Source organism: Convolutriloba macropyga, unplaced genomic scaffold, assembly GCF_964194025.1.
Source record: "Convolutriloba macropyga unplaced genomic scaffold, txConMacr16.3 SCAFFOLD_858, whole genome shotgun sequence".
Lineage (NCBI taxonomy): Eukaryota > Metazoa > Xenacoelomorpha > Acoela > Convolutidae > Convolutriloba > Convolutriloba macropyga.
Genome location: NW_027453404.1, coordinates 1 through 72,089, shown reverse-complemented (window position 1 = coordinate 72,089; position 72,089 = coordinate 1). Strand labels below are relative to the sequence as shown.

General features: G+C 36.3%; 2 protein-coding genes across 2 annotated transcripts; one reads left to right on the top strand and one right to left on the bottom strand.

Annotated features, from left to right (window-relative positions):
* Nucleotides 1-1,031: 1,031 nt before the first annotated feature.
* On the top strand, nucleotides 1,032-4,399 carry LOC142358263 (trichoplein keratin filament-binding protein-like). Its single transcript, XM_075409698.1, has 5 exons — nucleotides 1,032-1,353; nucleotides 1,431-1,672; nucleotides 1,976-2,198; nucleotides 2,469-3,276; nucleotides 3,849-4,399. The coding sequence occupies exons 1-5, from the start codon at nucleotides 1,117-1,119 to the stop codon at nucleotides 4,103-4,105; spliced, it is 1,767 nt and encodes a 588-aa protein (XP_075265813.1). The 5' UTR covers nucleotides 1,032-1,116; the 3' UTR covers nucleotides 4,106-4,399.
* A 42,118-nt stretch (nucleotides 4,400-46,517) lies between these two features.
* Nucleotides 46,518-65,448, bottom strand: LOC142358262 (uncharacterized; the record flags this gene model as incomplete). Its single annotated transcript, XM_075409697.1, has 5 exons — nucleotides 46,518-46,680; nucleotides 51,680-51,922; nucleotides 60,614-60,722; nucleotides 63,034-63,231; nucleotides 65,368-65,448. Coding segments are annotated over 5 exons (794 nt in total), but the record flags the coding sequence as incomplete, so codon positions are not given.
* Nucleotides 65,449-72,089: the final 6,641 nt, after the last annotated feature.

Genomic DNA, 72,089 nt, shown 5'->3' with positions numbered 1-72,089 from the left:
AATGATGAAATTTCTTTTCCGGTTCTCTTTTCTTACTCTCTGTTTGAGACATTTCTACGAAGATATTGCGGCTATATTTTGGCAATGTGCGAGCTATGTTTTTAATAATACTTAAGATAACTACAGCTGGAATAATGGCACTTTGGTGAAGAAATTAGCGCAAGTTGCAAAAACATCCCCTCAAAACGTTTACGCATGCCCCACAAGAAGCATATAACAACGCTTCTTGTGGGGCATGCGTTTTTTTATATATATACTTATTTATATATACCGTTTTATTTATATATACTTATAGTTTTGTTGTGCAGGAGGGAAGGCTGGACACCTAGCTAGTATATCAATAATTCAACCTTTTAACGCGGCTTCCAGAGCCTAGCATACTGCTATAAGTTTACAATACAATGCATTTTTACGGTAAATTTAAATAAGCTGCTGCGATATTTCATTTAAATACGCTGCTGTGACTCAATATACTCCCCATCTCCGTGTACATGGAACTACATGATCTCCTGTTTCTTCTGTCTGTCATAAATGGAAACTACAGCATCAATAGTTCGACGATAACCAACTTTAAATCAACAGAAACGAGACAAAGCAAAGAATTCGAAGTTCCGAAACACAGACTGAGAAAATGCGACAAAAATTCGTGGACCCGAGCAACGAGACTTTACATCATAGTGAGAAAAACGACGGAGAAACCACTGAGCAAGAAGCTTCTGACGCAAATGTATATGACCTTTGTTCACAGACGCTACAATGAACTTGACAGCTGCAGCTGGAGAGGAGACTCTTGTGCAACTGTGGACACTCTAACCCCCTTAAAAAACTTGTGCTAGATGATAAATGAAAGGGTTAAACACCCAAGGGCGAGACCCTAAAACCTCTCGTTTAACTACTACTACTACTAAAGTTGGGGCTCATTGTTCCGTCCATTGGGATAATCATACCCGTTATTTTTACATGCGCCTGTTAATGGGATCGTTTTCGTGTTTCGTTTACAAACATTTTGATGCTAAATTTGTGCAACTTTTTGACCAACCTTTAACACTGATGTTTAATCTGAGGTTCACCTATTTTTTTGTTTCAGAAAGATGAGGTTGTATTATTTTACGTAGCATGGCTGTACCTACTCTTAACTTAGACACCGTGGCCGCCTTTCGGCCATCATATCAAGATTATCTCAGCCGTTCACGTCAAAATGAGCATGAAAATAGGGCTCGATGGGAAGAAGCTTCGAAATACTTTCAAAATAATCAAATAAGATGTTCCAAAAATAATCAATGGGGAAGTGAAAATTCTTTTCATCAGAGCTTAGAATCATTTGCGTCCGAGCATTACGAAGAAATAAATAAGGTTTGTCTAAAATGGTCTAGTGAAACTGTTTTAATTGCGAGTATTTGCTGCAGCTATTACTTTATCTTTATTTTCAGGATCGAGTCAGTGTACGGCGTAAGCTTCTAAAGCAATTGCTCGAGGAAGAAGACAAGCTTTTTTATACAGAATTGAGTAACCAAAATATTCAGCTGTCGGATCAGAGACGCTTTGAATACACAGATACTTCACGCAGCAGTAGACTTGGTGCCTCAAGTCGAGAATTGCAGACTGTACGCACTCCACAGTCGGCAAATATTGAAACCATGCGAAGAAGAGTTGAGGAGCTGCAGAGTGCCAGGTTATACTATTTACATTTGCGTTTAATTTAATTGCTTAACCAAATAAATGCATAAAATTGCCGAATTATTGGGTTACAATATATCTAGTGAAAGTTGAAAACACTTCAAGATAATTTTGTATTTTTTGTAATAGGAGCTTCAGGTCCCAGTCCTACCAATTCCGTGCAGACTGAATTACATCAGCAAAATTGCACACTCTATACGGCCCACGGTATAAATCCCTCTTGTATCAAATGTTCCATTTAGTGTTTCAGTTCGCAATTTGCATTAAGTCTGGAGTTATTGTCATGTTTATACAATAGGGAGGACAAACGTCGCCAAATAGCCCAAGCTAAGATGTATCAACATTGGAGAGAGAACAACCCTGACATCAGGGCATTAGAGAGTGAACAGCATCAGAAACACGTGGTGGAGCAGTGGCAAGATCAAGTGGATACACGCAGTCAACAGAAGATTGACGAGGAGCTGTACAACAGAGAACAAGACATGCAGATGGAAGCTGCTAGACAGAATGCATTGGCGTTGGTAAGTATAACTTAGCAAGCCACAAATACGTTGAAGAACGATTTTAAATTCGTTCGGCTCTTAGTATAATTCTGATGTAGAAAGTAATATGACGATATTCCCAAGTATGGAATCTGAGTAGTACATTACGCATAGCACTATATTAAGCATATAGAGATGCGACCTCCATAGATTTGTTCTGCTATGGTGGCAGTTTTGATTATGAAGCGTCTCTAAATAATGTGTGAAAATATTGATTAGGAAATATGATCAGGGTATTATGTATTTTAGATGGCTGAAGAGGAAGCCAGACGCCGAGAGGAGTCTAAAAATCTGGGCGACGACCTGGTCATTCAAATGGAAGAACTGAAATTGCGTGAGCGTGAGGCCAATCACTTACGCGTAGAACAGGAGCAACTGCTGCACGAACAATGGAAGCTACAGGAACTGGAAACTCAGCGGGCAGCGTTAGACAAGCAACGTGCAGGATTTGAACTTGGTCGATTCCTGTTGCAACAATACCGCACTCAATTACGGAGGCGATTTGAGCAGCATAAACTTGAACGCCAACAAGATATTGATATATTGGAGAATTTGTTCAGGCTTCAACAGCAAGAAGATATAGAACGGTCAGAGGTGCAAAAAGTGAGGATTCAGGAAGTCGAGGAAGCGCTCTTACAAGCTAGAGAAAAACAACAGCGAGATATTGATGCAGAAAAAGAGCTTGATCTGATTTATCGCGACGAAGCAGAACGGCTGTGGCGTAAGCGTGAAGCAGAGTGGGCCTCAGAACAAGCTGCAAGAGCAAAACTACTGCAAACTGTGTTGAACGAACGAGCGGTTCAGGTCAATGAGAAATTGAACAGACTGGAACTTGCGAGACAAGAGAATATAGAAGAGAGGGAGAAGGCTATGAAAGAGATGGAGCTGATCAGACAAGAAGCTGAAGAGGCTCAGATTGAGAAGGAAGAAGAGAAACAAGCGAGAAAGGAGGATCTCGAGGCTGCAATAAGTGCGAGGAGAGAGGCAGCTATCTCAGCCAGGATTGAACTGCAACAGGAGTTGGAAAAACAGAAGGAACAGGAGATGCAGATGAAAGGTACAGTTTCAAAGGGATATTACAGCCTGAAAGTGTTTCAAATAAACGTTTTGAAGAGATCGTGAACTGTTTGTTTCCTTTTCACCTGTGGATTATCAAGTGAATTTTTTTTACTCACTTTAATAGTATAGATTATATGTTAATGGATAGCTGTACCCTTTATTTGGCTGTACAAAACATTGTTGGTCCCAAAACAAGCATTAAGTTGCTCACTCAGGCTGGTGAAGAAAATGTTAAAGCGGTTGTGGTTTAAAAGCAACGTTTTCTACTATCTGTCCACTTGAGTTTGGTAATTAAGTTTTTGGCACTCTAGGTAAAATGGTATTAACCAATTTGTGATCACTCAACTGATATTACTTATATTGTCACCAGATACTGTTATGCCTTTGGCTTATTGCAATTGAGAAAGTCTCAAATTGTCTGAGTCAGTTATCGATATAGATCTATTGAAGATATAGGTCATTAAAATTTAATTTTCTTGAACTTCGTGGACCTAGAATTTGACACAGGACATGAAGTAGGGACTAAAACGTGCCGAAGACACGATTTTAAACAGCAAATTTTGTTTTCAGAAATGGTGGACGAGGAGCGAAGAGTGATGACACAGCGTGGATACCAGCCAAGGTCCTACGCCAAATTGAAGACCCCAACCACTGCCGCGCAGAACGACGAAGGAGATTATACCGATAGATTCATGCGAGGCAGTCCGTACCACACTGATGACGTAATGGACACACCAACGGGCAGTGCGAGTAAAAGGCGACCTGCAAGTCACACTCAACAGCGTCATTTTGTGAATAATATTTGGGACACCGGCAAACGTCCCTAGAGGCGGGGATATGTCCAGAACTGGCTAGGAAAGTGCCAAATTGAACTGCTGCATTGCAAGACTACTTATTTAGTATATCCAACACGGCCACATATCATTTACATGACTTGATCCGCATCGCTCAGGGTGTTGTAGATTTCAGGCATCCTAAACTGTTAACTTGCACTTTTTAGTGTTGATTTGAAGTCCTGTGTAAAATTTAGTTCCCTAGAAATGTATTTGTGTACATTAAATGCTACATACTGTGAAAATGAAATTTGCGTATTACATAATAAATTAAAGACTTCAATTCTCCCTGTTCTTTAACTGGAGTTTGTATTGGAAGACGAGTGTTGATTTTATTAATTCTTTTAAAACCGGAAGTAATGTGTTCAGGCCACATTTAAGCATTTAAAGGGGACCTAAATTTTAGTAAATTGCCATGTGAACTAATTTTTGCTGAGGGAGAAAAGTTCTTTGTTCATGCGCTACGTTGAACTTTTTGTCTGAAAAGTTTGTTTTGGCAGAATGGTTCAAATAGCTAACCAATTTCAGCCGTTTTCTGTTCGGTTGATTAATAGCCGCCGTCAGACTCTCAACGGCTATTATTTAGGCGCTCTCCTTTTTAAATTTGCTTCACCTTTTTGCGTTTTACATAAGACTCGACTTCTACGCTTGACTCGTGACTTACTCACTCAACCGAATGATTTTTAATTGCTCTTGAACGAAGTTCAGCGCAATTATTGTAAACGTGTGTGTCTTTTTTAATGCAAATTTTTCGCTTGACAATTTTGCGCTTTTCTTCTAGAACATTCTGTGACTTCTCGCAGTGACCTTTCACGCTTTCGTTCTTCATTTTTGAGTGATCTGTATTGGTCTCACTCCGAAGTAAAACTTGTTGCTAATATAAATTGGTTGCAGCACAGCAAGAATAAGGTTCTGATGGCGAAGTTGGAAGTGCTCGGTTCGGGAGGTCAATGGTCCTGGCGTTCAAGAGCAATTGTTCCGACATTTTTCGGTTTATGTTTATTTTTCTTCATGCATTGAATTACGCAATATAGTGAATGCGGTCAATGTCAAAAGAGCAGAGTAAAAAACTGTAGTAAAGACCGGCTATTAATTCATAGTGCAGTAGGATATCAAAGTTCGTTAGAGTTATTAATTGCTCTTGAACGTAGTTCATAGCAATTATTGTAAACGTGTGTGTCTTTTTTTATGCAAAATTTTCGCTTGACAATTTTGACTTTTCGAGTGACTTTTGCGCCCTTGACTTTTTGCATTTCGCGTGATCTAAAATTCTCTATCACAAATTCAAGCAGCTCAACTCAATTGGCGGCAATTTAATATTAAAAGTAAAATGAAAAGTGCGCCGAAACTGGTGTCATTTTTTACTTTAAATCTTAATAAGGGTATATGTTAACCTCTAATGTGGTTATTTGAAGCCCACTATAGAACTTCTTAGTCCCATTTAAGTTCCCCCTCCCCCGACTGAAGCAGGCTGCAATTGATTAGAGCTCCCACTAGTCGTTCAAGAGCAATTCTTCCGACGTTTAGTCGGTTATGTTTGCTAGTTGACATTAGTGTTAAGCCTAATGGTTTACATGCTGCACGCGGTAAAGTCTGAGAATCCAACTGAAAGTGCGCGCCAAATTGAACAATTTTTGGTTAGAACAGATTTTTCTGTTTCAAAAGCGATATGCATCAACGGCAGCTATTTTCCGGCATTTTGCCGGCTATGTTTGATTTGCTTGTAATTAGGTTTTTTTCGACGAAAAACTTTTTTGATCGACGCTATAGTCATATCTAACCCTTCTCAATTGACATTACAGGGTTTTCGAGAACAGTAAACGGTTTTAAGGAATAAATCGGTTTGTTTTCATTTTTTTGGATTGGCAATTTTAGCAATAAAATGACCTTGCTGGCAAATTATTTCGATGTTTCCCATCTTTGAAATTATTAATTTTGTTTTCGACAGAAAGGTCGCTCAGAAAGTTAAGTGAGCATTCAAGGTTGAATATTCAAAATTGCTTGTTTGATTGCGAGTTTTTCTGTTCTATACGAATGAAGGTACTGATATTTTTTTCCGAAAAGTTCTCGAATAATACGCAACACGTAGTATTGATTAAGTTTATATCGAAAATGTTGCCATTTGCACGAGCCATGTTTAAAGACTTGAGTTATCACCTTAAGTGAACACAACATTGAAATTAAAGAGAAATGTTTCAAATGTGCTTCAGATTTGGAAAAAGCTGCCCTTATCATTTTTATCCACTTTCACCGTCACTGCTGTTCACTTTGGCTCTCTGTCAACGGTTAAGGCACCATATTTCTTCGATCTATTAATAATGCTCCAATTATAGAATGGGAGGTAAAAATTAGTCGGGCACTAATACTTCAAGGCAAGTCAACGTTGACAAATAAATCGCAAGTTTTTGCCCACATTGATGTCTTGATTATAAATTTAATTGTCATACTTGGTTGGCCTCGTGATTTAGTAAAATCTGACTTTTAATTCCTTCTCAAGTGTCGAAAAAAGTAGCTAATTTTTTACTCTTTGATTCTCTGGATATGTTTGAACGTAAATCTTTGTCTCCTTGTGCATTGTGCTCAGCACTCGGGCACAAATGCCCTCGTGTCAGGGCACTAAGTTCCTCGGGCGTTTAAGATAAATGTACTAACATATACTTAGACAAAAATTAAAGCATGCCTAATTGATACTAGATTGCATAAAACTCCCCTGCACTACTATTTGTTGATTTAAACGACAACTGGTATATTTAAAGATTTAATCCTTTAGATATCAGCTCTCTATAGAAAATTGCGGTCTTTCCCATTACCCTCCCCCCCCCAGCGTAGTGGTGAGATAACCTATAGCCCCCTCCCGATCATGGTAAATATATCGTAATGGGGGCTATAATGGGAAAAACATAAAAGTCCGCAATCTGTCTCCTTTTCTGCTCTACTCTTGTGTGGCTTTGGGGAGTTTTTAAAAAATAATTTTTATAATAGTCTCAAAAATAATTCAATGCCAGAGATATTTTCAGTAGAATCATTTGTAATGGACGAAAAATTTACGATTATACTTGTACTGATTATGTATATTCGTATTCAAGGTTAATCACGGTCAATTGTAGACCATTTTAAACTAAAATTTGACAATATTCTTGAAAATTGAATTACAGTTCATCAGTTTTTCTCAAAGTTTTGATTTTTAAGTTTTTTTGCCGTTTTGACATTTGTTATTGGAGAATAAAGTTTCGCCCTGTTTTGAACGCCCTGTTTCAGGAACGCCCTGTTTCGAATCTTATTATGCGCTTGATTTTTCTTTTAAAAAAATGGGATCTTTTCCGTTTCTGCCCCCCCCCCCCAGCTTAGTGGGTGCATATTATTTGCACCCCTCCGTCGTACATGCCATATTTTTACAAGATGATTTACTATGCAATGGCACGTGCTCTGTAACTGGGGGGAGCATAACGTACGGGGGGGACAAACGAAAAAGTTCCAAAAATTAATCTCACATTTTTAACGTAGAGACATCGAGTAGGAGGCCATGCCTTTTAAAATCAGCTCAATTTTCAATTATTATTTGACAAGGAGGTTGAGCTTTGACTTCGATCAGACCGTGAGCAAAAGGCAAGTGATCGTGCAGTGCAGTGCAATATTTCTCGAACATTAATTAGAATTAGAACATGGTTTCACATTAAAGATTAGCATCTTGAGAATATTTTGACATTCAGTAAAAGATTTTTGTTTCTGGTTCCTTCGACCGAAATTCGACTGGTTTTAAAAAATAATTCCGTGAAGTGTATAGGGTCTGTGTTCCTCAAAAAAGAAATTTTAGATAAATTCAGCTTTTTAATATCCCTCCGCATATCTAAGATGCGATTACTCGAGTACACAAATTTTAAAATCTCAAAACAGATTTTATATGAGCAAGGAGCATCAATATGAAAACTTGTCAGTTCAATCTAAACAGTAAATTGGCTAGTATGACCTTTTCATCATAGCTCCGCACGGATATGTTTCACCAAGTGTTATATTTAAGGTAATTGGGGGTTGGGGCTTTTTTCATATAAAAATATTTAATTCAACCAGAACACGGTTTTCAAAATCTTAATTTTGGGGTAGATTGAGTTTTGGTACAAGTCAACCAGGAAACTTGAAATTTGAAAGATGGAGGTGATATTTGAACTTATTAAACTTATTTTAAAGCTTAATTGAACTTATTAGAAAAGCTAGACTCTAGCCGCTGTCTATTCCACAATCAGGCACATAGCTAGCTGCAGAACCCAAACCTGCTGTAGGTCTCCATTTACGCCCTAATGATTTTCGGTTGAGCGTAAAATTTAGACTGGGAATTCAAATTTAATGCTTTATTGTGTAAATGCCCTTATTGCGCTTCGGGTACCCTGGATGTATTTGGTGACCATGCTGCTGTATGCCATGGAAAGGGAGACGCCCTTGATAGACACGACATAATTCGAGACGGGGTGGCAACAGCTTGATTGAAAGCAAACTTATCGCTTGTGACAGAAAACGAATGCTCATCGCTGATAGCGATTCCCGGTCTGGCGACATCTTTCTGCAATAATGGAGGTTAGGCCGTTCAGCTCCTCTTGATGTTACGACTACTTCTTCTCTGCAACCAAACATTACCCATAATGCGGCTGAGAAGTCAGGTTACGCCTTTGAAGCAGCTGAAGATCGAAAGTTTAAGGTATATGAGCAAAAATGTTCTTGGCATGATATTGCGTTCGTGCCATTGACAGTGGAATTTTTAAGTGGCTTGTCACCAATTTTCAGGAAGACATTAAAACCATTAGCCTCACTTTCAGACAGCGGGAGCTATCAGTCGGAGGGATTTTTCATAGCCTTTGACAGGCTCGCTCAGTCACTCTCAGTGGTTTTAATTCATGGGTCTGCGCTTTCCCGCCCAGCATGAGACTCTCGGATGCCTATAGAGAACTTTTTACTTGCCGGAACGAAGTGAAATTTTCAAACGCGTCTAATTTGGGGATGTAAATAGCATCTCCAATCTCGAGTTTTTATTCTTACCTGACCAAAATGGTGAGAACAGAAATTTTTCATGTGTAGAAAAATGAAATGGACGGTTGAAAATTGATTAATTAAATTGTTGATCTGCTATTTTAAGAAAAATAGTCATGGTAACCAAGTTAATTGTTAATTCAATGTTCACATCAAAAAATATTAACGGTGCTATAATGGGAAAGGCACCAGATGAGTTCACTATATCTGCGAGTATAATGGCAGTTTTGAGGTCAGCTTTGCATGGATCGTTTGCTGTTCTGCAGCCTGAAATGGTTTTTAACAGTGTTTATTTGTGCTCAATTAACCAGTCACAGCTCAGAGAAAAATGCATGAAAGACTATCTATGCAATAAAACAAGCTGGAATCTCAAGTTGACGTCCCAGACCATAGTCACTCACCACATTTCAGCATTTTTAGGAAATTTCGCGGCCGTAATTGCTGGTTTGTATTCCCATTCGAACGTTTGAACTTCTGGACAGTGGTATAGTCTGATCAGACTGCTAGTGATCAGAAGCAGTTTCAAAGCACAGGTTGAGGTCCTCGTTGATATGACTAATGAAAACACCCATCCGGACCACTTTTCCTTTTGAAGGTATCCAGGCAGACCGAAGTCACGCATGAACCAGACTTTGGCTTGTTCAAGTAATGAAAGGACTAAGCCAGACAGAAAGATGTCATGATGCAGAATTTACCTTGTCCGAAATTTGAAAAAAAAACCGCAATGATAAAAGACCATGATAAGTTTTTGTGCTCTCTTTTTACGATCAAGCGCTCACTTCACAACTTTGAAACGTGTGATGTCAAAAATTGTTGTGATTAACCTTCAATAGCATTGGAAACGCCTCGACGAAAATGTTCGGAAACGCAAACATTTTGTCTGTTTTTACATAAAAGTTTCTCTTATTTCTGTGTTAATACGTCTTGGCAGGTCAAGGTAGTAAAAACAACCGGGCGTTAGTCAAACGATGACTATGGATGACAATTTTATAAAAAAATTACAATACGTGATATACAAAGTCAAGTTATGCAATTTCGTAGAATGTTTCTCTAAAAGCCGATAATATTTTAAAAATGTGGGGTAACCCTGTGGATCAAGGAGTTGTTCGATGTTAACCATACTATTTCCGTAGAATCTCAAATCTATAAGGATTATAAAACGACAAATTTTGTGTCTTTTGGGTTAATACTCAAAAAGGTGATATATTGAAAAAATTGTTTAAAAAAATGGAAACGCCAAAATAACTATTTTATAAAATAAAAGTTTGTCTTATTTCTTTACTATTAAACAGGGAGCTAAAAGCAAAGGAATTGCGTAACCAACTAAAAAATAAAGCAAACTCTTATGCAAACTTGTGCTAATTTAAACATATATGAACACCTTTTTAAATTCTGCGAACTGTGCTTTCGTATAGTTCAGATTTTGTAAAACTATGGGAAATTATACAAAACTGGAAACGACTGTACATTTTGGGGCTCATTCACTCGTTTTTTTTAAAAAATGAATGTATTAAAGCTGTTTTTAAGAATTGTTTTAGTGCAAAACCTACTTAAAATTTGTTGTTGAATAAGACCAGAACTCACCATTTAAAATGGATGAGACATAATGAGGACATTTTTATGTACGAGCCGAAACCTCACCACGAAAATTATCACGACAAAATTTTATCATTGAATTACAAAATTTCATGAATTCGAAAAAGTCTTGAAAGCCCCAACCAAGTTGAACGAGCTACAGTTCAACCGCAGTTATTTATGGTCTGGGTGGCTCTGGTTAAAAAAGTTGTCTGGAAGGGTCGGATAACAAGTAATTCTGTGCAAGGACACCGGGACTGGAGATAGTCACGGTCAATGAACACTCTTTAAATTGTGTTGTAAATTTGGGTCTTGTAATAGGTTTTGAGAAGATAGGCATTTTCCTATGCCCAAATTAATAGACCGAGCCAAGCTTCCTGGAAAACAAGAAACTCTTGCTTCGAACTGGTGATCCTCTTAACAATCAGAAACCTTTCCTGTTATCGTTTATTTAAAAGCCCTTATCGGTACTGAATAAATTATTTTTAAATAGAAAATGACACAGTTTTCCAGCCGCATTTGAATGATGTGCGCTAAAACTAAAAATTTGAACAACTGGAATAAATCAATTGACACCAAGTGGACAACATTTTCAATGTATTAGGACACAAAAATTATGGAAACTAGTATCAAAGTTGAGTAAATTTATTGAAAAAATTTACTACCGGAGACTGCCCTAGTCGAGACCTGGAATTTATGAAAAGACCTATTAATTATAGGTGGGGGGGGGGGGGGGTAAATATTGAACTAAATTACACGGTCGAGGACCCTAGTTAAAAGTTAAATTCGAGGCTAATTCCTTCCATAAGTCCAGCCAAATTCTTTCCATATGCAAAAATGAGGCAAACTAAAAAGTTCCGACAACATCTGGGTCCGATCTCGTGACCTTCTCCAATCTTTTACGATGCTTAATCAATTGCACTACATGTCCTTAACTTTGCAGGAAATTGAAAACCAGTCATTATAACGGTCGCGAGCGTAATTCCAGGACATGTTTTATTGTCTAGCTAAATTCCAGAACACCTTTATTGTCCAGCCAAATTCCAGAACACCTTTATTGTCCAGCCAAATTCCAGAACACCTTTATTGTCCAGCCAAATTCCACGACGTATGTTTTAGTTCCAGCCAAATTCTAGGACGGTTGTTTTAGTTCCAGCCAAAGTCTAGGACATCACATTAGGTCCAGACAAATTCATTTCATACCCAATATCTGTCGAGGACAGTCTTTTCATACCTTATATCTGTCGAGGACGTTCTTTTTAATTATTCCAGGTCTCGATTAGGGTGCAGTAGTATTTATGAATCCAATGTCAACCCGGAAGCTTGACATTGTCAGTTTGTCTTTTGAAGCCCCCCTCCACTACCACTGGAGTTCTTATTTTTTTTTCGTTTTGCATTCAATGAGATCCAGACAGAATCATTGAAGACTTCCTCGTAATTATAAAAGCATAGTACTATAAATAGCGTATGGTGCAATTCACATCATATGATCCTTGCATGGCAAAATGGAGTGTGAACTGAGGTTGTACACAAGTTCGACCAGACATTTGTTTGACCATTGTATGTTTTATGCCTACTGTAGTATTACGAGAGCCGTTACAAATGAGCGGATAATTAATCCCGCATTAGAGCGAACGTATTTAGGCGCTAATTAACCATTCTTTCGCCGCGCGCTAAACAAACTAACGCTTATTAAGACTACCAGTACACAAGTATTTAAACAACTCAGTTCGACTTATTTAAATAACACAATTTTAGGCCTGGATCTCCTCGCTTATATCCAGGATAGAAAATGTACGTTGCTGAACGTAGGCGGCCTGTAAAACCACAGTTTCTTTTGATTTAAATTACGTCTGCTTTTGACAGTTGCAATGCAGATCTTTCCCCCCAAGTTCAATAAAGATGAAGCAGATTGCTTCAGGGGAAAAGACAATAGAGTCTCATAAAAAGCCCCCAAGAAAACCATAATTGTTGCGGTTTTAGAAGAGGGGAAAAGCAGAAAACAGGCGCCTACGAAATCAATAATTGATGCTCTCAGCTTTTTAGATTTTTATTATTTTTTGGAGTTTCAATAATTTTTCCGCGAGATAAAAAAGAGTTAATTCTCTTGCCTTCTCGGCCAATAGGAAAATTAAGAAGCACCTCACTATGAACGTGAGTTTGTGATTCGCTCCCTATCGGCCCAAACGGAGCTGAGAGGAATTAATTGTTTCTCTCAGCGAAGTGGGACGGAATAAAATTAGAGAGACAGAAATCACTCCCAGAAACAAGCAGCAGACAACTGTTTTCATTTTTCTCAAAATTTAACTTCACTTTAACAATAAAATAGTCGAACAAAATTGTTTAATAACTTAGAAAAATAATTCCAGATTTAATTTTATAACTTTCTTTTTCGACAAATAACATAACTGAAGAAACACCCAAGTGAACGATCGCCCAGCAGCTCACCTCCATTTCATTACTACACAACTGGTAATTAGTAAGCTGTAATATTATATTTACTCTTTTATAAATTAAATACTTTCAGCCCCCCAACTATTTTAAATTGAGACTTATAGCACAGACAGGTCTTAGGCATATATCTTTGCCTTCGATTTGTTATATCTTTTGTCAAGTTTGACTGGCATACATAAAGAGATCCCGTATTGTGTGATCAGTAACAGCCCAGCCAAATTTGATAACTGGTGCGCCCAGAGGAAAGAATCACGCCTGAATTTTTGTTTTTCTATCCGATCGGATTAAAATAGTAAAATAACCACTACCACAGAAGTGAAAGCACACTAATAGACAAACAAATAGAGTAATTTATATCAAATTTACGGCCGAAATACAGTAAATTTACATTAAAATAGTAACAGGCAACTGATTCTTTGCTCTTGTAAAATTGTTCTGACCCGGGTGGGGGTAATCTATGTCCAATTTTTAGTTCATTTATATAATAATTGAAGTACTCTTACATTTTATAGTCAAAATTTAACCAAAAATCATCCCCCCAAAACCTATTTAGCCTAATTTTTACCCAATTTTCATCAAATTTATGGTTAAATTTTAGTATTTACACCTTAAATAACCAAAATTCAACCAGATTCTATCCCCCCAAAACATATTTAATTTGATTTTAACCCAATTTTCACCAAATTTATGGTTGAATTTTAGTATTTTCACTCTAAATAATTGAAGTTATACAAAATTCATCCCCCCATAACCTGTTTAGTCTATTTCTAACCCGATTTTGACCAAATTTATGGTTAAATTTTAGTATTTTCACTCTAAATAATCGGAATTTATACAGAATTTATCCCCACAAAACTTGTTTAGACTGTTTCTGACCCGATTTGGACCAAATTTATGATTAAATTGTAGCATATACACTCCAAATAACCAAAAATTATCCAAATTTCACCGCCCCAACACCTAATTAAACTAAATTTTAGCCGATTTTCACCAAATTTACAGCAGAATTTTAGCATTTTCACACTAAATAGCCGATTTTTAACCAGAAATCATCCCCCCAAATCATATTTAGAGTAACATATGTCTAATTTTTACTGAATTTTTGACCAAAATATAGCATTTTCAAACAATTTAACGTAAATTTAACCAGAATTCTTCCCCCCAATACGTGTTTAGTGTAATTTATATCTAATTTTCTACACATTTAAGCACACGTTGTTGCATTTTCACATTAACTAACCCAATTTTGGTTAAATTGAAGCCTTCCTTAGTTGAATATTCACTCTGTTTTATCAATTCCTTGACCCGGGTGGGGTAATATTAATCAAATTTTAACCAAATAAACATTATTTTGACTTAAATCCTCAAAAACTAACCAGATTTTAACAAAATTAACGTCACTTTTATCATAATTTAACGAATACTAATTACATTTAAGCCTTAAAAACATCATTCTTATCCAATTTTAACCAATATTACTCAAGAAAATAGTCATATTAACGTCATTTTTACAAAAAACTAGGAAATATTAACCAAGTTTTGACCACATAAATCTCAATAAAGCCCTAATTTTACAAAGAATAACGGGTTTTAAACTAAATTTTATCCCCCCAACATAGATTTTTAGCCTGAAAATAACATAAATTGATGAGAATTCCCCCATTTTAACCGGTTTCACAAGTACAATTTCACCAATAGAGGTTTTAAACAGTGCATGGACCAAACTGGAATAGTTATTGTAGAACATCTTAATCTAACAGCAATAGAAAACACTAGAAGGGGTAAAATAACACGGTTTATTACTGACGGAATAACTTTCTTAGCTATTTTCTACGTGTTTGAACATAATTCTCCCGCTGATTTTTGTGTAACTTATGCATCTGAGAACCCTAATTTTCAGAATTTACTAACTTTGTTAAAAACTAAAAACAGTGTGATCGAGATTCCCGCAGAAAATTTAGCCAATAATTAATTAAAAGAGCGTAAACTAGCCTTTTTAACCCAATTTGTACACAAATTTATCATAGAAAAGTTGTTGTCTCATGTTAAAATACGGTCATTAACAGACTCAAATATTTTAGAAACAATATTTAAACACAATAATAGCTACAAAAATACTACTACTGATGTACTAAACATCCCGTACTAAACGTTTTTATACTGTCTTCTGTGTAATTTCATACAAAAATACATTAATAAAAACAACAAAAACAATTGTTCTATGTTATTTATATGTCATATATTAAAGTAAACGTTCAAGATCTAAATATAAGTATTAAAGTACATAACAAAATAGGCAAAGTTTCATATTATTTAACTGACCAGAACAGAAACTTTTTATGCAGTTACCATCACTCTTCTAGCGAAACAGAAACTGAAATCTACATAACTTACAAGTGGACCAACCCAAACTTTAAGGAACTTTTGTGTGCTCTAAGAACTCAGAACAGTGTGATAGAATTAGCATAAACGTTATCATCTTGTGTGTGGATGAGCCACCAAAATAAAATTCCCCCGTTTGGTTTACAAATCTTAAAAATCATTAAACCCAAATACATCAACGTTTCTCCTGACGATCCGAGTTTACCAGATAGAGTTAAATTACTTATAAAAACAGAATTTGTCACACAAATTAGATTTTCAAAAATAAACAAATTTCACCAATACTCTGTTGAATTTAAACACTCTGAAAGCACTTATCCTTGGTTATTAAATTTTACCGTTGAGCAAACCGATATTTACTCTTGGGTTGAAATTTTTAGTACTGATAACGGCAAAAACTTTGAATTTAAAATACAATCATTAAACGGTCCTAAACAAATAAAATTCATAACACAAAACAAACAGTTCAACTTTCTACTTTAGTATTAGCGTTTTATTACATAATTGTTATAACAAAAATATTTTCTACACTAATTACCCAAACTAAAAATACTTTCGTATAAAATATTCTTTTCGTACACCAAAATAAAACATGGCAGCGAACGTTGTTGCGTACCCCGACATAGCGTTAGAGAAATTTACAGGTTTAGATCCATCTGAAGATGCCCAGGAATTATTTAGTTTAATACAAAGAAAAATCCAATTCTCACTAGGAACAAGAGATCCTGCGGATGCTGATTTGCAAGCAGCATACGACGCTAGACAAAAAGCGTTGTTTGGTTCGGTTTTGCGTGGGCCCGCAGCCCAATGGTTTGAAACCTTAGCACCAGGTTTAGCATGGAACGAAGTTAGAAATCAGTTCATCACCCGTTTTACTGATGCAAAAGACAAGTATAGGAAAAGAATTGAAGTCGAGAGTATTAAAAGGCAACCAGATGAGTTGATAAAAAGCTATACACACCGAGTAACAAAAGCAGTTGAAAAAGGATGGCCAGATCCAGATTTTAACAACGACCAGCGTAACGCTAAGTGTATGGAGTACTTTGTAAGAGGATTAACGCCACCTACACTCAAGCAAAAGGCACATCAGCGGTTAATAGAAAACCCAGCTACAACTTGGCAACAATTACAGGATCATGTAGCAACTAAAGACTTAAGTTTTTCTGTTAGCAGTGAATTCACGGGTACTGCCTCAAGTAGTATCGACAATAAAATAGAAATAGAAGGGTTAAAAAACCAACTCACAGAAATTGCAAATTTAATGAAAGATCATAAAATAAACGCCACATACAACAACGACAATCCCAGATTCAAACAAAACCAGACTAGATTCTGCAAGTTTTGCAAACGTTCAGGTCACACCATAGCTTTCTGCTTTAAGTACAAGGACTTTAAAAACGAAAACCGAAACCCACCTCAACAACGAGAAAAGTTCACAGATAATTATAAACGTAGTAGGAGCCATTCACCAGGTCAACAAAATTACAAATCAAACAATTATGACAATCGAAATTCTGGGGACAGACAGAGAAATAGTTATAACCAAAATCAACCCAATTATCAAAACAACTCTAGATCAGACTACCGACATCGATCACCGTACCCATCAAACTCTTCAAATAATTATCGATCATCTTCTTACGATAACCGATCACAGGAACGAGACAATAACCATCGAAACTATTCTTACAGAGATAACAATAGGCAAAGTAGTAGGGATAGACAAAACAACGGTCCTCCAAGATCAGATAATCGATCGATATCGTGATAGGAGTAGAGACCATGACCGAGATAGGACACCTACTAGACAAAACAATAATACTCATTCAAGAGATAACAGTGAAGGGCGAAGCCCTCGAGTTCACTTTACCAGTGAAACTTCCAGAGACTATTACAATAATGAGAATCACAACGACGAGTATTTAAACTAGACAGGTCTCCGTTCATAAACACTACTGATAACAAAGCAAGTTACTCACATATTTATATTAATTTATACCAATCCGTCGGAGACAAAAATAAAAATAACGGCTTAGAAACACAGTTTTTGGACACAGGAGCATCAAGCTCTATAATTAATTACCACACTTATCTTGAACTATGTAAATTACAACACATTGAGATGAAAGCTTCAAAAAATCATACTTTAGCGGTTAATGGTGAGAAACTAAAACTTCTAGGTCAAATTACTTTCAAAACTTCTTTCGACATTGAAGGAAAGTATCAAGTGGAAGTTACCACATGGGTTTCAGCAAAAGATGGTTGCAAGCCGAATTTGTTGGGAATGGATTTCCTTGAATCTACAGTAAAATCTATTGACCTAACCACTCCAAAAATTGATTTAAAAACTTACCCTGAAGTAGCCGTCACATTATCTAGATACCAAACGAAAAGCTATCCATACATTAGCTCCTACAAAATTGTAACTCTTGACCAGCAACTACCATTAGCACCAAAATCAACTCGAGTAATATCAATTAGACCTCCGAATGAATTCTTCAGAAAGGGAACCTCCTTCGTAATTGGAAGTGAACTGCAAGCTCAAGGAATTTATACTTACAACGTTCAGTGTTTTAGAAAAGAAAAGGAATTACCAATAATGCTAAACAATCCTCAAAACAACAAGGTTGTCATCCAAAAGGGTCCTATTGGGCACACTTTAGAAGACATTGAAATTAGACAAGACCCAGAATTTTCTGTAGTTGACAACGTTGCATTCATAAACCACCTAATGAATAGTGACACTAATTGGGATCAAATATTCCATGTTAGTGAAAAACAAGGTCCAAAAATTTCAAAAATTCAAAATTTCTTTGCAAGCAAAACTCCTGAAAAACAAAAGAAAACAGAAAAGCGAAAAAGGCAACAAGATTTTACCAACAACTACGAATTAGAAACAGACTTTAGCGACGACCTCAAAGATCTTAAGCCACAATTAGAAACAACTGATGAGAACATCAGACCCGTTGAACTTCCCAAAGGAAAACTTAACAGATTTGACAAAACCGATCAAGCGTTTCTCAAAAAATTTGATTTCAGTCAAGCTGATATCAATGACGAAAACTTAGACAAGTTACTGAGGACTTTAACTAAAAATAAAGACGTTTACTCTCAACACAAATACGATGTTGGAAAGATAAAACAAAAGTTTCATGTTAAACTTTTACCTAATTCAACTTTGACAAAACAAAGACCATCCAAAGTACCATTACATTATCAGGAAAAACTAGAAAACCTTTTGGAACAACTGTGTAAAACAGGTATAATCCGGGAAATGGGTAATGATAAAGAAATGGGATCAGAATTTATTAATCCAATCATAATCCTACCCAAGGGGAACACAGTAAAACTGGTTATAGATGCCCGATATCTGAATTCAATAACAGACCTTAGTCGATATTCATGGCCACTCGAACCAATCGGAAGTCTATTAACTAGATTAAAAGGTACTTTCTTCACAACCAGTGATCTTTGTTCAGCCTATAACCAAGTCCCTCTAACTGAGGAAACCAAACAGCTGGTAAGTTTTGTAATTGGTCCAAAGCAATACACATTTGAACGCGGATTTTACGGCCTATGCGGTCTACCTAACTTCTTCAGTCGTATAATGACTATCCATTTTGCACCATTAATTAGAAAAAAACAAGCTATAACCTACATTGATGACACCATCATGCAAGCGCAAGATGAAGCCGAAATGTTTGAAATAATTGACAAGTACCATGAACTTTTAAGGAAATCAGGATTGAAAGCTCAACCTGAAAAGACTAAATTTTTCCTTAGGAAAGTACAGTTCTTGAGACATGTAGTAGGTAAAGATGGGATACAACCAGTCAGGAAGCGAATAGCAGATTTAAAAGCACTTAAGTCGCCTGAAAACAAACGTGATGTCATGAGAGTTCTAGGTTGCTTAGGATTCTACAGCATGTACATCAAAAATTTGCATGTTGACTGCAAACCATTCTATGACTTAACCCGCACAGAAACTAAATTTGTTTGGACAACGGAACACGAAAAACTGTTTAACGACATTAAAAACAGAATTAGCGAAGATACTATCTTAGCAATACCGGATACTAAATACCCTTTCCACGTGCATGTAGACGCTTCTTCTATAGGAGTAGGCTCAATTCTCGTTCAAGAATTTCTAGAAGGGAAACGAATAGTGTCTTTTAATTCTAGAATTTACACTAAAGAGGAACAAAAAATGAGTACCACAGCACGCGAACTTTGCGGTGTAATATCGGCATTACAAACTTATGAGCATTACCTAATTGGTTCTCACCATCCCGTATATGTGTACACAGACCATAAGCCTTTAATGTATCTATGGGGTAGAAGAGGAAAACTCTCTCACAGGTTTTTTAGATACCAGTTAGTAATATCTCAATTTCAGAACTTGAAAATTATTTGGACTGAAGGAAAAAACTTAGCTTTTCCCGAAATCCTAAGTCGCAATGTAAAACTTAAAGATCTGGACAAGTGTCAACTTAAACACAAAAAGATACCAAAAGACATTAGTTTTTACGACGAGCTTGGTAACGAGGAAAAATACTTCATTTTGCGTGATAACGAAAAGGGACCAGCAGATGACTTCTTTCCAATCCTAAAACAAAGCATAACGGGTATCGACAAATTCATTTTCAAAAATGACAAAATGGTAAAGCAAAAGTACGACAGTAATCAAAACAGACTTTGCTCAATAAACAATATTTCGGAAGATTTCTCGTATGGTTCATCAATTAACCACTATAGGAGTCACCGCAAACATGAAATAACCCCTGTATCAGAACAGGAGGAAGACGAAACGTCTGATCATTATACAGAAATTGATTCCTACCCTGATGAAGGGATAACCGAACAAAATTTTGACCCAATTTCGGAATTTGAATTGTTCAATGAGATCCAGTCACCGGAATTAGATTTTGACAAACTCTACATTGATCAAACTAATACTACAGACTCGGAGTACAGATTCCCTCTAGAATACGATAAAGTTTTTCTCGTGAAAAATAGCACTTGTTTAGACAAAACCGAATTAGCAAAAAAATTTCCCGAAAATACAAAAATACAAGACGCAAGAGAACTCATTGATAAACTGACAACCTTCTCTAAAGAAGTTGATTTAAATACATCGGTAATTTGTCAAGAACAATTAAAAGACCCAGTGATACAACAAATTCGTCAATTAAGAACGAACAATAACAAAGATGAAAAGAAAATTGAATTCCGACAATCTAAAGCCATAATGTCATACATTAATAACTTTGAAAAACTGAGTTTTGTAGGCAACATCTTATGTATTCAACAACAAACAGACGAACCAGATATTGAATACTTAAAAATTTGTGTACCACTGTCATTGTTCTTTAAAGTTTTTCAGCTAGCTCATTGTGAACTGTCAGGTCATGTAGGTTCAGATAAAACGCTTGCTAATGTAAAACGATTTTTTTATTGGCCCGGAATGTATAAATGGATTGAAAACCTAATTGCTGATTGCCTTGAATGCCAAAAAAATAAACAAAAACGGAGAGATATCCACGAAGCACCTCTCGAAAAGTGGACTGATACAGTCCCATTCCCCTTTCATACGGTCCATATTGATCATAAAGGACCTTTAAATCCTCCATCGAACAGTAAACACCATTGTTTAGTTATTGTCGATTCATTTTCACGTTTCATTCAAGTATACCCCGTACGTTCCACAGACGCAGTAGACACCATAAAAGCTTTAGAAAAGTTCATCTTGTCTTTTGGAATACCACAAAAACTTGTTTATGATAAGGGTTTGGCATTCATGAACCAAGATTTTGCGAGTTACATTCATGAATTAGGTATAACACCCGCACCTCGAACTGCTTATGCGCCTTGGACTAATGGTAAAGTCGAGATCCAAAACAAACGTCTAGGAGCACATTTCCGAATTTTTCTAGAACAAGCTCGAGGTAAATGGGACGAACTGGCACCAAAATTTGCTTTTTCTCATAACACGGTCCCAAATGCTAGTACTGGAATCTCACCTTATGAAATTGTGTTCGGACAAAAACCACAGATACCTCTGTCACTTAAGTTAGGACTCCTACGAAATTCACAACTCACATGCTCTTCCGAGTTTTGCAAAGACCTGCCTCTTCACAGGCATACCTTGCAAACTTCAAAAAACACCGAAATTGACAAACTTCTAAAACCGACTATTAACAATTCGTTGCTTATGCGAGAAAACCAATTCAAACAAATATACAATAACGCTTATAAAAAGAGCTTAGAAAACAATAACCGCGCACATAAACATAGAAACAAACACAAATTAGGCAAGCCACTTGAAGTTGGACAAAAAGTTCTAATGGAAAACCATCAAATTGAGTTAGGAAAGTCAAAAAACTACATGAACTAAGATCAGGACCTTATACTATAGAAAAAAAACTAACCAATGTTAACTATGAATTAACTTTAGATAGCAACCCGGCCACCAGGAAGGTCGCTCATAGAAATCACCTAGTCGAGTACTACCCAGCTACTGAAACTATACCAGAGTTAACCCTAGAGTATGGTATAGATAAAAATAATTGTGACACATTTTATAATAATCTAATGACAAGTCAGATGAATAAACTCAATAGTCCCTTGACTAAATTCTCCTTCCAAAGCCCCACTAACACCGAATATTTCCCCGTGGATAATTTCATACGAAGAGACTCCCCTGTGCAGAACTTCGACCCTGACCGAACACCTACCAATTTCGATTCTGGATTCAACGAAGCAAGTTCAGGTGGTCGTGATAACCCACTTCCAGTCCAAACACACCTACCTAGCGGTAGTCGAACAAGAAGTTCAACTCCTCGCCCACAGCACAATTCTAGAATACCTCTAGACCCTAATTTAAGTCCTCTCCGCCCTAATACATCGGAACAAGGACCTTCTAATTTACAAACTTTAGAAAATAATAATAATAATAGGCGAACTTCTAGTCGCTCGGCCAAGCCGCCATCACGCTATCAAGCCGGATTTACTTAACTTTGTTTTAGGTAGCAATAAATCCAGTCAACATTTACTGGCAGTGCCTATTACTACAACTCATAGCTTTAATTCCCGACTTGAAGCGCTAAAAAACAGGATGAAAAGATATCCTTGTTTTGAAAAACTCTATTTTTCTTATTTACTTATAAGTCTTTTCTACTTTTGTACTCTTTCTATAGTTATTAACGCTACTGAGGATATTAACGACGTATCTAACAAACTTAGGGTCATTCATTATGACTGTTCTAAAATGAAAGAAAATAAAATGTATGCTTTAACACAAGTTTCTCCTTGCAAAATTACACCCGAAAACATACAGATGGTTGATACACATGTAACATTTTATCAACGGTCTTATCGGACCTTTGTTAAAGCTCTTATGTGCAAAGTCACTGCAATGCTCATTCGTTATAATTGTGGTATGTTTTCCCATTCATCAATTGTACACAACGCTCCAATAATAACATACGATATTATTGTTTCACCCGAACAATGCCTAAATGCTAATAAAACTGGAAAAATTACTGTTACCGAATTTGACGATGATGACATGGAAATTGACATAAAACATGGAATAAAAACTGTCTCCTTTAAAAACCAGGGAGTTGATCTTGAAGGTGAATCATCAACATCTTGTGATAATCGTGGTCAAATTAAACACTTCTCTTTTGAAACCCTGATGCAAGAAACTGTACTCGATATTGATCTTAATGACAGAACTGTCTATAACAGTCAAGGACTAAAACTTCCTTGTGCCCTCTCAGAAGGAGGTTGTCATTCAACATCACTCGACCCCTTTGCATACAATTGGGAGGCACCGGAAAATTGTATAGTTACTAAAAGATTTTCACAAAACGCAAAAATGCTAAAACATGAAAACGAACTTGGTAACGTACAGTATTTCATAGTGAGTGATGAAAAATCGGAGACGCCCTATGAAGGACCAGGAACGTATTCTCCTGCTGAAATGGACATAAAAATTAGAGTAATTGATGAAAAAGAAAAGGTGTGTGGAAAACCAGAATTTATTTACAGAACAAATTTAGATTCCTTATATGTTTCTTATAAAGGCGGATTTAATATGAAGACTGGCAAACCTTATAAAACAAAAACTCAACAATTTTTTCATGAACTTCGTGTTGAACCTGACAATAGCCTAAGTGTAAATGGTTTTAATAGGAAGCCTTCAGATGAACAGATCCGAACATCCGACAATGGTTTTGTTGCATGGGAACACTTAGACAAAGACAAGTTAGACTATGATCTTAACCTTGCGGTAAAAATGGATTTTGTCATATATTATAACTACATGCAAATAAAACAAGCATGGAAAGGTTTGGTCATAGAGCAATGCGAACTTGATCGAACTCAAAAACAAATGATACTAATGCAGGCTATCCAAAACAATCGTTTAGCTGGATATATGTTAACCGGCAACCGCTCGATGTTCCTAGACACAGATGGTAGCATAGGTTGGCTGTACCACTGTCCAAAACGAAACTCACCACTTCAGGTTCTTGAACAGTGTTATGATAGGATTCCTATTCATTATGATGGTAGGACAAAGTTCGTCGACCCAATTACTCGACAAACCTACCCTTTTGCAAACGAAGTAGATTGTGTTGGAGGCTACAAAAATGCCTACCAATTAGATATTGATAATGAAAATTCATGGTACCATTTGATGCCAGCACCTGTTCCTTTACAACCGCCAAAAATATTCTCTTCAAGAGTTATTAGTTCTATTCCAAAATTTACCGGTTACGAATCGCAACGTGCCGGAATTTACACACCAAATCAACTTAAATCGTTTTGGGACAATATCTTGCATTCGGAAGCTTCAAAATCTGTTTTGACAAAAATTTCAAGAGAAGTTCTAGAAGGAAGAAGCATAGACTATTCTCAAAAAGATATCTATGCGTCGGCAATGGGAATTAACAGACAAATTTATCTAGATTCTCTTCTTTCACCTACATTTTTTACAGACCAGTTCAAAGGCACTTTTGGAATTATCACTTTTTATCTGGTAAAAATTGGAGTTTATTTTGCTTGTTTCTTGTGCATAAAATTCTTAACTGATGTAATCGTAACAATCATAAGAGCGTTCGAAATCCACAAAATATCCAACAAAACAATGGGTTTTTGGAAAATTCTATTAGGAGCAACATATAATCTTTGTATCTTATCGTTATTTACACCGGTATTCTCTAACGAAACCAAACCGTCGGCCCCGCAGAACAACAATCATTTTTTACCGCTTAGTAATTATCAACCTTACAGCACCATAGAAAAAACAAATGCGTTGAGGATCAACCAAGAGAAAATAAAATTGATGAGCATTGTCATACAGAAAATAATAAAGTAGAATACCCAAATCTGGCGTCACATCAACCACAACCACAAAATGATGCAACCATTCGAAGTGTGGTGGCACCTCCTTAAAGCTGTTAATAAAAAAATCATCTTTTTCATAAAAAAATAATTTGTCTCAAAAATCAAAAAAAATTATTTGTATTAGACTCTATAAGTTAATTAATATCTTGTTTAGATACACCTCAAGGATGCTATGCTATGCAACCCAAATTCATAAAACAGCCTAACGCTTTATTCATTCGATTTGGACAATACACCGGACAGATATTATCCTCAAGTCTTTCCGATTTAAAAACTACTGTAACTATTAGAGTTGCATCTTTCTACTTCAGTGACATTATAGACTTGGACGTACCGCATTCAAATTTTCAATACTTCTCATTGTTAAGAGCCCTGATTGATGACACAATTACTTTTGTAAACATTGGAGTCGAATACAAAATTGTTTCAAAGCATCTGAAGAAAAATATTATTAGACTTTGACTTTTCCTGTAAGAGACATGTGTGGATTCCTTCCTTGCTTTTTATTTCTTATAATCCATTTTCAACTATGTAATCGCAACTATGTCTATCTAGCTATTGCCTGCACTCTTCCCATACTCCGATTTTGCCTCAGTGAATCCGATTGATATATTATCTATAAATATCAATCGTTGTCAATAATCCTCTTTTCAGAAATAATTGACACACCCTTTTTTATCCTTTTTTTTACATTTACATACTTTTATACATAGTTTTGAAATGAAGAACAATAAGTTAATTAACAACTAAAACGCTTCCATTAATGTACTTTTTGTTTCAAGATAGACTCGTTACAATTTATCAAATAAAGAAAACTTTTGAAGAAAATCACGGAGACATTTTCCCTCAAATCGTTATAAATTTTGGGTTTTGGGACACTTGGGAAAACGATACTGTGATTTTAACCCCTCATTCGTTGTATTGGAATTATTTCGTGTATTTAGCACAATTCGACCCTAATAGTCTGCCAAATGAGCTAGATCAGCAAAATGATTCATTTAACTAATAGAAACTTACAAATCAGAATCGGAAACCAAAATTTTGAGCTATTAGCCGTATACTATGTTTCCGCTATAAGTATAATGACTTTCGCGAAAAAACCCATGACAAATATTTACAGACTTTTAACTGTTTTCATTACTCATCCTCAGTTCGCCGAATTCACCATTTTTCTAGCATTCAAAGAGAACTCGGTATTTCAAGTACAACATCCAATCTACATTGCTTAGGTATCATTCTAAACTATGATATTTGCAGTTAACAATAAATTTGTAGAGTTACAAAAAATTCAACGATCTTTTGATGCATACCCAACTCCTGTACCTACTATGCTAGTAACGCTCAAAGAAATCCAAAGTGAAAAAATTTGTTTAATAAGTATTAATCCTCTTTCAGTTCATTGGAAATTCTTCTTCTTTATTCTAGAAAACCCAAACTGTGTACCTCACAATCTTTATTTTGAATTGCCGAAAAGTGATTGTTCTCAAAACGATTTCATTACTAAAGAATTGGAAACTATTAACAATTAAAAGCAGCAATGATATTCCCATACCAAAACTGCCTTATACAAATACAATTTTTTGAAAAATCATTTGTCACGACAAAAAGCAACAGAGTAATCCCACAATTAATACTCCATTTTGAATATTTAAACACTTGGACTGATGGAACCATTACCTTAACACCATCTTCCCCCTATTGGACATTCTTTATAAATATATCCCAAGCTTTAAATGGTTCTAAAATCCCTTTTAATTTAGATCTTCTATAATGCTGTTCCACTTTGGTGAGCGCCTAGTCAAAGTAGAGTCCCTCGAGAGATCTTTCATTGAAACTTCCACAGCAGAGATTAAACCCTGTATAATTATACACTATAAAGACTACGAGCGTGGATGTGAGGGTTCTACTCGAGTAACAATGGGAATGATGCACTGGGAATTCTTTCTCGCACTCATCGATATCGAAGAGCACTTCCCAGTCAACTTGGGCGCTCTTCAGTAAAGTAATTTGTTTTACATAACTTGCTCTCCACAAAAAAAAAATTTTTTTTTCTCCCCTTTCCTCTTCTTCATTTTTTTCTATCCTTTTTTCTGATCAAATTGTTCTTTTCCCCTCATTTCTTTCCAAATTGTTAAAATTAAAATGATTTTGTTTATTGGTAAGGAAAAAATTAAAATTGTTAAAGCAGAAAGATGGTTTACTATCTGTTTTACACAATATAAAGCATATATCAAAATAACTTATATGTTCCTAAGCACAGGTACCATTAATCATTATTACATTTATCCAAACGAGAAACACTGGAATTTCTTTTTTGCTATTGCAGATCTAAATGTAACTATCCCCAACGAACTTGAACACCATGGATTAGAACTCGTATACCCGGATCTTTCTGATTTGTCCTTATAATGGGAAACATTCTGAAAATATCGTCTCAACAACCACAAATTGACTCAACTCCAAAAATCGAATGTCCTGTTTGTTATCTCCCTTGCCGTCAATTCAAAAAATTGCACAAAAACCCAAATGGTCAGCCCCCCCATTTTGCTTGCATTCCTTGTAGAAATGAATTATTTAAATATTGGAACCAACCTAAATGCCCCATTTGCGTAGCTCCCATTTATACAATCAGTCATTGCCATTATTTCCAGTGTGATTCTTGTCAAGAAATCAAAAAGTTATCCACTTGCCACAGCCACTTCAAAAGCCTACACCCTGAAAAATCAATTTGTTTGCAGTGTATGACCTTCACAACTACTAAATGCCCCTTATGCAAACAAACAATTGACCCAAACAACCCGTGGTAAAATCCTTAATTCAAAACTACCTTCACAAATTATCCAAAATGTTTATCCCCAAAGTACTTGATTTTTTATTAATGGCCCTTATGATTATTGCAGCAGCCTTCTCCTTCGTTTTAACCGTTTTTCTCGTAGTTGTAAGTATTCCTTTCAACTTTTTGACGTTAATAGTTATATTAGTAATAGACCAAACAATAAAATCCCAAAATAATCAACAACCAAATCCCCCAACTGTGCCAATCCCATAATTCCTTCCAATAACAATTTTTCAAAAATGAATACAATTGACAAAGAAACCAATACTATAGAATCCAAACCGGTCTCATTAATTTGTTTATGCTGCAGACGTGAAACAATTGTTTTCAAGAAATTACACGAAAACCCCCCTAACGAACTACCCCACGTAATGTGTCTGCTCTGTTACCAATATGTTATAAACGATATGGGCTACGATTTTTGTCCTAAATGCTCTAAATTTAATGTTATCTTTTCAATCTTTAACTGGTTTCAATGTGATAATTGCAAACAAACAAGATTTCAATATTCTGTTGCAAAAACGTTTCATCACAGTGATCACAAGCCCGTCAACTTTTGTAAATTTTGCGTAGAAGACTATAAATTATGCCCTCGTTGAGAAAAAATAATTACATAATGCGTCCAAAAACTTCCAAAATTTTAATTCTTTTCCTGCTTTCATTTTTGATCCACTCGATATCCCTAATTCAATTCAGTTTTTACCAGGAGCAAATCACCTCCTTCACCCTAGTTCTACACTACTCATTGAATTGACAAAATGCATCCCGTAACATTGTTCATTCTTCTTTTCGTCCTCTTATGCGCATTGGCAATATCCCTTTTTATTAATCACTACCTCCTTTCCATTTTCTCCAGATAGGGAAAATGACCAATCTAGACCTATCCACAAAAATATTTATCTTAACCCTAATTACCTTGCTTGCAATATCGTTCCTTATTAACCTCATCCTACTGCAGTTTCTCAGAGGTTTTCCTGTTTTTGTATAAGGAAAATAAAATAACAGTCACTCGATGGGTCTTTCACAATCCCTATTCGACGGTTTCCGTTGGTTCTATCCCCATAAGGACATTATCTGCCCTATATGTTCACGAAAAACCGTTATTGTAGAAAAACTACACAAGCAATTCCCCAAAGAAAATCCCCACTATGTATGTATTCCTTGCAGAAAAGCACTTTTTAAAAGATACCCAAACCCTAAATGTCCCATCTGTCTTCGACCTTGTCTTCCCGTCCTGATCACATCCTACTTCCGATGCAATTTATGCAAAAAAATGAAAACAGAACTAGGAGTAACAAAACACCCACATTTTTCCCAACATGACGAACACCGATTCTGTCGAGTGTGCATAAATAAGCAGAAAAAATGTCCCATTTGCAAAAATTTTTTAGACGACGTTGTCTAATAAACCAAAAACAACTCAAGTACAAACGATCTTTTTTTCTCTCTTTTAACTTTTCCTCGGGAAGGGATTACCTCAGCTTTCTCCAGCCTGCCCCCCTGGCTTTTGAACCTAAATAATTCAGAACACTAACACGATAACTGAAAGTTCCAAAAACGACCCGAAAAATTTCCTTCTTTCAGCTAAAGCAAGGTTGTCTCCCCAGCTGCACGGGTCGTTGCAGCCGTGTTAGTGTGACGCGCGCCCCAAGACTCACACCTCCGGGCAGCGGAGAAAGACGTACTTGTGCCAGGGCTGCCCGCCTGGCATAAGTATAAAAATTTTTTTATTATTGCCCCCCCTCATTTATTAAAGTTAACTTTGCATTTAGCAAAACAAAAACTTTTATACCAAACTTTAATAACAAATGCATTTAGCATTATAATTTTTAAGTAAAGCAGTTAGCAACAAAACCTTACAAAAACATTTTTACAATAGAGTACATTTTATATTAGCAATACAATTGCAAACTTGAAAAGAAGCCATAATGTGTGATATTGATGACACAGGCTAACCAAAATCAAAATATTTTAGATCACCCACAAGGAAACACTCACAATGACTACCAGACCCACACTCGCAAGCGTAGTAATCCCCAATCAACATCAACAAGTAACAACACAACAAGAACAAACACAAACCAATTCTTCCCAGCCTCCTATTTTCTCAAAGCCTCCATTTACTACAACCATTGCACCTCCATCAACTTCGAGTCAATATGATCCGCAAAACAATTGGATAGTCGATCGAAAGAGACCAGCACCAGGAAATCAACAAAGCATTCACGCAGAGAAGATATGAAAAATGGCAAATACAGATGACCTCATTAGTGACAAAGAGCGAAAGGACATTCCCTATTGCTTGAAAATTCAGAAAATTAGGGAAAACGTTGTAAATCCCATGAACCCCAGATTTGTGACGAACTTGAAGTATACCTTGAAAATGCAAGCCAATAAGTTCAGAATCTCTGACAAAGTAAAGGTTCAGAACATTTCAACCGGCGAAGAATTTCTTGCGAAAACTGAAAACCTGCCTATTTTGAAAGAGTTCTCATTACCAGAAACAACAAACGTCTGGAGAATAAAAGACAGAGATACCCAAAAGAACACTTACCTCGCCAGAAACAATCAGCTGGACTCGTATGTCAACTTCCCCTATGCCCACTTAACTGCCTTCCCGACGACTGCGGACGCCATCGAAGAAGTCACCCAAGCTTCACTAATTTCGGAGAATTCCAAGTTCCGACAGGAGTTATTTGTTAAAGAAACCGAATTACAGGAGCTACAAATTAGATTTGAAAGATTACAAATGCAGAACAGTGAAAAGGAGAAAATAACAAGCGATGACTATTGGCGGAGGCAGTACATCGTCTCCCAGCAAGTAAAAAAAACGGAGGAAAGTAATGTTAAAGAAATTAACAAAGTGTATGCAAGAAAGCATTTAGAAATTACTACAGCCAATCAGAATTTAGGAGTGGAGAACAAAAAACTGGTTGAAAAAGTACAACAACTCAACTCTGAATTGACGAAACTCAAGAAGAAGAACCGAAAACAAAAAAGGATAATCAAGGATTTATCAAATACCGAAAAGCATGAAGACGGAGATGAAGTAGTGGAAGTGGTTGATATCATGGACGACGGAAACAGTCCAGTACCAAGCCCAGTCATTTTGCCCCCAGAATTTTTTGAATAATACAGCACAACATTATCGCCCTTTGCGATTAATTTTATAGCATACCATTGTCGCCCTTTGCGATTAATTTCATAACTGTCTGAACTTGTAGTAACTCATTTATATGTCTCAAGCGCAATAAAATTATATACGATGCAATATATTTCTTCTTTTAATTTTTTCTTTTCTATCTTAAAATCGGGGTGAGCTGTAGTATTACGAGAGCCGTTACAAATGAGCGGATAATTAATCCCGCATTAGAGCGAACGTATTTAGGCGCTAATTAACCATTCTTTCGCCGCGCGCTAAACAAACTAACGCTTATTAAGACTACCAGTACACAAGTATTTAAACAACTCAGTTCGACTTATTTAAATAACACAATTTTAGGCCTGGATCTCCTCGCTTATATCCAGGATAGAAAATGTACGTTGCTGAACGTAGGCGGCCTGTAAAACCACAGTTTCTTTGGATTTAAATTACGTCTGCTTTTGACAGTTGCAATGCAGATCTTTCCCCCCAAGTTCAATAAAGATGAAGCAGATTGCTTCTGGGGAAAAGACAATAGAGTCTCATAAAAAGCCCCCAAGAAAACCATAATTGTTGCGGTTTTAGAAGAGGGGAAAAGCAGAAAACAGGCGCCTACGAAATCAATAATTGATGCTCTCAGCTTTTTAGATTTTTATTATTTTTTGGAGTTTCAGTAATTTTTCCGTGAGATAAAAAGAGTTAATTCTCTTGCCTTCTCGGCCAATAGGAAAATTAAGAAGCACCTCACTATGAACGTGAGTTTGTGATTCGCTCCCTATCGGCCCAAACGGAGCTGAGAGGAATTAATTGTTTCTCTCAGCGAAGTGGGACGGAATAAAATTAGAGAGACAGAAATCACTCCCAGAAACAAGCAGCAGACAACTGTTTTCATTTTTCTCAAAATTTAACTTCACTTTAACAATAAAATAGTCGAACAAAATTGTTTAATAACTTAGAAAAATAATTCCAGATTTAATTTTATAACTTTCTTTTTCGACAAATAACATAACTGAAGAAACACCCAAGTGAACGATCGCCCAGCAGCTCACCTCCATTTCATCACTACACAACTGGTAATTAGTAAGCTGTAATATTATATTTACTCTTTTATAAATTAAATACTTTCAGCCCCCCAACTATTTTAAATTGAGACTTATAGCACAGACAGGTCTTAGGCATATATCTTTGCCTTCGATTTGTTATATCTTTTGTCAAGTTTGACTGGCATACATAAAGAGATCCCGTATTGTGTGATCTGTAACAGCCCAGCCAAATTTGATACTACTACTACTAACAGTTTCTATTGGACCGCATGGTTCATATGCTGGACTTTCTTATCATTAAAATTCCAAGGTTCTTGCCTCATTTTGGGCCTGATGACACATCAGGGCAGAGATGAATCATTAACAAGAGAATTCTTCAATATTAGAAATTCAAACTCTCAAGAAATATTACACACACTTGTAGCTAAACACACACATGCCTTTCATATCTAAACTTTATGAGTTCACAAATTGTACAAACTAATTTAAACATACGTGCGTTTGAAGCGCGTAAAAAAGCAGTAGTTACATGTCGTACTTTACAATAATTGTAAAAATAATCTACTTTTACATCTGAATTACCTATAATGCAGTTCAGTCCAAAAATTTTCGTAGCAAATAAATATTTTATGGATAGGAAGCAATGGTGTGATTAAAAATTATAATGAGTTCAATGTGTAAGTCGGAAACACAGTTGAAAATAAGCTCGTCAGCTCGTTCAGAACTAACATGCTCAAGGCATGATCCAAAATCAAATTAGGATTACAGAAATAATGTCATCACAGACTTTATCTTCATGACACACAGGTTCCTTGTAGAACCAGGGGCATATATGATAGCACGCATGACACAAATTTCGGCAATAAATGTACCTTTTCAACTTTTGAAGATAACTAAAACGAAAAAACTATAATGAGTAAAAGAAACATTTGAAAAACGTTAAATGTAAACTCGTTTTTTTTTGTACAGAAACGTCGTATACTGTTCTAAAACCCACAACTCACAACATGACCCTACACGAATTCTGTTTGAAAATTTGTTCACAGATCGTACCCAGGTTGGGGGTTCCTTATATTTCCGCCAATAAAATAATTTAATATCAACAAAACTTCCATCGATGGCTCACACTAAATTCAAAAAAACTAAAACCAAAACACAAGCTCCGTCAATGAATCATAATAACCTTATACGAATTTGAACTAAAGCGTCATATTTGGATCAGAGATGGATCAGAGAACAATTCATGTTAGTCTATCGACCATTAACTTCTTTTCATTCTGAGCTTTATTTTTTGTCATGCTGACTTTAATATTAAGCAAATGCATTCAAGAGCAAATTGAAAAGTATAGTTAAAGTAACATGGCAAGCAAAATTTAACAAAACGTTCAAAATTTTTTAAAAAATCTCAAACATGTAAATTTGAATAACCCCAAGGTTAAAGTTACATGTTGTAGTATTATAAATCAAACATACTACATCTTTCCCTTGAATAACTAAACCTAACAACTATAAAAAACTAAGGTTCAGTTTCTAGTTCTCGTGAATTATTTTAAAAAATAAACCTTTAAAGCTTTCAATTCTTTTGTCCATTTGAACTCGTTCGTGTCTTTTTTGCATCTCTTCCTTTAATTCCTTTTTAAATTTTTTCTTTGATTTTTCCTTTTTAGAGCTCTTGGAAGTTTATTCCATTTACGAACCAAGTTTCTTATAATTGAATTTTGACTCAATTTTGATTACACGATGGTTTTCATTAATGAGACTACGCAGTTCGTTTGATAGCCATTTTTTGTGCTCTTTTTTTGTTTTCACTTCTATATTCTTCAAAAATGCGTGAATATTTAAAACATTTTGGAAAACTTCAATAAATTTATGAAAAATTTCATTGGCTCTAATGATTTTGTTCATTAGTGACCAGTCTTGCAAAGCAATATCATGGTTAAACTTGCTTCTTGTGTATCTCTCTTTATCTCGCATTAAATATTCTGTCTTTTGCTGCTTCCATTCTAATTTCATGGATGATTGATATACAGTAGTGAAATGATCATTTTCAGGTATTGACTCTGTTATATCTGTTTCGAAGAGATGATTTCAGAAAAAAAGCAGTGGTCGATTAATGAAAATTTTTCTCCATTTGTCCATGTTGCTTTTTTTGTGTTTACATACTGAAGCCCGTTATCTGCAATGAAGTTGTTTTGTAATCGTTTCTCAGTTTTGTTAACTATATTTATGTTGTAATCTGCAAACAGGATTAGGTTGTCAGTGCTGGAGTAAACATTTGAAATTTCAGATGTCATTTCATCAAGGAAGAATTTTGATTTACATTTTGTTGTGATAGAAAAATCATATGCAGGATTATTAATTTTAATTTCAACGTCTCCAATTATTGTGAGTTTTTTTGGTCTTGTATGTTTATTTGTTGGACAATATCGAAAAGTCTATTTAATGAAATTTTTGCTATTTGAAGTTCTGCGGGAAGTCTTTTATTTTCAAGAAGTAGTTTATGAGCACTGTCATAATTTGTTCGAAAAAAGCAAACTTTTATGCCCTATCTAATTTGTTTGTTTACTCTGTCAATTGAGAAGGGCGGCAAACTTTGAAAAAATATTGCACTAAATTCTTAATGCGATAAAACAAGTGATCTATAGAGATTTATTCGAGACTTTAAAGTTATTTGATTGCGTACCAAATAAATTGATCTGATAGCTAAAGCCATTTTACTGATCTTATTACTAAGTTGTGTTTGTTATGTCAACTCTTTTTCAAGAATAACACCTAGGTATCTGCATTCATCTGTTGGTTTCATTGAATGACTTTTAAATTCAACTTAATTGACAGTTGGATGTTTTCATTTTTGAAAACCGATATTTCTGTTTTCCCTTTATTTACAGTTAACTTGTTTTGTTTCATATTTTGTTCAGTTTCCATTAATATCTTTTTAGCCTCTGCTTGTAAACTTCATTTTTTTCATGACATAAAATTGCTGTGTCCTCTGCAAATTGTAAAACATTCAAACTTTTCCCCATTGTCTCACCGAAGTCATTTACATCAAGTATGAGTACTAGTGGTCCTAGTACAGTACCTTGTGGAACGCCATGATTTATAATTGTCCAGTCGGATTCAACTATTCGGGTTCTAACACACTGTTTTCTGTTAATTAGAAACGAATTCAATAAGATTCTTGCGTTTTCTCCAAAACCATACTTTTCATTTTTTTGAATGAAAATATCCAATGATATTGAGTTAAAAGCTTTCGCTAAATCCAAAAAGATTGTTAGGACTATATTTTTTTCTTCAGCATAATGATTTATTTTCTCTGTCAGTGCGAATATTGTATTAAGACACTTTTGTTTTTGGAAACCAAACTGATTTTTGTTAATTACTTTGTTCACATCTAAATGTTCCGACATTTGCTCCAAGAGAAGTTTTTTCAAAATTTTTTGCTAATGTTGGAGTGACCGAAATTGGTCGATAGTTTTCAGGGTTATGACTGTCGCCTTTATTATAGATTGGAGTGACATAGGCTTCTTTTAAAAATTCAGGGAGCGTGTTTGCGTTTATACACTCATTAATAGCAAACTGTAAATGGATTTTAATGGACAATTTACAATCTTTCAGTGCCCAGGATGGTATATACCCCGGTCCAGCTGATTTTTGAGTTAGTAGTTTGACAATAACTTTGTATAGTTCTCTTCTGGTTACCGGCTTGAAATTGAATTCGTTTCCCTTAAATGTAAAAGAAGGCAGATTAGGAGCAATTATTTCGCCCTTGTAAAGTTCAAGACGGGCATAACAATTATTCAAACAATTGCCCTCTTTCTGCTTTGGAGTTTTTTCTGTCTGTTTATTTGAGTGAATTTTGTTCTTCATAAAGTTCCATTGTTCTTTTGAAGTTGGGAGATTCTCGAAAAACTGTTTTGTGTAATCGTCAGATGTTTTACGTAATTTTCTATTAACTTTGTTTCTAAATACTTTGTAACTGATAAAGAGCTCTTGATTAGGGTCTTTTTTCTATTCATTGAATACACGATGCTTTTCATTATTGGGACTACGCAGCTCTTTTGATAGCCATTTTTGTGCTCCTTTTTCGTTTTCCCTTCTATTTTTTTCAAAGGTGCGTGAATATTTAATACATTTTGGAAAATTCAATAAATTTATAAAAAATTCCACTTGTTCCAATGTTTTTGTACTTTAGTGACCAATATTGCAATGCAATATCACGGTTATACTTACTCCTTGTGTATCTCCTCTTATACCGCATTAAAAATTCCGCCAATAAAATAATTTAATATAAACAAAACTTCCATCGATGGCTCACACTAAATTCAAAAAAACTAAAACCAAAACACAAGCTCCGTCAATGAATCATAATAACCTTATACGAATTTGAACTAAAGCGTCATATTTGGATCAGAGATGGATCAGAGAACAATTCATGTTAGTCTATTGACCATTAACTTCTTTTCATTCTGAGCTTTATTTTTTGTCATGCTGACTTTAATATTAAGCAAATGCATTCAAGAGCAAATTGAAAAGTATAGTTAAAGTAACATGGCAAGCAAAATTTAACAAAACGTTCAAAATTTTTTTAAAAATCTCAAACATGTAAATTTGAATAACCCCAAGGTTAAAGTTACATGTTGTAATATTATAAATCAAACATACTACATCTTTCCCTTGAATAACTAAACCTAATAACTATAAAAAACTAAGGTTCAGTTTCTAGTTCTCGTGAATTATTTTAAAAAATAAACCTTTAAAGCCTTCAATTCTTTTGTCCATTTGAACTCGTTCGTGTCTTTTTTGCATCTCTTCCTTTAATTCCTTTTTAAATTTTTTCTTTGATTTTTCCTTTTTAGAGCTCTTGGAAGTTTATTCCATTTCCGAACAAAGTTTCTTATAATTGAATTTTGACTCAATTTTGAATACACGATGGTTTTCATTAATGAGACAACGCAGTTCTTTTGATAGCCATTTTTTGTGCTCTTTTTTTGTTTTCACTTCTATATTCTTCAAAGGTGCCTGAATATTTAATACATTTTGGAAAACTTCAATAAATTTATGAAAAATATCATTGGCTCTAATGATTTTGTTCATTAGTGACCAGTCTTGCAAAGTAATATCATGGTTAAATTTGCTTCTTGTGTATCTCTTTTTATCTCCCATTAAATATTCTGTCTTTTGTTGCTTCCATTCTAATTTCAATGATGATTGATATACAGTAGTGAAATGATCATTTTCAGGTATTGACTCTGTTATATCTGTTTCGAAGAGATGATTTCAGAAAAAAAGCAGTGGTCGATTAATGAAAATTTTTCTCCATTTGTCCATGTTGCTTTTTCTGTGTTCAAGTACTGCAGCCCGTTATCTGCAATGAAGTTGTTTTGTAATAGTTTCTCAGTTTTGGTTAACTATTTTTATGTTGTAATCTGCAAACAGGATTAGATTGTCAGTGCTGGAGTAAACATTTGAAATTTCTGATGTCATTTCATCAAGGAAGAATTTTGAAAGGTTTTCGTTTGAACAATACGCGACATTTATGAGCAGTTTTTCTTTCAGAGGCTCAGTTGATTCAAAAAAATTCCGGTTGATGGTGTTCAGGTCATTTCTTATTTTGATTGAAAACTGCTTGGCTATCCATATGCCTACACCTCCCCATCTTTCCAATTCAGTTGATGATGATTTCGGCTCTGTGAATAAATTTATGACTACTGCATAGAAAAGAATCTGGAATAGTATTGTTCTCTTTAATCCATGTTTTGGTAACAGCTAGGAAAGACAATTCATCGAGAATTGTCCAAAAATTGATAACTTTTTGTTTTTATTATTTAGGCTTCTACAACTCATGTACCAGAACTTGAGATCGTCGTCTGTTCTGTTGCTTTCTTTGTAGTACTGGTCTATTGTTTTCAATTTTTCTATTTGAGCTGGGCCAAGGTTTGTTTCAATATCTCCACTTTTTTGCAGAATAACTGATATGACGGATAATAAATACGTAATATTGATGAAACTGAACCTTAGTGAAAACAAATTATTAAAACAAATCTGACAAAAATTAAATTTTGTTTTTTTTTCATTTGATTCGAGTGACTTTTGAAAAAGGCAACTTTACCCCTATAAAAACAAAACCTATTATTAAAATCAGAAACAAAACTGATGTTTTCTTCAAAAGAAACATTCAACGTTTCTATTAAAGAACTAAGAATTAAGTCACCCAAAAGTGTCAGAACTCATTGGGACTATTGAAGTTATTCTATCCCCTTTTGAACGCCAAAAAAATTGCATTTTGCTGTTTAGGAGGCATTTGTCTCAACGATATCTTGTTTGATGATCAGTTATAGCCAATATTCTTCATATGTTTCTGCAAAGTTGTAACTATTTTTTGAATTCCATACATGTTTGGGTGCACACCATCTTGTCTGATATCGTTTGCCTCAAGACCATAATTGAGGACCCATACATTGGACCACTGGAATTCGCCTCTAATTTGGTCAGCAATGCTGTTGACTTCTTGGTTATAAGCATCAATTTCTTTGTTTTTCGAGTCCCGTCCGTATAATTCATTTTTAACTTGTGGAATTTGGCACCTTATGGGTCTTGAATTTAGTTAAACACTTACTGACTAAGTCACCCATTTGCTCAACTGCCCTTTTTCCATCAGTACTTTGGTCAATTGCTTTGTGTCCCAAATGCCAAGCAAGGCTTTCAGGTTTTGTTCCAGCCGAATAATAGTCTATAATGTTATTAACATCACTTATGGCTGCCGAAGGGTATGAGAGTATTGCAGTTTCATTACTTATATCACCCTGTTTAACAAATTTATACGTGTTGTCTGATATGACAAGATGTTTAGTAAATCCTGGTACAAACTTCGGAAAGAACTGTCTGTTGTTGGCATAAACTTGTTTAGTTTCTTTGTCTTTGTTGTCATCAATAAATTTTGTCAACATTTTCTCATTTTGTTCTCTCAAAAAACAATTTCTGAAATTGCTTGGTCATACAGTGATTTGCTGTTGTCTAGAGCTGTTTGGAGTTCTCTATTTGCTTGCTTGATTCTTTCCAAGTCTTTTTTTTTATTTCTATTATTTTATCTTGTTGCAAGTTACTAGTATCGAGTGATGATCTTTTGTTCTCTCCTAGTTTTTTGAATTTCTTGAATGAGTTTATCTTTGTTCCATTTCGCTAAAACAGCCGGTTCCAATTTTTTCGCTGGATACACTAGGCTTGGTTATGATACACTAGTTACTCATTCGGGAAAAAATGAAGAGAAAAAAACAACTCAAAACTCTGACGCTAAAAAAGACCTGAAAGTGAAACAACTGTTTATTTGGAAAAAATTTGATTGGTCTCACCAGATGAAGAATACTAAAAGAAGTTCCAGATAAGAGTGCCGAATAGTCGATTCCAGCTAAGATAAAAATTGTGATTAATGAATGTCTTCTGATTAGTGCAAAGAAAAACTAATAAGTTGTCTTCAGGAAGAAAAAATTCAAATGTGTGTATATTTGTGAAATTTCTATGCAGCTGACTTACAGCTGACTTCTGACTTCTTTCAATCAATTTTTTTGCAGAATTTCTCAACCTATTTAGTTATTGTAAACTGATTTTTCTACTTGAATATCGCATATGAAATGAAACGAAATTGAAACTCAAAGAACACCGCTAAAACTAAATCAGAAAGTGTTTTTGTTTGTGTGAATTTCTTGTTTGACTGTTCATATTAACTAACTAAAACACTGAAATTGTAAGGATATTTAATTTGATGTTCTTAAACATTTTCTCACAAGGTGACAAAGTTCCTAACTAAAACTAAAAGTAAAGTTTTGGTTTCTTATTGGTTTCAATGAAAACTGGTAATAAGTCGATCTTGGCGTGATTGAAGCCAATGGAAAAATCAAAATTTTTGCTTAATTAAATCGGAATTGATAAAACTGAGGACGCTAGCTACAGCGCGCAAATCTGGTTGTCAGTTTTCTAAATTTCATTTTCTAATTTCTAAGAGCCAATTTCCTAATTTCGATGTTTTAATTTTATAGCCAAAATTCAAACGAAATGTGATATTATCAAATTGGACATTGTTGGTTTTTTAAAGCTAATCAAAACTGTTCAACTGCAAAGGTGAAGGGTTAGTCATTGGGGTTAACTTTAGTATCAGATAATGCGGCAGTAATCAAAGATAGAGCGGAGACTAGAGCTCACAAATTTCACCGCAAAACCGTAATATCCAGACCGATTTGGAACAGCTGAAAGGAAGGGGTCGGTATAAAGCATTACTTGCCATACGTGGGCAGTCAGCCCTTACACTTGTCGTGGGGGAAACTTATTGATATTAGAAGAGCTAGCCAGAACTGCAATCTGATTTTGTTATTCATACCACCAATGGATCTCAACTAGCACGTGTCCTTAAAATGCATTGTTTTAGGTGTTTTAGGAAGACAATATAATAAGACGATGGATTCGCTAGAGTGTGAGAGTATGGCATGAGTTCAACATAACTGAACAGTTAGTACGTTTGGAACCAAGATACATGACGAAAACACGTCGATTTGTACTTAGTAGTAGAAGTATTTTTAGTAGTACTTTGGTAGTCACTGAAGTTTGGATTGATGGTGAGCTATAGATTTACACCATTCAACTGCATTTTCTTGAGATTTTGTGACTGTAAACGTCGTCTTAATCTTTTATCTGTCTTCAGATCAAAATTCAGAATTCAAATCGGCAATTGACCTCACGAGTTGCAGTAACAAAATTTCCCAAAGCAGGACAAAATGAATGTCAACGTATCAGCATCAAAAGTTAGCCAGTAAATTGTCAGAAATGTAATAGTTTCTCGATACACAATCAACTCGAAATACAGTTCCCATCAATTTCTCAAATACCGAAGTGGGGCTGGCTCTCTTTGCCAGCGGTATGTAACAGTTACGGAATGTCGATCTATTTCATCTCACGTATTTTCTGCCCCTGGCCTTGTCAAATAAGGTTTTTGTCCATATTATTACCGCATCTCCGATAAGAGAGGGGATACATTTTGGCATGAAATTAATAATAGATTGCTCAAACTGACCTTTTTATTAAGAAAATTTCTCCTTTCAATTTTTTTTTAGTTAAGCACTATAAAGAGAGCTCCAACGATTCCTCAACTGTCCAGTTTTCCCGCAAAAAAATGTATGAATTTAAGTGAAACAGCTATTAAGTATTCTTGTTTCCAATAAGCGACACTACGATAAACACATCAAGGCACACGAAAAAGCTCTTCATATCATAAATTGTTCCCTAAGCAAATGGTTCCGACGTAAGTAACAATAGCTATAATCTGAGAAGATAACTTAAACGTAACAAAAAGGCTCGTTAATGTGCGTTTGCACATGAAATTTCGACCCTAGTCCATCTACAATTTTTACTAAACTGTTTTTTGACTTACATTTTTGGCAAAAAGATAATCAAAAATAGATGTTTGAGTTTATAAAAAATCGTTAAACAGCAAAACTAATAATTGAATTTAGTAATGCAACGCCTCATTACAATGAGATCTGCCATTGAAAAGACTACAAGAAAAACAACAACAACAACAACAACAACAACAACAACGAAAGCAAAAACAAAAGTTTCACGACAAAAGCTCAATATCTAGATTTAAAGGCACGTAGTAACAACGTCAAATTACAATCAGACAAAACCCTAACTACACAAATTGACTTTTTCCTAACTACACGTCAGATGTGTTTTTCCCTAATGAGACTAAGTAACAAGTCGACGAAAAGAAATATTGAGTCGAGATTCAAAAATCAATCAACATTTTTAAAACAATTTATACCAAAAGTCTTAAAAATGATTAGCTTTTAACAAAATAATTCTTCCTAAATTTACCAAAAAGTCATAATCAAACCAATAGGACCTGTTTTTGGTTAGACGAAGCCATATTAACGAAAAAAAGATGCAGAAAAACTAAAAAAAACGAACAACAAATTACAAATATTGCAAAAACAAAATTAGTGAAGCCATTAAAATCATTAGCTCTGATCTGAATATTATGTATTTTTGATTCAATTTCAATTCATTCTAATTCAGCTAAAGCTATACTGAATAAAAAAATATCAATTGGGTCACATTTGCAAATCATTGGGATCTGTTTTTACGCGATTGTGCTAAAGGAAGAGAAAAAGAAACCCAAATACTCCACTCACGTAACTTTTAATGAAAATGAATATTGTCCAACAAACAAAACAGTAGTCACGTCATAATACAAGTAAACATATTAATTTTTAGAATACAATGAATTGTGTGTGACCTCTTAATGATGAGAATGAGTTACTAGTTAAAATCTTTTCTACAATTAGAGTTCTTAAAAATTTATAATATCAAAAACTGTAAAACTATTTGCTAAAAACTGACTGCTTTGAGTAAAAATTTTCATTCAACACTCAATCACAAGCTCACGAGACCAATATGCTGTTTACGGCTACCTAAAGATTAAAAAACAGGCAAAAACAGCAAATTCAAAAAAAATTGAGCGAGAAATGTGTCGAAGCCATTAAAAATGAACTTTTTTACAAAAACATTTCTACTTTCAATTAATTTTTTAAAACAGAAATGGGATTTTTTTTCTAACAACTTTACTGCTATAGATCAACAAACATGAACAAACACTTTAAAACCACGAAACTTTTTAGAAAACCAGTAGTATCAACGCACTTAAATTCAATAGCTTTCAACGGAAGCTCATAAATACGCTAATTTATGCTTCGATGGGAAAACAAAGAAAAGTGTATCAGTCAAAGGTTATCATTAAGACATTATAACAAGTCATTGACTACGAAAACTAACAAATACAGTCAAAATCCAAAACTTAAGGAGAAAAGTGCGAGAAGAAAGTGTCGAAGCCATTCAAATCATAAGCTTTTCTCTGAAAACTTTATGTATGATCCATTGAACGTCTTCTCTAAGCCAATGGGAGATATCAAGATAAGGATAATGCATTAAGATTTCAAAAGGAACCTATATTGCGAAAATATCCAAAATTTTGAGAAGAAAACGAAATCTTGTGGCATTGAAATCATATAACAATTAGTTAGAAGATGAAAATGCTAATCAGAATAATTTTCATTGCGGTAGAAATGAAGGGGGTCCTTTCATTACTGAGACTGACTTACAGTTCCAAAAACAAATTTATGATCTGTTAATGTTAAAAAATTTTCTCGAAAAATCTTTTTTAAAGTCTTAACAGCCCTTGGCTGTCGACTCAAAGCTCTAGATAGGTTCACTTAAAGCTCATTGCGAAACCTATTGCTATTTTAGCCAACGAGTCTAAACCATAGAACTCCAAAAATTTGGTAAAACGTCAAAAGAAAATAAAAATTTCAATTAAAATTACGAAAACTCAGAGTCGAAGCCAAAGAAAACACGAGCAATTCCTTGACAACGAATTTTTTGTTATTTGGGCTTCATTAGACTGTAAATCAAGTTTGTCGTTAACGGAACTTCGAATCAATAAGTGATTAGTCTGTAGGAGACTTGAGAAAAGAAAAAAAAAGATTAATTTTTTTTAATAAAGGGGCTTTAAAATAGAATTCGAATATTTTTGATATTAAGCTTCCCTATGAGACGACAACTCTTTTTTTCGCCTTTCGTCTATTAGGAAATCGAAATTGAGTCATTTTGTGGCATGAAATGTAAATTTGAATTAACTTTTTGCAAAAAATATCTTAATTTGGAGAAAAATTAGACTAAAAGTTAACAAAATCATGCCAAATATCCCGTGTAAACAACAACACTTCAATCCTCGAAAACTCCTCGGAAAAAAACGAATATTAAAAATTATCTTTTAGTTTCGATTTTTACGCTGGACGAGCTTTTTAATGATACCACTCACATTTCACTACAATTAATATATCGAGCGGCCAAAATTGTCTGAACAAAAAACCCTTTGAGTATATAGTTCTCCCCCCCCCACACAAGTGGGGTCGGAACAAAAATGCAACATTAGAGGGTGGATGAGATCTGCTGATTTTCAATTTGAAATAATTGACATATGATATAATTCAGACATCAAAAGATCCGTACAAATCGTTAAATGCACGGGGAAATGGGGGATTAAGAGAAAAATTATTAGATTTTACCCAAAGATTTTTTAAATTCTCCCCTGAATCTAGTAAAAATGGGGGTTATGGGAAAATGCGGGATAACCAGAAATTGCCTGAAAAATTGCCTGAAAAATTATAATCGGTTAATGTTATAATTAACCGAGATCCCCCCGCCCCCAAATTTGCCTGAAAAATTGGCGATGTGGTAATGAGGCAGTAATTAGGGGTAATGAGGTGTATGGGGCAGTAGGAGGACTTTTTGGATCTATTCATTTACTGATCTATACCCCAGCCTATGGGGTATATAAAATTTGCTCCACCATGAGAACGTTCCATTTTTTTTACACAGTAACGTGCTATATAACAACGCACAAATTTTAACTGGGAGCATCAAACAGACTAGCATGAGGAGTGGCGATACAGAATATGTTCATTTTATGAAATTACCCTCCAAATATTCAGTGAGCGAATATAAATAGGAGAATGCGGAGAAATGGAGAAATGGGGGAATTACGCATGTGCAGAACATATAAATCCCGAAACGAAGTAAGGGTGCGGCGCAATTATGTGAATGGCAGAACAAGGTAACTGTTTAGAAGTTAACCCCTCTTCAAAAAAATGAGACTAAAAGGAAAATAGAATTGTGATCACCCCAAATTACCCGTTTAGGGAAGCTTAATGATTTTTCAATCTTTTACAAGGGACAATTGTGCTAGGGTTAAACAATTCAGACTCAGAACCACCAACTGAAGGTCTTAAAAAGTTATTATGATCCAGGGAATGGAACAAGCTTAAACTATCATGATCCAAACGTAGCTTTTTTAAAACGTCAGTTGAATTCTACAATACAGTTGAAATCTTGGTAATGTCAAAAAAAGTTCGGTGGTAAAAACAGTTACGAAGAGTCCAAAGATAAATCGTAAAGAGAAAGTGGACCAATTGTAAGTAATTTTTTGATGCCTATCGATATTTAGTAAGGGGCAATCAATAATCATTCGATGAATATCTCTGAATTAGCTATTATCCATCAAGGGGTCCAGCGTGAGACAAGCCGAGTTGAAAAGAAATTTAGTTGATTAGTTAACTGATAAAAAACCTCTCACGAGAAAGGAAAACCACATCCATTCTGTTTGTCCACTTACTGGGCATATAATCTATATGTGCCATAAGCACGTGTATTTAGCTTTCTAAGCGTCTAGCAGACGGTTTGTATTGTTTTATTACAGGTTTCTCACGACATCTGCGTAAAATTCGTTCTATTTTTTGGATCTTTCCCATTATAGCCCCCCATTATGATATAGTTACCATTATTGGGGGGTCTATAGGTTATCTGACCACTAAGCGGGGGGGGGGGGGCTATAATGGGAACGACCGTGCAATGTGCTATATAACAACAAAAAATTAGTAACTGCAAGCGTAAAAATACACTGAGGCCGAAACAGAATAGATCCCATTTCTTGACATTCTTTTCGAAGTTTTTACTAAAAATTGTTTTTGTAATCGCTGCTTCAAAATCAACCATACATTTTCAAGAATAAGAGTCAGATCCGTACTGTGCGCAGGCCTTTCCAGAACTTTCCACTCCTTTTCTTGGGAAAATTGCCAATCATTTTCAATTAATGCGCAGGAGCATTATTTTGTTGAAAAATAATATCATGAAAACGCATTTTTCTTCGCAATGATTTACAACTTTCCAATAACAGACAGCTTTTAGCTAGTTCAGACAACTAGCAATTATGTTCCCTCCGATTGTGTTGCACCCAAAAAGTAAGTGATCGCTCTTCCGAACTCCTCAATTTTGTTCGTTTTTTTCTAAGAAATCTCACACAGTTTCTTCGAAAAACTCAAACAATTCCGTCACTACAGATGCGCACTCTAGTTTCAACTGTAAAGAAACATTCTGCCGGAAAGACACATATGTTTATGACACTGTTGGGGGTCTTCCGCCAGATTTTGTGGCCTCGAAACTGTCCTTTTTAGGTAACTTTTGTATGCGCACTGTGCACTGGATCATGATTTCAGTTTGAGTTGTTTTTGTGTTTAATCCATGAATATCCTACATCTCGTAGCATAACAACTTGGTAAACAGTGCAAGAACTAAGCAGTTTAACTATCTTTTCTGTTTAAGTGGAGAAAATTGGAATGGAATTTCTCTTCAAGCTTCTAAATTTCACAACTTTTTTAACGTCTTGGCGCAAATTTTGATAGCATTGTGTATGAACAACAAATAATTTGTGGGGTCATGAAAACCGCTGGTGGGCTGAAACATAATAGATCCAAAAACCCTTTTGAACTCTTTTCTCGATAAGCTTATGTATCCAATGAATGTATAGACAGCTACAACTTCCAACAAATTATCTGCATTTTTTTAGGAACAATGATTGTTGAAAATTGAAGTTTCTTCCTGTAAGTTATATAACAAACGTGCTCTCGAGATTTCACACTTTCTATGTGGAGAATGCACTTTCTAGTAGAATGTTTTTTGGAGAAGTGTTTTTAGATTTGGCTTACTAGAAAGACGTGACGTAGGGTTGACTCCAAAGTCAATGTAAGTGTAACAGAAGGCCGAATAGGAAATCCATCTCGAATTTTCAGCCCCAATAATTTCAAAATTCTGTACACTTCTGTTCCTAAAACAGTGAAATTAGATCTTCTCTGTCCCCCTTCTTAGTGGGTGCATATTGATTGAAATCTCCAAATGAGACTGTAATACTTTTACATAATGATTTAAACAGAATCGTCAAATATTTTCACCCTGCTCTGAAATTTGCCTACGAATTTTTCAACTGCTCTGAATTTCTTAACGCAATTTGTTATTTGAATGATATTATTTCTCTTCTGAGTGAAAATAGGATCTATGTCGCTTGATTCACGACGAATTATGTGTTTTTTTTATAGCAGGCAACAATTACATAAATTAGCACATATCTATAGCCCAACTCCCTCCAAATTAGTGTTGAAATACCATAATGAGGGGCTATATTTAACGGGGGCGGGGTTATAATGGGGAAAAACTCAAATTATTTACAAGAGAATGTGCTATACTACAACAGTGTGTTAGATAATAGCACTTTCTATCTGTAATGTGAGGGGAAGGGGAAGATACGGGCTGTCATTCACGGAAACGCTCCAAAAAAGTGAAACGATTCCTGGGATCATTTCCGCCTCAGCCCCTCCTGAAGATTTCGGGAATATGCATATGATTTACAAATTTCAAGCATGTGCGGTAAAGTATCACACAAGAATTTACAATCGGCCCTTATTTCGTAACGAGAGGGGACACACATTAATAATAATAATTTAATAATTGTGGTTTCTGCGTAATCGCAGCGGAACAGCATTAGGCCTACAGTAGCCTGTTTTCAGCTGCCCCTTTTCGTATTATTCCCCACATTTCAGACTGATCTTTTCATGAGCAGCATTGCTCTTTTTTTGCGTCTGAAACATTCACGTGGTACCATCATTGCAGCCAACATTGGTCAGGCTATGGTCAACCTGAAGCTATGGTTAAGTAAGAGCTCATCCTCACACAGACAGCTTCACGGAGGCAGGGGCATTGAACTCTCAATCATTGGCGTGTGAACCACACACCTTACCTCTCGGCTATTACTGTTGGTGCAACCAATGTTCTCGTTTTTTCTTGTTCCTCAAGACATAAATTATCTGTCATTACAACCGTCGAGTTGTAAGAACCATATATGCACAATTTACATTAGGTGAATCTAGTCTATTTACACCTGAATAAACATAGCTGGTAGAATGCCGGAAAACAGCCGCCGTTGACTGAACGAAGTTGGGTGCGAAATAAAAACATAAGGAGAACAATGTGTCAAAAACTGTTCAAAATTGAACTGCAGTTTCATTAGATTCAATTTTATTTGTTTCGTTTTATTTCGTTTTTTTTTATTTTAAAAATATTTGCCTAAATTTACTGAACGAATTATAAATTTCATTATGTTGAAACACTAAGCGAGGTACATCGAATACCTAACGCGCTGTGACATTTGTAAAACGAAAGAAAGGTAAAATAAGGAATAAAAAAAACGGAAAGGTCCCAAATTATAATAGCGAAAATTAACTAAACTAAGATAGAATCCAGCAGCTCATGTATAAAAGAAAAAAACAGTTCAAAATCAAGTAAATAAAGTTATAAAAGGAAATGCAATGAAGGAATTAAGAAAATAAAATGCTCATTTAAAACCGAAAAGTGCTTATTTAATGATAACGAGTGGTGTTAAAAATATCACAAGTAATAGTAAAAACAATTCAGACCAATAAAAGTATAACCATTCACTCTTCGGATCCATAGAAAGCACCAAACGAGCAAAAAATTGCTAGTTTTAATTCCACGTAAAAACCAATTGAAAACAAAGTTGCAAAAATATTAGCAAAACTATTAAGAAATCTGATAAAATGGAATAGTTTTTTTTTAATAAAATAGCGCCAACTAATTTATTAATACCACAAATTCAATAATTGACGTCCTAAAAATTTCGAAAAGCTCAACGTTGATATAGCGTAGAACATTTGACATTTGCACCGAGAGGCGAGGGGACAAAAGTTGTCTAAACTGAAGGCAAAATTCGAAATTGAGCTAAATTTCAAAAAGTGGTCCCAAGTCAATAAAAACTGCAGCTGCATTTTAAAATTTCAAATGCAATATATTTCGTAGCATAGGAAGGCTGATCAGACATTGAGACATGGCATAAGCGAGACTACAGTAGAAAAAAAGAACTACAAATAGCGGTAGAACCCAAAAGTTCAAAATAATTTAAAAAATACAAATGGTGTCAAATCAACAGATCAAAAAAAATTAATGGTCTATATTAAATAGATTCAGTTAACGCCATTTAGACGTGTAACTGACGAGGAGAGGTGCCAAGTGAACGAAAAAAAAACAAAAATTAGAAGAAAACTCAAAATTCAAAAAAATTGTTTTAGAACAAGTAGTTTATCACATATAACAAAAAACGTCTTTTTCTGTTATTTATTCCTCATTGGGAAGAACTGCAGATATGGAAATAACTCAACAATTCATACTTATTTTTTGAAACAAGATATTAGTAAAATCAGAAAAATATATTGCCTTTTTATTCAGACATACCCAAAACTGCATCTGAAAACCATTAGAATACATGTATAAAGATGAATAACCTTCTTTCTGAAAAATCATTGGAAATATGAGTCCATTTGCAGAGATAGCGCAATAGACAAAACTTTTTCCCTCAGTAACAAACAATTGGACCAAAATCAATTCCCCAATCAAGTTTTAAAGCAGATTGCAAAATCTTTTGCGCTCTGAAACTACTTTCTATTTCATATTTCAACGTCATTGAAATTACTACTCTAAATTTGTCTACTCATCAACCACAAATTTTTAAAAAAATATGTAAACAGGCCATATAAAACGGCGCAACAAAATAATTCAAATCTTTTGTTGTAGAATACAGGAAAGGCAAATTATTAACGTTTAAGAAGCTGATGGTGTACTGGAATAACAAAAATAAAAATATAGCTGATGCACTCAGAACGAGCCACTGAATGGTTTGACTGCGCCATAACTTTTTGTGTTATGAGATATTTCAGCAAGAAAAAAGCGTTAAAAGCCAAGCTATGAAAAAATGTTGCCCATTAAATGGATCCAATCTTCTTACTCGTAAAGAGTTTGGAAGATATGTAACTAATTAAGGTTAAATCTAGGATAAAAATGCACTTTTTGCAAATTCCAAAAGAAGTTTTTTAATAACCAATGTAAGAACAGCAAACAAAACAATGCTCTCAGGTAGCTGCACAAAAGTAGTATGCAGTTTTGGTAGGAGGTAATTATCAAAACTTTTAAAACAAATTAAGCAAGAATTTTATAATTTTCGTTTTTCTATTTTTCAATTCCGGATTATCAGCCATGGACTTCTAACTCACATTTGACTTCAAATTTGATTAAACTGCATTAGAACAGTGATGACCATTTCTCATACAGTGAGCATCATAATTTCATAAATTTGTAGGCTGGATAAGAAAAAAACATCTTTTGGAGCAAAAAAATTTTGAGAAAAACCGAATTTGTTTATAGACATTTCAAAATATGTAGTTTTACAAAATTTCTAGCCTGAGAGATTGCTTAAATCAAGTTTTGAATATCGATCACATCAGATATTACAATTAAGCAAATGAAACAAAAAAATGTTTCCTCAAAATTTTTTATCCGCAAACTACCTTATTCTCTTTCCAAATAAAAGTTTTTTTCCGTTTTTCGTTGCACAAATTACAACAAATCAAAAGGTGAGATTTTTTGCATCTCTTAAATTGTGTTTGTAAATTAAGACAGCCATGAGAAGCAATTTTTTGTGAAAATAAAATCAAGCAAGCTCGATGTTTTTTCAAAAGATTTTTCAGTTTTTTTGTACCAGTTAGTTGACTCATTTTTTTGTGCTAGCGGCATATTTGTGGAACGGATTGTCAACGATAACTGAATTAAATCACGCGACCATTGGGTTTTGCAATATTTGTAAAGAACTAGCTAATAAACCGTTCGCCTGGAAATTTATAATATGCGAGAAAATTTGGGAGACTTTGGCTACTGTTACTTTTATTTTTTTCAATTAGTCTGTGGCTTGATCCAAATAGAATTTGAGAAAGATAACTTAATTTTTTTAATTTTTTGTTTACCTTAGTTTAAAAATTCCCAAATTTTTGACCTTTAAAGAACCTCTCTCTTTTCAAAATATCTTTTCACTGATAGAAAATGTTGCTCCCCCGATTGTTGAGTTTAGTTTTTTTTTGTGAAAACCAATTTTGAAGCAATTTGACGAGAAATTGGAGAATACGGAACGTTTGGGGGACTCTGACTCTTTTTGATTTATTTCTTATTCACCACCTTACGGCGGTGTCCTGCCTTTTCACCTCTATTCATTTAACCCCCTTTCATTTAGCCCCATATCATTCACCCCTTCATCATTTAACCCCTCTATCCTTTAACCCCTCTATCATTTTGATAGATTTTGATCTTTCTATAAAGTTAAGATTATTAAATTAGTAATATAAACATTTGGCCATGCCTCAGCGGCCCGTGGGACTTGATATGAAACTATCACAACTGAACGTGGGATTAATTTATCCACTTTATTATGACAAAACATGCCTTTAATGTCGACTGCTAATTGGCGGGATGAAATGACAGAGGGCTGAAATGATATAGGGGTGAATTGATAGAGGGCTTAAATGATAGAAGGGTTAATTGATGTGGTTTTAAAATATGCGGGTTTAAATGAATCGGGGTGAAAAGAGGTAGAACCCCTTATGACATTGCCAAAAAAATTTGGTCTTCCTCTCAGGTTGAGGTCCCAGACTATGTAAATTTCATGCGTCGATCTGGGTCTGGAAATATCAACGATCGTCTGGGACCTCAACCTGGGCTAGCTCATATAATTAGCAAAATTGAAAAGAACTCTGATAACAAAAAACACCGTCATTTCTCCGATAAAGTCTTCATTCGGCATTGTTTCTCTGCATTAAAAACAAACTATAAGATGCCCGCGTTTCTCGTCAAGTGGGAAGGACTAGGAGTTGGAGTAGTTCTAAAAACCTCTCTCGAGATCTTTGATCTTAATCAACCTTCTTTTATCTACTAACAGAGCCGCATCAAACTCGATCACTCCGTAGAATTTGCAGTAGCTGCTGTAACAAGTTTCATCATAGAAGCAAAGTGTGTTGTTAACGTCGTTCACTTCATCACAGCCAGTGTATTTGAAGGAGGCAGCATTTGATGGTTTCTGGCACCACATAAAATCCAGAGGCTGTTTGGGGTGGTAGTCATAAGTGTAGTGGTAGGATCGTGTGTCAGCTGCAGTGTTAGTTGTCACCCATGGAGAACGCCTGCAGAAACTAATCGTGCAGGAACTTACAAAAGCGTGTCTCTAGTTATGCAATTATGAACCTTATCACACGTTATTACCAAGGAGAAGCATACAAAGCCATCGAGAAGTCGGATCTATTCTGTTTGCCCCCCCCTCCCAGCCTAGTGAGTTTATATCTTTTTACACCCCCAGGCGTACGTGCTATTTTTTACTTGCTGTAACGTGCTATATAACAACATATAATTTGTGACTGGGGGTGTAAAAACACTGGGAGGGGGCAAAACGGAATGGATCCGAGAAGTCAATAGATTTGTTGACGAATATCGAGACGGCACTAAAAACCGTGTGATGACGTTTTTAATCAACTCTTATTACGATCAAAATAGTTGCATAACGTATGCCACACTGAAGCTGATTAGAATATCGTTTTCCGCTACTATTTTCTCGCTATAGCAAACGCTGGCTAGAATTCCTACGCAAAGTTCTAAATTTTCGTAATAATCACTGGGCTCTAAAAAAACCACTTTATCGACACTCTATACAATTGTTGTAATCACAACGAGAGTTGCCTTAAAAAAAAATTGGTGATCGATATTGTTATGTAGACTGAAGTTGACAACTTTCAGCTTGAGTTCATGCAATTTGTTTTTCGAAAAAGTTTATCATTTGAAAATACTTTTTTCGGTTATAGAAGTAAATCACCAAAAGTACCATTGCATCATTGCATAATAGGTAACTGTTACGATTTTCAATGACCTTTGATACAATGACCTTCAATGCAATCCGAGCAAGATGAGGAACACAATGATAATTAACCACGTGCTGAAACCAAATATTCATAATTTCAAACGATATTGTCACATTCACTTGGTCTTTTCGAGCTTGAGATTCTTAAGCATAAAGCGTTATAATAAAGCATTTCTAAGCAAGTGATTCAATTAATGTTGCACTGCAACAGTAACTAAACCTTTTTGAAAAGCAATAATAATTAACCACGTGCTTAAACCAAATATTCATAATTTCAAACGATATTATCACATTCACTTGGTCTTTTCGAGCTTGAGATTCTTAAGCTATCCAATATGGCTATCACCCTCGGATGGCTATCACCAAAGACTATTCAATATAAATCCTTTGTTCAACTGTTGTGGATGGACAAGCTTAGCTGGGATCAATCTTTATCGGACCCAATTCTACAGCAGTGCCTGCGACTTCGAGCACAACTGAAGGATCTTGAAAAAATTAGTCTTCAACGGAAGGTTCTCAAGCCAGCCAAGAAATCAGATTTGCAGTTGCACGTCTTTTGCGACGCCTCGACTACAGCATATGCTGCTGTCGTTTTCATCAGACAGGAGACAGACAATTTCATTGAAACAAAAATGCTTACAGCAAAGACAAGAGTTGCACCAATTAAATCAGTTTGTGTGCCAAGGTTGGAAATTTGTGCTCCCCTGCTAGGAGCTAAGCTTGTCGAGGCAGTGACAAATGCTATTAGCGACGAACGGTTTCCAAATTCAAAAGTTTTTGTGTGGTCAGATTCTACGGTTACAATTGCCTGGCTACAAGATTATCCGAGGAAAAGGAAAAATTTGTCGCCAACCGAGTAGCAAAAATACAAGAAATTATTCCAGCTAGTAGTTGGAAATATGTTCCAACAGAAGACAATCCAGCGGATTGTGCTTCAAGAGGATTATCAGCAGCTGCTTTGTTGAATCATAAGCTTTGGTGGAATGGACCAGAGTGGTTGCGGCAACCTGAAAACGCCTGGACTTCACCTGAATATTTGTCACCTACAGGAAAAGAGACCGAAAAAGAAGTAAAGGTGCAATCTGAAAACGTGACAATGATTTCATCAAAAGAAGATAACGCAATTTTATTGATGATAAATCGGCATTCGTCAATACATAAGGTTACAAGGATTTTTACGTATGTCCAACGGTTCATCAGCATTATCAAGAGTAGAATTCAATCTTCAAAAGTGAAACAGCGGACAACAAAAATGTCGAAAAGCATAAAAGCGTGCTCTTCAACGCCAAACGAAGAGACTGATAGTAATGAGTCTACGTCTCCTTACAAGGGAAAAATTTCTACGAAGGAAGACTTCAACTGTATAGCTTCATACAGAGAAACTTTCTTCATGAATACAAGATCATCAGGAATCAGCCCACTGAAGATGCAAGCAACAGCAGCAGAGATGAAACACAAAAAGACGTTCAGCAACGTAACAATTTCACTGGACCAGAGGGGGATGGTGGTATAGGTAGGGCCGGGAGCCCAGATGCTTACATCAACACCAGGACAGGTAAGAGCACGGGGATCTCTTTACTTATCAATGCTCCTCAACGTTTAGGTAGGGCGGGGGGCCCAAGTAGTCTTGTCAACGCCGGGGGCGCAGGTGAAAATGCGAGTTCAGTTTCTACTACCAATTTTTTAGGTACAGGTAGGGCCAGGGGCCCCGGTAGTCTTGTCAGCACTGGGGGCACAGTTGCAAATGCGAGCTCAGTTTCTACTGCCAATTCTTTAGGTACAGGTAGGGCCGGGGGCCCAGGTAGTCTTGTCAGCACCGGGAGCGTAGTTGAAAATGCGAGCTCAGTTTCTACTGCCAATTTCTTAGGTACAAGTAGTGCTGGGGGCTCAGGTAGTCTTTTCAGCGCCTGGGGCGCAGGTGAAAATGCGAGCTCATTTTCTACTACGAATTCCTTAGTTATAGGTAGGGCCGGTGAACCAGTATGTCTTGTCAGCGTAGATGATGTCGGGGTCTCGAAGGATGATTTCAGCCATGGTATAGGTTGGGTCGGGGGCCCCGGGGGATCAGTTGTATATCGTGTCTACCGGGAATACAGACACTTCTAGCGAAACAGTACATCAATTCAACGAAGATGAAACCAGAGAAAGAAAATGTTTTGTTAACGCCTATGGAGTAGCCACTAAGGGGAGACACAAAAGACAAACATTTCCTAGAAGCGGCAGTCTCAACAGTCTTTCACCATTTTTTGATGAAGAAAATAAGGTGATTTGAGTTGAAGGACGCCTAGCCAATTCACCTTACACAATAGACCGAAAATTTCGAGTTCTTATTCCAAGAAAATCACCAATCACTGAAATGCGTATTCAAGAAACACACGAGAAAAATCATCACGGAAGACCTCAACTGACGTTATACACGCTTCGACGAACTAATTGGATACCTGGAGGGCTTTCTGTAATGAAGGGTGTCTTATACAGATGCAAGCCATGTATCCGATTTGATGCCAAATTGTTACAGCCTCAGATGGGAGATCTACTTCGAGAACGAGTAGTGCCGTCATTTGCGTTCAGTCACTGCGGACTCGACTATTGTGGTCCGTTGAAACTAAAATGGAACTCGAACGCTTTTGAAAACATACGTTGCAATTTTCATTTGCTTCAGTACGAAGGCAGTTCACATAGAGTCAGTTATATTTCTGCCCAAGGATGACTGATTTGCAGCCATTAAAAGATTTGTATCTCGTCGAAGTATTCCTGACAAAATATACAGCGACAACTCAACAACTTTCATTGGGACAAAGGGAGAGTTGGAGTTTCGACAAGCCTTAGCTACTCACGAGTTTAAAGATTTGATATCAACATTCGGCAAGGAGAACAATATAACTTGGGTTACTATTCCGCCGAGAAAACCAAATTTTGGAGGACTATGGGAGGCCGCTGTCAAATCCTTGAAACGCCACATGTACCGCAGCATTGGAAGAACAAAACTGTTTTTTGAAGACTTCACAACACTGTTGACACAATTTGAAGCAATCTTAATTTCAAGGCCTATTACCTCCGTTTCAAATGATCCCAATGATGCCTTAGCACTTACACATGGACACTTTTTATTAGGACGACCAATCACAGCATTGCCTGAACCAAAAACAACAGGAAAAGAAACAATTACCTTGACACGACAGAAGAAGAGGATGGACCATCTTATCGGAGACTTTTGGAAGAAGTGGTCAACAGAATATTTGTCTAAGTTACAACAACGGAAAAAATGGCAAAAGGGACAAACAAATATCGACATCAATGATGTAGTAATAATCAAGGAAGAAAACACACCACCCCCTCTGTGGCCAATGGGACGAATAACAAAGGTCTTTGATGGAAACGATAAAATAGTTCGAGTTGTTGAATTCAAGACATCATCTGGACTATTTATACGACCAGTCAACAAGCTTGTCTTGTTGATGAAAAACGATATTGACATGCCGTTATTAAGATCTGACATGGAATATGACACAGATGAAGAATGAACAACAGAGGATACAGACCAGGAATGAAAGCAAGGAAATGTAAATTACAACTGTAGAAAAGTGGCAATCAAGAACTGATTGATTTTAATGAGTATTAATAAACTTTTGATGGGTTGTTGAGAAATACTGTTTAACACAATTAGCCACAAAACTTAAAAGCCAGTTTCATTGATACATTAGTAAAGTTGAACCAGTTCAAGGAGGCCGGTATGTTACGATTTACAATGACCTTTTATACAATGCCCTTCAATGCATTCCGAGCAAGATGAGGAACACAATGATAATTAACCACGTGCTGAAACCAAATATTCATAATTTCAAACGACATTGTCACATTCACTTGGTCTTTTCGAGCTTGAGATTCTTAAGCATAAAGCGTTATAATAAAGCATTTCTAAGCAAGTGAAATAAAGCATTTCTAAGCAAGTTGCACTGCAACAGTAACTAAACCTTTTTGAAAAGGAAACAATTTTGTCAATCATGTCATGAAATATTTGAAAGTTTAAAAATAGCGCTGCCGCTTCTGCTATTCTGAAACAAACACTTTCTTCTTGTAAAACTGTTTTTTTTGTGTCTCCCTAAGTTAAACAAAATAAATTTTTTTTAATTCAAAAAACAGAACTCTCTCTTTAGTTGAACAGCCTAGGATTAATGTTATCTTTTATTAAAATTACAAAATTTCCTGTGTTTAATAATTGATGAAAGCTAGTTTCCGCTGTATGTACTTTATCTCAACTGTTTCTTACGTAAAAATGTTAAATGCTGCCGTTCTACACTTTTATAACAAAAAGCGGAATCGTCTTTCAAAAATTTTATTAAAATGGTTTTTTTTCTATTAAATATGTTGGAAGTTCAAATAAGCCAAAACTGAGGCATCTTCTTTTTCTGCTTTAATGAGTTCTTGTCTAATTCGAAGTTCTAACCAAAAAGACCTAAATCTCTTGAGTATTGAGCCTTTTTTAATAAAAAACAATGAGCATCGAAAAAAAGAACACGAAGGACACAAAACCCGAAAATTGCTATCCTAAATTGGCCTTCCGGGATGTCTTGAATAAGTAGAGAATTTGTATTGATTTGTTCATATTTCTAATTTCAAATAGAATCAGTTAACTTTAGTATCAATTGGAGAAGGAACACTCGAGACTATGTATGTAACACACACAATGCAAAGAGTGTTTTTAGAACGCAGAAACAAAACGTAAAAGAATTTAGAAAAGATTTTTGAATGGAGAAATTAGAGCAAGAATAAATGGACAGAATTAGTACGAAAAGGTAATTATTTGGAGACCTTTTTTGTTATTTTAATTGCACATAAGGAACCAGAGTGACTACCAAATTTTTCGGAAGCTGTGTAGGATATTAGAATGCTCAGTCAGACCCGTAATTTTGAACATCGTATTTTCTTTTAAAAACTCTTTTTCAATCTGACTGACACAAGAATGAAATCTTAGCAATTTTGTTTGTAGTTCACTGTATATGGAAAACAAATGACGTAAATTGTTTCATAGTACACAATGAAAGTGTGTTCTGTCAAAAAGGGCAGAAAGCTTTGTTTTTATCTCCAGTTTTGTTCAAAGATTTCTCCAGGCGTTGAGCTCTCCACAAATCTGCAATGTTATCATCATTTTTGTCTAACTCCACAAGTTCGTGCTCTAAATTTAGCTTAACACCGAAAATTTATTCCATTTCAGCTAGATGATGAACTAGCGAAACTAAAGTTCAAAAAAATAAAATGACACAAGGAGATTGAATTTCAAGAGGGTGACGGTAAACAGCTGACGTTTGTTGGAGGTCAACAAATAATGACGAGAAAATTTTTAAGTCTGAACTTATGATCAATCAGGAGCACTTTTATCCTGCACTTCGAAGAAAGTTGGTCAAGAAATTAAAAGTGTCCTCACTTAGAGAACGGCTAAACCGGTACTTTCCCAGTCAATCTATCTGAATAAAATTAAAACCTTCATTGTCGCGCGATTACCCGAAAATTTAGTAAGCTCAAAAATTTAGTAAAGATATTGATATTTTTCAACAGCTATACGGTGTAAGATTTATAACCAATTGTTGCAAAACTGTGTTGCCTATTAAGGATTTCACTGTAAGTATACTACCCGAGATAGAATTCCCTAAAGAGTCGCGATATGAGGCTACGGCGTAACTCGGCGAGGACGCATAAAGTGATCCACATCAAAATAAATGAGATGGATTTCAACTTGAATTTACCACAACAACACACAAAAATAAAAGATAAATGATAACAAACTGATAGAAGACTCGAAAAACAAATATTGGTTTTGCTCATGCCAATCTCCATTAGGTTCTCGACACTTCCATTTAACCTTTGATACTTTTTATTGTAGTTTTTTATCCAGTGAAAGCATTTAACAAATTTAATAATGATATGGCATTGTATTTATTCAAATTTGACAAAAGTTCCTATATTCTGAGGCAGAGACCTCTCAAAAAAACTTTTATTCCATAGCACTAACCCTTAAAATGAATTTTATGTTTGGGCTGTTTTATTCCCTGGGCTGTTTCCCTCTGTGTCGATATTGAAATTTTTGGGGGCATGGGAGGACGGCTCAACAACCGACATTTGATTTTAAATGATTTAAAATGCAAACAGACCTTTTCTTTAATCTCAAGAACAAAAGTTTTTAAATGCTTTGGTCTGCTTGAAGAACTTTTCAACAATTACTTCGGCCGATTTCTTTATTTCCTCTAATTTTTCATTTGCAGGAGCCGAAATTCTCTCCCGATTATCTTTGCTGCTATCAAGCTCTAAAAAATTCATAAACCTATCAGGATCATCAAATGCCTTTCCAATGTTTCAGACATTGGCACTGTTTGCTTTTTTTTAGTCGCTGAGATATTTGCATTGAATTGGGTTTTGACGGGAAAACCTATAGGGTCCAGAAAAGGTAGCTTACCGTAGCATTGCGCAGGCTACCGGTGCTGCAGGCGTTAAACTTTCACTCATTTCCTTGATTTTTTTTCAATTATGTTTCGAGTGGCCTATTTTCCAAAAAAAATGTTAGAAGTTTCGTCGTCTAGTAAAGTAATTGCGCCACCTGTTTGTGTAAATGCTTTTAACCTTCATATGTTGGGCAAATCCAGGCAGTGGAATGCTTTTTAATTCTCTTAAAAAATTTTCATGATCTTCTGGTGCCCACATTTGTTTATTTTGATGAAATGGTCAACAAAAATTTGGCAGCTATAATTCTGATCTGAGGATGCAAAATTTAAAAATTAATTCTTAAGTTGAGTTTGTTATTCAATTATTATTTAATTGCTCTATTGCTTGCTAGATGAGATTGCAAGTTAGCTAATGATTGTAATTTTGTATTTAGTAATTTGACGTTTAGTTTCAGTTTCCTGACAATCAATAATAACTTTTTCAACGAAAAAAAAATTGAAATGAAATGAATCATGCGTGAAAATGCGGTATTAACCTCCTCTTTCCTTTTACCCTGTTCTTAATTTCTAGTAAGGGGACCAATTTGAACTGATTTAGACCTAATTATCTCCTATGGTAGGAGTCTTGAAACCGGGGTAAAAGAATGTGGAGATTAAATGATATAGGGGTGAAGATTACGAGGTTAGCTTTTGAGGGCTTGAAGGAATAGAGATGATAAAAAGGACCCCATAAATGGTTACGTAAAAAACTAAAGGAGCAAAACAGATGCTATGAAAATCATAAAAGTCGTAAAAGTCATAAATTTTACTCAAAACTTCCCTACTCTTGTATAGTTTGTACTAAAGATATAAACCCTCGCAATTTGTTTGCTCTATCAGTTTAATTTGGCTAAATCATCTTTATTTTTCACCGATTTGGGCTCAATTTTTTCGCACTTTGATTGGTATGGATCATCTACAATGGTTGATTTTTCCAGTAAACGTCGTTGGATCTGAAATTGCAGATTTAAAAGTTTTTCCGCTTTATAAGATTGCTGAGCTCACCAGCTGAGCACAACTTCAGTGAGCTTGTAAATTTTTTGTAATATTGTATTTTGCGAGAGTAGAACAATACCTACCCAAGATATTGCAAGGATTCTCTATAAAAGTTAGTCTTGATCATTTTGGATCTTGGATTGCCCTTATTTTTTGTTATTTCCTTTAGGTCCTCTGAAAAATTCTCAATTTCAAAGAGGAAAAAAATCACAATTTAATTTATCAACTTTTTCAATATGAATTCTTATGAATTAAAATTCTATTCATTTCAATGAAACTTGGTGTAAAATTATATAAAAATTTGTTTTTCGCACCAAAATTTCGATCAAGTATCGTTTTTCTCAAGAACTTTTGATGTCCAATAATCAATAATTTCTTTGGTTTGAAGAAAAGCAACAAAAACTTGCTTTTATTAAAACTGTAGCTTGCACGGTGGTTGAGAGGTAAATCGTATATCATCAAAGCAGACAACAAATAATTGTGTCTCTTACCTGGTAACATCTCGAGTTTTTGTATTGAAAATGAGGCTCCGTTTGATAGACTCCACCCCACTGCTCTCCACCCAGTAAGTCAGTTCGTAGTAGGTCAGGAAGTGCATCTCTAAATAGTCAAATACTCAGCTATATTTGTTCCGACCCATTTTAGTGGGGGAGGAACTATAAAACCAAATGGTTTTTTTGTTCAGTCAATTTTGGCCTATCGATATAATCAATGAAGAGAGTTGTGAGTGGTATCATTAGAAAGCTCGTATGTTAAAAAGTGTATGTTAAAATTAAAATTGTTAACACTAGTGTTTTTGGTATTGTCTTCAAAGATGAAGTAGGGTTGCTGCATTGTTAAATGCGAGTTTTTTGGCCAGAATTTATGCTAAATTTTTCAAAAATCAGTTTTTTCGTCAAAATGGGACCAAATATGCTTTTTAGCTTATTTTCTTTGAATTTGCTGAAAATAGACACCTAAAAACTGCGGAAATGTCTTTTGTAGGCTTAAAAAGGGAGTTGGTTTTACTTCCTCTGGCTTTAAGAGTCTTCCGGAGTTTTAATTTTGCCAGTTTCTCGCAAACTTAAAATCTGTAGTTATACAAAATGCATTATTTATTTTGATGTGCTGAAAGAATTTGTTTAGAAATTAGGCTATTCCGCAACCATTTGAACAAATAAGTGTTTTGGCAGACACGTAGCGAAATCAAGGCTGGTTTTGATCTCATCATGGAACTTTACAACAAAATTTTTAGATTTTTTTGGGGTGCGGACCCAAGACCAACTTTGGACCAGTCCGAACAGACCCATGACCTGAGCCAGACTAAACAGAGCCAAAGCTGACTCTGGGCCAGACGGGGCAGACCCATGACCCACCCTAGTTCATACTGAACAGAATTAAGTGCTGGGCCAGACCAAACAGGCCCAAGGCCGACCCTGCGTCAGACTGAACAGACTTTGGATACCCTGTGCCAGACCAAATTAAAAACGTAGAATTAATTTGAGAGAGTGATTATTTGTGCGTTTCAATTTTTAGCCCCAAAAGTTTTTAGGCCCAACTTATACAGTTTTGACTGTTTTTTAACCAAAAAATCGTCCAGTTGAAGAACATTAGAGTATTCAGTAATCGATAATCAGCGTATGTTAATCATTTCCATTTATCTTGCTAAATGGTAAAGATCGGCTGTCACTTACACAATTGGTCATCTCCTGGTCTCAATTATTTTTCGCAGAGGCTACAGGTTTCAGCTGGGTTTTTGGGTTTTGGTCGGTTCAAATATTTGATTTGCTGCTGGTTTTATTAATATTAGCTCTCCAATGAGGTCAACAGACTAATTTTTTTTGGGATTGAACCAGAATATTGGTTTAGACCAGTCCGAATTTTGGGTATGGGCCAATTTGAACAGATCGGCGATTGGGTATGAGCCAAACCAAACAGACTGACTACTGTTTTTGGGCTAGACCAAACAGACAAAAGACCGGGTGTGGGCCAAATTAAACATACCCAATTCAGGTACGGGCCAGACAGAACAGACGGACAACGGGGTATCGGCCAGACCAAAAAGACTCAATTGAGGTATGGGTCAGACCGAAGAGACCTGAACCGGCCAGACGGAGCAGCGTGAACAAAAAAACTGTCTAAGTTATGAGCTCTGTCCGCGACCGATGTTTGTCTGGTCCATACCTGTCTTGGGTCGAGGACGTCATACTGGTAAGCTTGGATCCAAAACTATCAGACCTGGCCGATTGAGAGAAGCGCTCAAAACAAAGACGATTAAACTTGAAAAATGGTATCAAGTCTTTGATTTAAAAAAATCCAATAAAAGACTGGGGCTCAGACGTTTAAATTGTAATTTGATATCGGTCGATTTATTAGCATCGTTTATAAGGCCGTTCTGCATCCTCCTCAAGAGGTACACTTCTAAATTTAGACATAACCCAGGCTGAGGTGCCAGACGGAAGCATGTATGACCAGACCGTCCCAGACGGAAAGTACCTATGTCCAGACCGTCCCAGACGGAAGTTGCCTATGTCCAGACTTTCGTGCGTTCGCCAGACTTTCGTGCGGTCATGTCCAGACTTTAGCTTAAGCTTTGTTTCTTTTGTTTTTTTTTTCCGATTGCAGCATGAGAAAATTTTCTCTCGAAATTACATAAACTGTCTGTTAAGATCGATATTGAGTTTTGGACAGGCAGTGTTTTGAACTGTGGAAAGATCGCGGTCCATGAATATCTTCTATGTAAACACATTAGTTGACAAATATTCAGTATAAAAAGACAAAAAAATTGGTTCTTTGTCTGTGTGTGTGTGTGCATGTGTGTGTGTGTGTGTGTGTGTGTGTGTGTGTGTGTGTGTGTGCATGTGTGTGTGTGTGTGTGTGTGTGTGTGTGTGTGTGTGTGTGTGTGTGTGTGTGTTGTGTGTGAAAGATTACCGTCAAACTCCTCAGTATTGAATGCGGCATCCGGCCTGAGTGGGCATAATTTATCGTCTAGCGCCTCATCCGACTTTATTTCACATTCGCTCTGAACTATTTCACTCTGTGACTTGTTATAAGTCATGACGAACTTCTCAATGTAGGGCCCCGCCCTCGATGTCAACCACAAGACTAACTCGTCATCATGCGGCAGAACTGTTAAATAACAAATTTTCATTAATACACGTAATGTTCGTAGTCATTCTATGATACAAAGATTTGTAAGCTACCAATCAGAAGATATTGGCACTTTTCCACTAGTTTTCGAAGCTACTGCGACATTTCCATCTTCGAAGTTCATCCCAAAATCAACCTCCCGCCCCAGGAAAAGATCTTGCAATGGTCCCACAGTTACTTTTAGGGTAAGAATGGATGTGGATGGTGAGATATTGTATTAGAAGCAACCACTTAGTTACAGTAATCACTGTATAGTATAGCACAATTGAACACATCACAGAAGTAAGCCAGGGATCAGAGGTATTTATTGAAAAATGTATCGAAAAAAATTAAATACTCAAATTGCATTATTTACTTTCTAATAAATAAATTTTGCGAAAATAACCAGTGTTCGAGTGTAGCGTTTCAATTTTCGAATAAGCCAAACATTAGATGACTTATTGCTTTCAAAGAAAAAAAATGTTTATAAAGCACACGAACGAACTGAACAAATGATCATTTTACATGAATTAAAACAGTGATCAGTGCCTCCAAACGTACGCTGATGCAGAAACTGAAAGCTTTATAAAGCTCCACAACAGCATGAGAGACTAAAAATGAAAAATGAACCCTCCAATTCAAACCCTTCAAATTTTTCAAACCCACAACGGTGCCCTTGACAGCTCTTTTTGGCAAATACGTCAATGTTGAAAGTACCTGAACAATAAATTGCTAAACATATGGCTCCCTATATCTAGCCAGCGCCAAAACAAATTGATCTAATTGGAACAAAAGTCTGCTATATATATAAATAGATTTAGGTTTTATATAGTTTATATTAAAAAATCTTCGGTAAGAAACCCGTAGAAACAACAAAATCCAAGAAGAGATCATTTTTGGACCAACAAATCCTTCAGAAAACAATTGATATTTAGGTATGTATTAGTAGTCGGGCAGTCGGTTGAAAAGAGAACGTTATTTTAAAAGGAACATAATGAGTTTTTAGAAATTGAACGAAAAAAACTATAAAAACATTTAGGGGAGGAAATGATTTCTTTACTTTACTGCAAAACCGTGCAGCTTTGAAATCTTTTAACCAATCCGCATTCCCCAATTTGTGTTCAAAAATTTAAAAATTGCAAAACATTTCAACCATGCTTTTAGAAATCATAAACAAAAAACAATGAGTTAATAAAACAAAAGAATTATCATTTATTTTTTCACGAAATATTTCTTCTGATGTGAAATTTTAAGAAACTAAAACCTTGGAAATATTGAATCTCAAAACTGTTGAACCAGGTAAATTCCAGTTAAAAACTAAGTTTTGTGTTTTTTTTATTTCTAACACAAGAAAACTTTAAATGAACAGAAACGACTGTCCGAAATATATTATGAATCGAATTTAATTATTTTGTTCTGAATTTGATAATTGTTGCCCACGTTGAGTTTGCTAGATCAATCGCCATTTTTTAAATCAGACTTCGTAAGGGTTAATCGTTGTGTTCGTAATCTGTATTTAGTCTGCCAAGATGTATGGTTATAAAAAATTGTTTAAGAAACAGAGAAAAAGGTGCATTAATCAGCATTGAATCGGAAAATGAAAAGTTTATAGACCCGGACCCAAGTGTCATAGACTTTCAGTACTGATTCATTAGATTCCCATAGTAGGTTCTTAAGTCAGTACTGAATCATAGTAACCTAAAGGTAAAATTATCTTGCATTATGTTCAGACAAAACGCAGAATCAAATTTTTTATGAGTTTTGTCTGTTTAGTATGATTTTCCTTTTTCATAATGTTCATAGAAATATCAGAAAAAATTTTGAAAATTTCGAAAAAAATTTTGAATTTTTGGGAGACATCAATTTTGAGCATGAAAATAGCATTTATTGAGTTAAACTTGAATACCATAGTTATAAAACCAGTAAAACAGCAGCAGTAAACCAGTAAATACGGGGGGGGGGCTATTTTAGCATAGTACTAGTATTTTAGTGCTAGTATTTTAGCATTTAAGGCCGTACTACAGTAAATACGGGGGGGGGGGTTGCGGGCATCAACTACGCGAAGATGTTGAGTTGCGGGCGTCTTCGGGTAGTTGATGCCCGCAAGTTGTGTGTTGGGTTGCGGGCATCAACTACCCGAAGATCCCTGCATTCGGGTAGTTGATGCCCGCAACTCAACACTTGCAAGGGGTATGGCCGATTCAGGAGGGTGCGATTCTGAAACATATTATATAGTGCGTCTTTTCGTGACAGAATGCTTCCTAAGAACAGATGTGGAAAAGAAGCTACGGTGGGGGGGGGCTGCTCAATTGAAAGGGGCTGCTCAATTGAAAGGGGCTGCTCAATTGAAGGGGGGGGAGGGGCTGCTCAATACTGGTTTACTGCTGGTGTTTTATTGAAAGGGGAGGGGTTGTCGAGGGAATACGGGGGGGGGGTCGAGCGAATACAGGAAAGAGATTTACGAATTAAATAGCGAATAACTGACTTGGACTTCCAATAGTAATAAAACCAGTAAAAGCACCCCCCCCGTATCGCGCGACACCCCCCCCCCCCCCCAACCCAGTTTCCCCCCTATTTGAAATTTGGGAAATTTTTAAACCACTGATTTCACCCAAGGATACCGTACCTGTGACCTTCGTTGGATTAGCCGTCGGCTGACACGGACACTTTTCCCCCGGGAAAAGCAGTCTTCGTTCAAAAATGACAGAGTGTTAACAGGGAAAGGTATGATGCCATACAGCAAAACAATTGATAATTCAGATCCAAATAGTTAGAATCTCGACAAATGTCTATAGTACCTCAGGGTGCATCCGCTGCTCTTGCGTATCAACAGGAAGTTCAGCAATCAACGCACGAGGTTGACGAGCCTGAGCAGAGCGTGCAATATGAGGAAAATGTTAGTTTATTAAATAATAAATAGTTTATAATAAATAGTTTAGCCGACAACCAAAAAATGAGAAATTTAACCGACAACTGAACTTATTCAAAAGCTGTGATTGACCAAATTAAAACACTATTTCGGGCTCTTTCCCATTATAGCCCCCTATTTATATACCATGATTGGGGGGAGGGGGGCTATAGGTTACATGCTCACAAAGCTGGGCATGCAACCTATAACCCCCCATATCATGGTAATTATAGGTGTCATGGTAATTATATGGGTAATTATAGGTGTCATGGTAATTATAGGGCGCTCTTAATTATAGCCCCCCCAATCATGATAATTATAGGGGGCTCTTAATTTCTCTTGATGCCTGGACTAAATGATCTCTTCACTCCTGTTTTGGAATTGACTCTTCTTCTACTACTACTACTGTTTCAACACTTTAATTCCAAATATGAAATAAAGGCACGGTTGGCAACAAATACAAATACAAATACAAACAAAACAAGAAGAGTTATTTGTTTGGTTATTCTGTGAAGTGCTGTACGACGAAATTGTTGAAGGCATTCTTTGACCCGGTTGCTGCTTTCTCCTGCAATCTGGTGAACGATACTTTGTTTCGTACACAGTCTCCTTCGATTTGACTCATCCACGTTTTCCGTTGCCCCCCAGGAGCGCGTCTGGCATGGGCGTATTGATCGGGCGGGTCCCAATCGAAGGCACTGCGGGCTAATCTTCCTGGTTCCATTCTCTGGATGTGACCGTACCATTTTATCCGTTTGAGCATGATCATCGTGGATAGTTGGGGCATTCGCGATCTTGACATAATTTCATCGTTCGTTGCTTTCTCCAGATATGACACACGTAGAATTCTCCGAAGACAACCACAGTGGAAACTCTCAAGTTTTCTCTCCATTAATTTCGAAAGAGTCCAAGTCTCTGAGCTGTACAGCACGGCTGATAAAACGAGTGCTTTGTACAAATTGCACTTGAGGTGCACGCTGAGCTGCTTGCTCTTCCAGAGATTTTGGAAGTTAGCAAACCGTTGTCTACCTTCTGCAAGTTTGCAATTGACTTCCTGGAGGTCTCCATGCTTGAGGCTGACATATGATCCGAGATACTTGAACGCTTCTATGTTTTCAAACTCGTTTCCGATAACATCTTGTACTTTGCAGGAAAACACGCGTGTGGCAGCTGCTTTAGGTTTGCCACAGTATCTCGATTGGTGAACTTTTCGGCCATTGACTGTTTTGAACTTCCTTTCACACTTGTCACAGGTGAGGCTCGCCTCTAGTTGCTCGAACTTTGACTTGTCGACGACATTCTTTGACGAACCGGCTTTGCAGAATCTTGTTTGGTGCACTTTGCGTCCGGTAACTGTACTGAATTGCCGCTGACAGTTCTGACATCTTAAAGACTCTTGATCAGCCACCGCTGACCCACTCTCATTTTCTAGCGACTCTAAATCCGCTACTGCAGATTGTTGTTGTGAAGCTACCAACGCTGGCTTAGCCTCCGCTAAGCTTTTCAATCTGAGCTTCCGGCCATCTTGTGTTTCGAACCAGCCCGCTTTCTTTTTCGTTCCCAGCAGCACCTCCGTGCCGATGGTTAGTCGTGACTGGCTAGATGTCTCTGCCAGGAGTCCTAGTTTGCCTTTATGTGTTCCAGTGAGTATCTCCACGTTCTGTTGGATACTAGGCACTGCAACAACATTTGGGTTGTCGCATTTTACGCCCATATTCTTTGTTTTGGCCACATTAATCTTCAGACCAGCGGCTTCCGCTAGGGCCTCGATTCGATGTAGGTTTTCTTGCACCTCACTGTCTGAGACCCCCACGAGAGCAACATCATCAGCAAAATCTAAGTCAGCCACCAATCTCCCAATGTCTAATCCTCCATGCACCGAGTTAGCTAAAATGTAGTTGATGACAAGGCCGAATAGGATTGGGGACCACACATCACCCTGCCTAACGCCTGTTCTGACATCAAATAAGCGTCCCTTCTCACCTTCGGCTTTGACTCGACATTTGAATCCATCATAGCTGTTTCTTATGATGTTTATCACTTTTTGCGGCAGACCATAGTGTTTCATTATCTGGTACATCTGCTCACGATCGACAGAATCGAATGCCGCTCGAAAGTCTATGAAACAAAAGCTAATATCCAATTGAAACGCCATTGATTTCTCTATTATTTGACGCAGGGCAAAGAGTTGATCGGCGCATCCTCTGCTTTTTCTGAAGCCACACTGCTCTTCCCTTAAGACGCGATCCACTGAATCTTTGCATCGATTGAGAGTAACGGAAGCGAACACTTTGCCTGGTACTGACAATAGAGAGATCCCTCGGTGGTTCGAACACTCTGACCTCTTTCCTTTACTCTTGTATAATGGGACAATTTCTGCTACCTTCCAGTCATCGGGCAGAACTTCTGTCGACCAACATTTATCTATGATGTCCCAGAGCCACTCGACAATACCCTTGTGTGCTTTCAACATCTCACAGGAAATGTTATCGGGTCCACTTGCCTTGCCATTCTTCAACCTGCGGACAGCTTCAAGCACTTCTTCAAATCGAATTGGGCTCAGGTCAATCGGCAAGCTTTCAGCTGCTTCTTCGGGATCCAATCTCGTACTGCAACTGAATGTTGAGGGATTCAGGAGTTGACTAAAATGTTCCGTCCAGCGTTCAAGTCGTTCCTCTTTCGTCCGTAAGTTGACGCCAGTGCTTGAAACTAATTTGGTCAACTGGGGCCTCCAGTTTCGGCAAATCTGCTGTGATGCCCCAAAAACCTCCTTTAAGTTGCCTCTGTCCGCGAAGCTCTGCACTTCTTGGCCTTTGCGTTCAAGCCATGCCCGTTTGTCTGCACGTAGAGCTTTTCTGACTTCCTTACAGCAGTTTGTGAACTCTAACAGCACCTCCGCGCTGCTGTGTTTCTTTAACTGTAGATCGGCTCGTTTCCGGATAAGTTCCAGAGAATCTGGAGAAATCCAAGGTTTGTTCACTCGCTTGTCCGGAAGGAGGCATTTCACTGCTGCTTGGTTCAGGGCTTTTTGAAAATTGTCCCAAGACTGCTCTGTATTCTCGAAATCGCCGCTCTTATCAAGATGTAACTTGACCTCCTGCGTGAATAAGTCACGCGTTGTTTCATCTTGCAGCTTTGCAGAACTGATTCTGGGCGTGAAGCATGACTTTTTAGACAAAAGTTTCATAGATACTTCCGCAATGACCAGTTCGTGATCGGTAATTGTGGTTTTCCCTCTTCTGGACCTCACATTCGTCAGACATCCTCTGTATCTCTCTGCAAACAGAATGTGATCCAGCATCTTTTTTCGACAACTCGGATCGGGAGGGTTGAAGGTGTACCGATGCACTTGTCGATGCTGGAACCATGTACCACCTACGAGCAATTTGTGTGAAGTGCAAAATGATAACAACTTTTCAGAGTTTTCATTTTCTTCACCCATTCCAAACGGGCCTCTGCAGCTCATGGTGTCATTCAACTGGTGTCCAGGCTCTGCATTGAGGTCACCGATGACACAAATACGCTCCCTATGTTTGAAACTGGAAACTAGGTCTGAAAGTTGACTCCAAAACAAATCCTTCTCTTGGAGACTAGCTTCATTCGTAGGTGCGTAGCAGACAACAACAGCTAGATTGGCTCTCCTCTGAGCCGCGAACTTGACGTAGCAAATACGTTCACTTAGAGCCACTTGTTCTACGATGCTGTTTATCAATGACTTCTTTACAGCAACGCCCACTCCTCCTTGTCTCGACTTTACACCAGACAACCACGAGTCAGACAGGTAGAGCTTGTGGTCTCCGAGATCAATTTCTTGCTCCTGCAATCTCGTCTCCTGCACTCCCAGAATATCCAACTTGTATCGCGCCAGATCCATTTTCAAAGCCTCTAGAGATCCGGCTTGGGTCAGTGTTCTGACGTTTAAAGTTGCAATTCTGAGTTGGTTCCTCGGGAGATTTTTAGCACCCCTTACCCGGGACTCGGGGCCATGGTTGATTGTACTCATTGCTTTGGTGTTTGAAGGCTGAGATACGACTAGTTGCGCCACAAACTAGAAGACCAGAGCCTCGTTAGCTCGACCATGTGAGCGTAGATCCGCAGCACATGACCTACCCCCTGGGGACACCACGTGGAGGTGAGGTTGGATTTTGTCCCCCACTACTACTACTACTACTACTACTACTACTACTACTACTACTACTACTACTACTACTACTACTACTACTACTACTACTACTACTACTACTACTACTACTACTACTACTACTACTACTACTACTACTACTACTACTACTACTACTACTACTACTACTACTACTACTACTACTACTACTACTACTACTACTACTACTACTACTACTACTACTACTACTACTACTACTACTACTACTACTACTACTACTACTACTACTACTACTACTACTACTACTACTACTACTACTACTACTACTACTACTACTACTACTACTACTACTACTACTACTACTACTACTACTACTACTACTACTACTACTACTACTACTACTACTACTACTACTACTACTACTACTACTACTACTACTACTACTACTACTACTACTACTACTACTACTACTACTACTACTACTACTACTACTACTACTACTACTACTACTACTACTACTACTACTACTACTACTACTACTACTACTACTACTACTACTACTACTACTACTACTACTACTACTACTACTACTACTACTACTACTACTACTACTACTACTACTACTACTACTACTACTACTACTACTACTACTACTACTACTACTACTACTACTACTACTACTACTACTACTACTACTACTACTACTACTACTACTACTACTACTACTACTACTACTACTACTACTACTACTACTACTACTACTACTACTACTACTACTACTACTACTACTACTACTACTACTACTACTACTACTACTACTACTACTACTACTACTACTACTACTACTACTACTACTACTACTACTACTACTACTACTACTACTACTACTACTACTACTACTACTACTACTACTACTACTACTACTACTACTACTACTACTACTACTACTATACCATAGTGAGGGGGGCTATAATTTCATGGGGGGGCTATAATGGGAAAGACTTCTATTTCGTAAGCGGACAAATATACCGCAGTTTTTACATCAACTAGTGTAACGAAGGTCTATCCGTGGTCGGGCCGTATTTTACCGCATAGGTTAGATTACCCATTTTCACTGTGCGTGTGTGTGCTCATGTGTGTGTGTGTGTGTGAGCGCATGTGTGTGTGTATGTGTGCGTGTGTGTGTGTGTGTGTTTGCGCATGTGTTTTTGTGTGTGTGTGGTGTGTGTTCGTGTGTGTGTGTGTGGTGTGTGTGTCTACATGTGTGTGTGTGCTCATGTGTGTGTGTGTGTGCGCATGTGTGTGTGTATGTGTGCGCGTGTGTGTGTGTGTGTGTGTGTGTGTGTGTGTGGTGTGTGTGTGCGCATGTGTGTGTGTGCTCATGTGTGTGTGTGCGCGCATGTGTGTGTATGTGTGCGTGTGTGTGTGTGTGTTTGCGCATGTGTTTGTGTGTGGTGTGTGTTCGTGTGTGTGTGTGTGTGTGTGTGTGTGTGTGTGTATGTGTGTGTGTGTGCATGTGTGTGTATGTGTGCGTGTGTGTGTGTGTGTGTGTTTGCGCATGTGTTTGTGTGGTGTGTGTTGGTGTGTTCGTGTGTGTGTGTATGTGTGTGTGTGTGGTGTGTGTGTGTGAGTCCGCGTGAGCGTGTGTGTGTGCTCATGTGTGTGTGTGTGTGCGTATGTGTGTGTGTGTGCGCATGTGTTTGTGTGTGTGGTGTGTTTGTGCGGTATGTGTGTGTGTGCGTGTGTGTATGTGTGTGTGTTTTGTGCGCATGTGTTTGTGTGTGTGGTGTGTGTGTGTGTGGTGTGTGCGTGTGAGTGTGTTTGTGCAAA

What these genes read in the sequence shown, in the direction of transcription:
- LOC142358263 (XM_075409698.1), top strand. Translation starts at nt 1,117, where the DNA reads ATGGCTGTACCTACTCTTAACTTAGACACCGTGGCCGCCTTTCGGCCA. An exon ending in GAGGAGCTGCAGAGTGCCAG is followed by an intron (nt 1,673 to 1,975) that starts GTTATACTATTT and finishes TTTATACAATAG; the next exon opens with GGAGGACAAACGTCGCCAAA. An exon ending in GACAGAATGCATTGGCGTTG is followed by an intron (nt 2,199 to 2,468) that starts GTAAGTATAACT and finishes TATGTATTTTAG; the next exon opens with ATGGCTGAAGAGGAAGCCAG.